Source organism: Eleutherodactylus coqui, chromosome 13 (assembly GCF_035609145.1).
Source record: "Eleutherodactylus coqui strain aEleCoq1 chromosome 13, aEleCoq1.hap1, whole genome shotgun sequence".
NCBI lineage: Eukaryota > Metazoa > Chordata > Amphibia > Anura > Eleutherodactylidae > Eleutherodactylus > Eleutherodactylus coqui.
Window position 1 is genome coordinate 63,549,651 of NC_089849.1, and position 72,089 is coordinate 63,621,739.

General features: G+C 44.9%; 2 protein-coding genes across 2 annotated transcripts in view; both read left to right on the top strand.

Moving 5' to 3' along the window:
• Positions 1-25,120: 25,120 nt before the first annotated feature.
• On the top strand, positions 25,121-55,580 carry LOC136587558 (lysosomal protective protein-like). The gene is made up of 15 exons (XM_066586214.1): positions 25,121-25,132; positions 25,610-25,773; positions 25,844-25,955; positions 26,050-26,100; positions 26,669-26,755; positions 27,288-27,443; positions 27,853-27,944; positions 30,378-30,462; positions 30,684-30,769; positions 34,395-34,467; positions 34,630-34,778; positions 41,068-41,143; positions 45,961-46,050; positions 49,849-49,950; positions 55,205-55,580. The coding sequence occupies exons 1-15, from the start codon at positions 25,130-25,132 to the stop codon at positions 55,286-55,288; spliced, it is 1,410 nt and encodes a 469-aa protein (XP_066442311.1). The 5' UTR covers positions 25,121-25,129; the 3' UTR covers positions 55,289-55,580.
• Positions 55,581-68,709: 13,129 nt separating this feature from the next.
• Positions 68,710-72,089, top strand: part of LOC136587557 (lysosomal protective protein-like) — an 18,005-nt gene continuing 14,625 nt past the window's right edge. The window contains exons 1-5 of the mRNA XM_066586213.1: positions 68,710-68,725; positions 70,416-70,579; positions 70,650-70,761; positions 70,850-70,900; positions 71,549-71,635. Of these exons, the coding sequence (XP_066442310.1) occupies positions 68,723-68,725; positions 70,416-70,579; positions 70,650-70,761; positions 70,850-70,900; positions 71,549-71,635 (417 nt within the window). The 5' untranslated portion in view covers positions 68,710-68,722. The remainder of the gene's footprint in view (positions 68,726-70,415; positions 70,580-70,649; positions 70,762-70,849; positions 70,901-71,548; positions 71,636-72,089) is intronic.

Consider the following 72,089-nt stretch of genomic DNA (forward strand, 5'->3'; position numbering starts at 1 on the left):
AAGAATTCGGGTCACTGTCCCTTTACCAGAAAATAAGCAGTTATAAAACTTACCTTGCTGAAGCTTCCTCTGCCCAAAGTCTGTAGGGCGGTGAAGCGACTGATGTCAAAGCTGCAGTCTGATGGTACGAGGTCCTGGCTGCTGCCCGGTCTTGGCTCCTCATCCTCAGCTTCATCCTCTCCACTTCTCTTCTTCTTTATCTCCATGAGTCCACTAACGGTGTCCTCTTCTCTCTTCCGCTTCTTGCCATTTGCTTTGTGTCCATTGGACGCCATCTTCACAATACTGTAGTCGATCCAAGCGCTGCCGTCGACAGTTGCAAGGAAATGGCAGTTGGCCGAGTTGAGGTCAAAGGTCATTGAAGCTGATGTTGGCATCTGCCTGCCAGTACCCTGCTCTGCCATATACATAGTGATGTGGGCATCATGAGTGATGGTCTAGTGCCCAGAAAAAATGGGAAAATTCCTACCTGGTTCTTCTAGTACCACATTATCAGTAGATGGGACAGAGATGCCACCTTATGTCTGGGTTGGCAGTGGTGCCCATAGTTCATTAAAAACTTCTGGGGTTTTAAAAAACTGATGTGTGGAAATTGAAATGAAACAGGTGGAGAAATAAACCATAAATTGTGCTAATAATAAGGCCTTGTGAGGGTCATTCTCGGCTCCATTCAATAAGTGATCATCCTCCAGATGCATGACGTGTATTTCCATAGGTTACAATGGGCAGTGCCCTCGCCAGTGTGGATCTGGGTGTACAGGGCGGAGATGCTTCTATGGAGGTCACAGAGGGGTTCATCCACGATGATGGACTATTCTGGGGTGGGATATGTTAGAAAGGGGTCATTTAGAAATGTAAGGAGGGTCCTATAAATAAGCTGTCGTAGTGGGAGTCATTGTTGGGGGCTGTAAATTGGCGCAGTAATGTATATACGGCATTATGAGACCTGAGAAGCACTGAGGCTTTATTTATTAGATGGAGCCCATAAATACTTTATCATACAAATGTAAGAGTGTCCAATCTGAAGTCGGGGGGATGAGAGGTTGTGTATAAGATATTGCCAGGCTTAGGGCTGAGACAGACGAACGTGTTTGTAGAGCATTTTGCGGACATGAAAATTACACTCACAGACTGTGACAAAGCGAAGCCATTGATTTCAATGGATTCGTTCTCACGAGTGTGTTTCTCGCGCAATTCCTATGGCGAGAAATATAGGTCCTGCCATACCTTTCTATAATTCTTTTTTTCTGCGCAGTCCGTAGCGCAGGGTTTCCGGCAGCCATATTGACGAAGACTTTTAACTTGTTCATGAACAAATACGCCCTGCAGCGTCAAGCGTATTTGCGCATATGTTCGTCTCTTTAAGCCGTTATAGTTGGGTTTTTCAGAGCTGTGTTAACCATTTGGCAAACTGTGCAGCTGCAGTGGGCTCACTCGTTTCCATGCAGAGGAGTAACTTGTAGTAGAAGACCCCAATGCAAAACCTGTAAAAGGGGCTGCAAAAGTATAATACTTCATTTATAGTACTGGTGTGCTCATATTGAGAGGAGAGACCTTATGGGCCCCCTAAAGCTCTAGGGCCCGGATGCAACTGCACTCGCTGTACTCCTATAGTTGGTTAGGCCCAGAACAGCGGCATTGTTCCTTGAAACCAAGACGCTCCCATTGAACACAAGATGCTACTAGTGTTCTAGGAGCGCACAGATGTGTCTCCACAAATCCAAGACATCTGTAGTCTTCTAGATATACTGTATAATAGAGATATTATATAACTTTGCAGCTCCCTGTGGGCCGTTTGCCCCCCACCTTCCCCTGTAATAGGATGGTGCGGCGGCAGCAGTCAGTGAGATGTCACCTGTACATTGTAAATCAGAAGACAGAACAGTTCTTCCAAGTATGGAGGAAGCAGCTCCATCTCCTAGTAGACTGTAACTATCATTATGTGTCTGTTGATCTGCAGCACAAGTCATGTCTCTGGTACTGATGGTGCAGACCTGCAAAGTGTCTGCATGTTTACATGTCGGTCCTGGGGGTGCAGAACGATGGAACTAATAAATACACTCATTGTCAAAAATTCCCAACTCTGTTTCGCTCCTACAATGGTTCCAACCTAAACTGTTGCTTAGAATTGTACCGCTGCTGTATTCTTTTTTTTTCTTCAATTTTGTCTTGTCACTTAATCTGTTGAAAACCTAAGGAAAATCTAATATTTCAAAAAAAAAAAAAAAAAAAGCTCCCCTATAAGAAGTTGTCAGAATCTAATGAAACTTTCTTTGTGTGATTGTAACGTGATTACAACATCAGGCCTTAGTCAGACGGGCGTTTTTAGCCGCGATTTGCGCATGCGCATGCGTCCGGCGATTTTATAAAACCATTGCTTTGCAATGGTATCGGACCCATGAGCGCTTTTTATGCGCTCGTCCGATAAATTATAGAACAAAAAAATCGCAGATCGCACCTATCTGCGATCTGCGATTCCTGTTCTCTTCTGTATATGCGCTCAATGGGGCCGGCGGCAGCAGCGTCGTCCCCATTGAGAACATATAGAAGACAAATCATTCTTCTCTGCCACAGCTGTAACAGCTGTGGCAGAGAAGAACGATGTTTGCCCATTGAATTCAATGGAGCGGCAATACAGCCGCTCCATTGAAAGCAATGTGCTGCCGGCGTGCGCGGGGTGAATTGTCGGGAAGGGGTTAAATATATAAGCCCTTCCCTGCAATTCATCCTAAAATGTGTTAAAATAAAAAAAAATTGTATACTCACCTTTCCGCTGCAGCTGGAGTCCAGCCGCGGCCGCTGTCAGTTCTCCTGATCTGCTTCTCGGCACTATTCAGCCGGCGGGGCTTTAAAATCCCCGCCTGCTGAATGATCTGCCTCTGATTGGTCACAGCCCTGACCAATCAGAGGCAGGTTTCACTCACACACCCATTCATGAATTCATGAATGGGTGAGTGACTGCTGCCTCTCAGCGCTGAGAAAATCAGGGGCAGGTCTGACTCACATCCATTCATGAATTCATGAATGGGTGTGAGTGAGGCATGCCTCTGATTGGCTCAGCGCTGAGCCAATCAGGGGACAGGTCTGACTCACACCCCCTTCACACCCACTGCAGGACGGCTGCGCGGAGCTCCGGCGGCCGGGAGAAGGTGAGTATACAATTTTTTTTTATTTTAACACATTTTAGGATGGATTGCAGGTAAGGGCTTATATATTTAAGCCCTTACCGACAATTCATCCCGGGCTCGCCCGCAGCGCATTGCTTTAAATGAAGGCGGCTCTATTGCAGTCTCCATTGAATGCAATGCGCTGGACAGCTCCGGCCCGTTTCTAATGAAACGCGGCTAGGAGCAGATTTTCGGGCGATTTGCGGGCGACTTGCGCGCACCGGTCACGCGATTTGCGGATGCGCATCCGTCATGCGATCCGCAAATCGCGCGAAAAAACGCCCGTCTGACTAAGGCCTCAGAGCGAAAGGTTCATTTATTGCAGAAAACTGAACACTTGAAGGGAGGATCTATTACCCTGTTGTACCGCCTCTAGCTTGGATACAAGATGTGACACGGAGCACATGGAGGCTCTAGTACCTTGTTAAACCACCTCTAGCTTGGATACAAGATGTGATACAGGTGGGCATGGAGGCTCCAGTACCATGTTGTACCACCTCTAGCTTGGATACAAGATGTGATACGAGCAGGCATGGAGGCTCCAGTACCCTGTTGTACCGCCTCTAGCTTGGATACAAGATGTGATACGAGCAGGCATGGAGGCTCCAGTACCCTGTTGTACCGCCTCTAGCTTGGATACAAGATGTGGTATGGGCCAGCAAGGAGACTCTAGTACCTTGTTGGGACGCCTTTAGCTTGGATACAAGATGTGATACGGATGGGCATGGGGGCTCTAGTACCCTGCTGTACCATCTCTAGCTTGGATACGAGATGTGATATGGGTGGGCATGGAGGCACTAGTACCCTGTTGTATCGTCTCTAGCTTGGATACAAGATGTGATACGGACGGGCATGGAGGCTCTAGTACCCTGCTGTACCATCTCTAGCTTGGATATGAGATGTGATATGGGTGGGCATGGAGGCACTAGTACCCTGTTGTATCGTCTCTGGCTTGGATACAAGATGTTATACGGGTAGACGTGGAGGCATACAGGTTCTGTATGGTATCCTGCGGCATATCGCTCCACATTTGGTGTAACTGAGCCTCTATGTGCAAACTCAAATGATACCATACATGTTCTATTGGAGATAAATCTGGTGGCCGAACAGGCCTTAGAAAAGTGACAATGTTGTGGGGACATTCCTGTTATGAGGGTTAAAATTCTAAGTGCAGCACCAATCGGGCCCACCCCACTTGCCCCGCTGCCGGCGGTAAGAAGAGACACCACACAGGGATTTGGTATCATTCCTCACACGGGAGAAAAAACTGCGCACTTTATTACAGATTACATGAGATCTTATACCCTCTGTCCCATCCCCACTATGGGGTGATGGGCTCATAATCATATATGGGCAGTCCGGATTTCCGCCTTAGACAGTGAGGCGCCTCTGGCTTATACAGAAAATCACGTATTCAATTAACTCCAGTACAAAGAATTACCCACACAATTCTAAGAAGTCCGGCCTAACATCCATATATGGGAAGTCCGGATTTCTGGCCTAAGACAGTCAAAATTATGTACATTTGAACATCTTGATATCTTGTTTCTGGGCTTCTGGGAAATCGGCCAAGTACATGCGTCCTTGCGTCTGGTTCGGTATCTTCTCTGAATTTCTAGAACATCTTCTTGCAAAGCCTTGCAAAACCTTGGGATATCTGATTTAAGGCGACGTATTAAGTTTTTTTCATTTGGAATTGAATAAAACTTGCATATAGGTATAAAAGCATAAAAAACACATATGGCAATATATATATATACCCTCACAAACCCCCCTAAAAAACTTAATATGGAGATCAAGCATCAGACTTTGCACTCTTCCTTGGTCGTCTCTCCCTTGCGTCAGGGTTTCTCCACTGCCCGTAAGTCCCTACTCCTAAAAGGGAAGGGATCCCTACCTCACCTCAGAAGGAGGCCATGGATTCCCTGGGCTTATTTCCGGGCCTCCATACCCTCTATCTGTACAAGTTAACACCCCACAGGGTGTGCCCTCGCCGGAACCTAAGGTCTTCTGCACTTTCCCTAGGCAAATGGGAAGTCCACTGACAGTCCATCTTATGAGACTGAGGCAGGCGCAGTACTAGTCCATCTCTCCATTCTTCTGGTAACATACGTGGTTGCCATTATCGGAACTGGCTCTTCATCTTTTTCAAACAAGGGAAATTTTGGTCACATAAAAGGGATAATACACATACAGGAAATTACATACCCAACCTCTTTCTGCTAAAATCATATCCAGGGCTACTCTATTTTGGAACGCCATGGATGCAGTGGGCCCTAACTGGTCAGCTAACCCTTGTAAAGCATCTCTGGTGTAGTTTACAAACCTCTGCTGATTGTAAAAGATACAATTCATCCAATCTACATTATTATTAACAGTGTCAATAGCAAATAAGGACTCAAAACCTGCTTTAACCTGATCTCTAGAATTAAATTCATCTCGCACCCCCCTTGGCACTCCTATTGTATCTATGTGTACATGTGGGTCAAAGTTACCACCTGGAGTGTCAATGTCTCTCCTAGCACGATGCGGTGTTGGATTCTCACCCTCAGTGTAGGCTTATTGCACATTTCATTATATTAATTTGTTCTGAAACAGGGGGCTAGTGTACAGTAGTCAAAGGTGTGTGTTAGAGGAATTGTACCACATTATAGCATGTAAAGGATATGCAGGATCATGAGTTTTTTTCAGTGCGAAGTGTGGATCCAAGTGGGCTTTTCTTCGAGCTTGACTGCAGTTGGGGTGGTGAGCAACATCTGGTAAGGACCTTTAAACCGGGTTTGTCTCTCAAACTTTTTCACATAGACCCTGTCACCTGGTTTTAGATTGTGACACTCATCTGTAGGACCTGGGAGAAAAGCAGAGACTACAGAATGCATTACTAACAATTCCTTGGGGAGACCCATGACAAAATTAACAAGAAAATCATTCCCCAAACTCTGCTACTGTGGCATGTATCCTCCTGGAAAAAAGAAAAACTAATAGAAGACACTCAATTCAAAATTTACCCGTTTCCTTCATTGCCTTTTGTATCTACTTTCCCACTACTCCGCGGATGGTAGGGTGTGTGAAAAGCCTGGAATATACCCAAAACAGACATGATGTGTTGCATTATTTCACCTGTGAAGTGTGTACCTTTGTTTGACTCAATCACTTCCGGTGCCCCATATCTGCGGATTACCTCATTCATGAGCTTCTGTGCGATTACCTGCTTATTTACTTTGGTAACAGGGTAGGTCTCCAACCTGAAAAGAAATCAACAACAAGCACGTATTCATGCTTCCCAACAAGTGGGAGCTGAGTGTAGCCAATTTGCAATCCCTGAAATGGGTAGAGTGGCCTAGGCAAGTGTGATGTGGCAAATTTACTTCTGCCCTGTTGCTTTCCGGCAAAGATCATGCAAAATTGGACAAATGATGCAGCAGCTACAGAAAACCAAGGAGCCACCCGTCCTTGTTCAAGCATCGACATCATTACTGCTTCGAGAGGTGTGTCTTTCCGTGCGTCAGCTGGGCCATCATGGGGCACAGGGACTATGGTGGGCAAGTGCTGTTGACTGTTCACCATACGCCGTCCCTTTTTAGTCCATTTGTAGTTTTAGTCAAAGTTCAAAGCTATAATCAAAGTCCAAGTTCATATCAAAGTCCAAGATTTTTATCAAAGTCCAAGATTTTTATCAAAGTCCAAGTTTTTTATCAAAGTCCAAGTTTTTATCAAATTCTTCTTTTCTTCTTTCTTCCACGGCTTGAGGGCCGCTGCTTTTGCTGTGTGGCCTGTGATGGCGTTGCCTCTCGCTTCTCCGGTGTAGGAATTGGTGTGAGCTTTCCACCTTTGTCAGGTAGAAATAGGGCCTCCATGAGACTCTGCACCATTGCATCATTCTTAATTGGCTGTCCTGCTGAGGTAAAAAACTGTCTGGCCTTCCATGTTGGGCCTTAATCATGAGCTATGCCAGATGCATACCGGGAGTCAGTGTAAATGTTTGCCGTCTTACCTTCCTCCACTCTACACGCCTCCGTGAGTGCTTTTAGTTCCGCTTCTTGTGCTGCGACATGCGGAGACATTCTGCTTTTTAGGACATCTTGTTGTGTAACCACCGTATATCCAGTGTGGAGTGGTCAATCACCCTGGTACCATCTATAAAAAAAAACAACTCAAAATATGCATTATTAACAAGGGCTTCAGTAACTTTTTAAACTTAAATTTTCTTGTTGCATCACTGCTAGACAATCAGGCTGATATTCTATTTCAAAAAGATCAGAATCTTGTTGCAAAAAATTTAAAAATTTAAAAATGACTTGCAAAAAATTTAAAAATGGCTGATTTGCAATACCTAAAATGGCTGACTTGCAATACCTAAATCACCTATGCCTTCTCCTCCCCCCCTTTAAACCAGGGTACTCAATTGGAAGAATAGTAGCCGGGTTTAAGTTATTATAACATTGTAAAAAGATTTGATGGATGCAGATAAGGCCTGTAAAATGTTAGCACCTATAACAAAAACATGAGTTACACCGGGGAAGAATAATCTACAAAACATCTACTAATATTGGAAATGTGATATCCCTTTAAGTGAATTCATTATTAGTCTGATCCTGCCTGCAATTTCTTATCAAATCTCAGACAGGAGAAAAAAAACAAAACAGGAAAAAAAAAACTAGCTGCTCAAAATTCTCCCCCCTCCCTTGTGCAGGAGGGATGAAACATTACTACGTACTATTACATCATATAGCTCCACCCCTTCGATATTGGCACATTGCGTCCGTCTTCTCAACTTAATTTCAGCTTAACCGTCCACACGTCCACATCTCAACCAAGCAAAGTCCCATGCATGGGGTAGGACTTTTACCCCCAGTCAATTTCCACATCACACATTCCACCACAGCCCGAACACGGGTCACTAACTCACATCCATCCATGCGCTCAAGTCTGCTCCGTCACCCCCCCATTGAGGTGTCCCAGTACATGCAGATGCACGGACAAAAAAAGTTTGACAAACATACATACATCAGCTGAAAAACACTGAGGTGAGTGCTATTATTTTATAAATTACATGATTCTATTGAGATGAGATTGTGAATGAGCGCTATCTTTGACAAATTATGTGAAAAAGTTTGCTGAGTGACTGAAATATTCTATATTTCTTATCTACTGAAGCTATTATATGCTGTATTAAACACTGAAGTATTTAGTTTCTGTGACCCTGACTTTGGAGTGAATTCTGAAAGCCCCCACTTTTTCAAAACAAATCTCTTATCTCTCCGCGACTATGAAACACAAACTGATTTGTTTTAGCTTAAACTATTGAAAAAACATTTTGAAATCATAATTAACACATATGCTGGGACCTTGCAACATTCATTTTCAACCCCTGTATAAGTAAGAATATACATTAGAAATTACTATATTTCCCTGCCTACTAAGACAGTATAACTAATTAAATTCATTTCAATTCATTGCAAGCAAGCAAAGATATTAACCAAGGATGTTATTACATTTTCTCTCTCGCTGTTATCTTCCTGACCTTGGAGACTGAACACAAGCTCACAGCTATATGTCAACAGACTCTTCTCCCCTTCAGCTAACTATTTGCACTTACAGTATATATATATACACATATATATCCACCTAGTATGGATTATACATTATCTATTATCTATCTTGTATTATACACATTTTCATCTCTCTTTACCAACAAATCACGTGCATTGTAACTTCCTTATCGACTTGCTTGCTCCTTCAGCACTTTTCTCCCCTACCTAACTGCCAATATAACCTTCAATAGACACTCTCCTGACGCCCTCTTGATCACTTACTGTACTTTTCAACATTTCACTTACGGATACTTTCTTAAACAAATAATGTGTATATACGTAACTTACTCTGACTGTCTCTCTCTCTCCTTCTAGCAAACCTTGGTCTTCCAAGGCACCTCTGGGTCCTAAAGACCTCCTCCCAGACACCATTTTGTAATCTACCGTGCGGGTTGGTGTCACACATTCTCATTAGAGTTTTCTTACATTCTACAAATTCATCCACACGGCGGCAGCCCTTGAGGGGCTCTATCTTCTTTAATAAGATCTTACGCATATTACAACAACAATAATAACACGCTCCATAGAGTGCATCCCTCTTAATTCCAAATTGTCAGCCCCTTATATACCGGCAAAACAACCGAGGACATCTTCTTCCATGGAACCAGTCCCATAAAAATGCATCTCTCTGAAATCAAATCGTCAGCCCCATATATAAGGCAAAACAACCGAGAGTCCCTATTTCTATGAGACTTCTCATAGAGTGCGTCTCCTCCTCAGCTAAACCATTAACTAACTAAACTAAACCCGAGGGTCCCTTCTTCTATGAGACAAAATAAAAAGTAAGAGAAAAAAATTCTGCAGATACAACAAACAATCTAACAATCTCCACTATCGCTAAAACGCTACGGACTTCAAAGTACAAATAAACTACAGACTAGTTTCTGGGTGAGCCATTGGTGCGCATATCACGGTCAGTGGTCCATGACGGCAAACCCGGAGCCCACACGAGTTACCGTGTAGAACTCTTAACCCAACCCGTCCGATCACAAACCACAGATAGTCAGTCCTGCTGCAAGACTCTCAGCGTAAAACACAACATAAATATATGTTTGTCTTACCTGGAGTTCTAAGTGAGTTGATCAGGCTCGGTTTGCAGCAGGATGCTTTCTCAGCGGCGTGGATCCGGGTGAATTGCGCTGTAAGCTCCGGTTTTACCGCCCCAGTTGGTTGCGCCATTTATGAGGGTTATAATTCTAAGTACAGCACCAATCGGGCCCACCCCACTTGCCCCGCTGCCGGCGGTAAGAAGAGACACCACACAGGGATTTGGTATCATTCCTCACACGGGAGAAAAAACTGCGCACTTTATTACAGATTACATGAGATCTTATACCCTCTGTCCCATCCCCACTATGGGGTGATGGGCTCATAATCATATATGGGCAGTCCGGATTTCCGCCTTAGACAGTGAGGCGCCTCTGGCTTATACAGAAAATCACGTATTCAATTAACTCCAGTACAAAGAATTACCCACACAATTCTAAGAAGTCCGGCCTAACATCCATATATGGGAAGTCCGGATTTCTGGCCTAAGACAGTCAAAATTATGTACATTTGAACATCTTGATATCTTGTTTCTGGGCTTCTGGGAAATCGGCCAAGTACATGCGTCCTTGCGTCTGGTTCGGTATCTTCTCTGAATTTCTAGAACATCTTCTTGCAAAGCCTTGCAAAACCTTGGGATATCTGATTTAAGGCGACGTATTAAGTTTTTTTCATTTGGAATTGAATAAAACTTGCATATAGGTATAAAAGCATAAAAAACACATATGGCAATATATATATATACCCTCACACTGTGACCCTCTTGTGTGTGCGGCCAAGAATTATCCTTCTGAAAAATACCTCTTGGAAGCCATGAGAGACAACATGTGGCTGCAGGAAGCCCTGAACATATCGCTGAGCTGTCATTGCCCCTCATACCACTACTAGGGGTGACCGACTGTCGTAAGCGATGGCGCCCCAGACCATCACACCAGCAGGGGGGGCAGTGGCCCTGCATGCGCAAAACAGTACAGGACTATGCGCATACACATGTGCAAATCAACCTCGTTCACTGCACAAATACGTTGCGCTGAGGTGAGTGTATTTGCACATCCGCTTGTCCGAAAAAGCCCATACTCTGAGTGCATATATGCAATTTAGTTCCCTCGCTATAACAGTTAATAGGAATATTCCACCTAATTGTTTCCATGTGCCCTGATGTAACAGATACACAGAAGTACAAGGTAGAAGCGTGAGGTGGGAAGATAATATGATTATGAATTGTAACTGCAAATACAAGAAATGGCGCTGTGTGGCGGCTGAGCGTGCATGTGTTTGGGTTGGAAGGGGTAGCTGTTAGCTGTCGGATGAATGATCATTGACTATCCAATGTATACAGCCAACTTAAAGGGGTTGTCCCGCGAAACAAAGTGGGGGTATACACTTCTGTATGGCCATATTAATGCACTTTGTAATGTACATCGTGCATTAATTATGAGCCATACAGAAGTTATGTACTTACCTGTTCCGTTGCTGGCGTCCCCGTCTCCATGGTGCCGTCTAATTTTCAGCGTCTAATCGCCCGATTAGACGCGCTTGCGCAGTCCGGTCTTCTCCGTGTTGAATGGGGCTGCTCGTGCTGGAGAGCTGCTCCTCGTAGCTCCGCCCCGTCATGTGTGCCGATTCCAGCCAATCAGGAGGCTGGAATCGGCAATGGACCGCACAGAAGACCTGCGGTCCACCGAGGGTGAAGATCCCGGCGGCCATCTTCGCAAGGTAAGTAAGAAGTCACCGGAGCGCGGGGATTCGGGTAAGTACTATCCGTTTTTTTTTTTCAACACATGCATCGGGTTTGTCTCGCGCCGAACGGGGGGGCTATTGAAAAAGAAAAAAAACGTTTTGGCGCGGGACAACCCCTTTAACCCCTTCTATACACGTACGGCGCACATCCAGTGTCATTGTATGGAGCCGAGCCCACTACTTAGTGGGTGTCAGTGTTGGCCAAAAGATGGTGACAGCGGTGGATGCACGGCTTGTAGCCGCGTATCATAGCATCCGCCTGATCTCTGTCCTCTCATCCTCCTTGGTTGACTGGATAAACTGACAATATGCACAGTCATACGGTCACCACCCTCTGAACCCGGACATCTGCTGTCTTTTGCATCCTATCTGTAATCTCTTCAATAACTTTCTGGTCATCATCAATCTGGAGAGCTACTTGTAGAGTTAAATTTGCCACATAAACCTCCCTCAGATGCTAACAGATATCTAAGTGATTCTGATATATTGCAGAGCGTATCTGACTATTCTGTTTTACAAGTATCTTTAAAGCTTTTGCAGACTCATTGGTTATAATTTCTACCACTGCCTGCAATCTAATTGTACGATTCCTCATGTATATAGGAGTCCTATATCCCCATTAGCCATCTTCAGCCCAGCAATCAGGGTCATAGTATTGAATAATTCTTTCAGGCGCCCATTCATCATTTGTCCAGCCAGCTATTCTCAAGTCCCTTTTAGCCTTGCGGAGTTGATCTGTAAATACTGGTGCTCCCAAAGATTCTCCCTGTCTCAGAGGCAGGAGAGAGAATGAAGGCCTTATAGTACCCAAAACACATGAATCCTGCCACATTGTGGGCAGTATGGTGTAAGCCTTTCTTCCGCATATCCAATACAGTCCTGTGGGAGCTTCCCTTGGGAGGTCTATTTTAGAATCATTCCAGGCGCTTGCTGTCTTACTGAACTTTTGAAAAGGGGAATGGGTTCGGTTGGTTGTGATTTGGAGCTCCCTACCAATGGGTCTCCTCTGTACCATTGTGTACCATATGACCTATACATGTCAGTTTGCCTACTGAGACATTGTATTTGCTGCCCGTTCTAGAAATACAGTATTTACAAATTATTGAAGTAGCCAAAACCCAAAATCTAATTCTTTCACTTCCAACAGCCATTGATTCGCCATATTTGTTCCTCTGCAAACATAGCACGAAGTGACATTCTCAGTATTTGCTATATTCTCCACCAGTTCCAAAAACATATTTCTAGCAGTGGTGGAGATGCCAACCTCTTTCTGCATTTCTTCATACAAAGAATAAAAACACATTATCGGAGTTACTTTTATGACTAACGGTAATGATCTTAAAAGATGTCACGGTCGTGGGGTCTATTCTCGTTCCCTTGATAAGTAGCCCCATATGTTACCACACTGTACTCATTTGGACGCAGAGGGGAAAAAAACCAATGAGACAGAAGCCAATTTACCCTATTAGGGCGCCTACCTACTTGCGTTGCCGATTTTCACGCGTGAAAAACGCGGCGTTTTCGCACGTTTTTTGCGCGTTTTTCGTGGCGTTTTTTGCAGCCCTCCATTGACAATCATGGGTGCATTAAGAGAAAAATAAGGAGACATATGCAACTGACAGTTCCTATGTGAAAAAAACCCACGAAACGGAAAAAAACCCCAGATGGACAAGAACACATTCTATACTAATTGCTCTTGAGAAAAAACGCAAAACATCACAGGAAAAAAAATCGCAAGTGGGTAGGCACCCTAATAGAGGAAAAAATCCATCCCGACTCCATAGTGGCAGTCAGAATAATCCCTGAATCAACATTTGTAAAGTTCCTACCTGACTCCAGAACCAGATATCTGGATCAACAACCCTTTTGGTTAATTAATGTCTATATCCTATAATGTCGTAGGGCTCTAAAAAGATGTCTAGTTCCCTCTTAAACGCTATTGATTTTGCCATCACCACATCCTCAGGCAGAGAGTTCCACAGTCTCACTGCTCTTACAGTAAAGAATCCCCTTCTGTGTTGGTGATTAAACCTTCTTTCCTCCCTCTTGTTATCATCGCAGTCCTGGGTATAAACAGATCATGTGAGAGATCCTTGTATTGTCCTCTCATGTATTTATACATAGTTATTTGATCGCCTCTTAACCATCATTTTTCTAGGGTGAATAATCCAAATTTTGATAGCCTTTGTGGGTATTCCAGTCCTCGCATTTCATTTATTTATTTATTTAGTTGCCCTTCTTTGAACCCCCTCCAGCACTGTAACATCTTTCCTAAGCACCGGTGTCCAGAGCTCTGCGCAGTATTCCATGTGAGGCCTGACAAGTGCCTTATATAGTGGAAGAATAATGTTCTCGTCCCTCGCCCCTATACCTCTTTTAATGCACCCCAAGACTTTATTTGCTTTTGCAGAAGCTGACTGGCATTGATTGCTCCAATTAAAACTACAATCCCCTAGTACCCCCATGTCCTTTTCCATATCACTTGACATCCCTTTCTCCTGCCCATGTGCATAACCTTACATTTATCAATATTGAACTTCATTTGCCATTTTTCCACCCAAGCTGCCAGTTTATCTTGGTCAATTTGCAGCCATTCATTGTCCTCAATAGTATTAATTATCTTGTATAATTTTGTATCGTCTACAAATATTGATATTTTACTGCGCAGTCCCTCTCTCAGGTCATTGATAAATCTATTGAACAGAATGGGGTCCAATACTGAACCCTGTGGCACCCCGCTAGTAACGGTGGCCCAATCAGAGTACAAACCATTTGTTTCCACTCTCTGCTTTCTATCTCTGAGCCAGTTCTTTACCCAGCTACACATGTTTTCACCCAATCCGAGCTGTCTCATTTTATATATTAACCTATTATATAGCACGGTGTCAAATGCTTTAGAAAAATCCAGATATACAAGATCAATAGACTCTCCCAGGTCGGGCCTAGAACTTACTTTGTTGTAGAAGCTGATCAAATTGGTCTGACATGATTGACCCCTCATGAACACATGCTGATGAGGAGTTATACCGCTGTTTTCCTTGAAGTATTCCAGGATGGTATCTCTCAGAAACCCCTTGAATATTTTTTAAATGATTAAAGTGAGACTTACCGGCCTGTAGTTACCAGGCTCTTTTCTTGACCCATTTTGTATATTGGAATCTAGTGGTACAACCCCAGTCTCAATAGAGTCCCTAAATATAAGAAATAGTGGTCTATCATGTCACTTAATTTCCTTAGAACCCTTTGGGTAGATTCCATCTAGACCCAGCGATTTGTCGATTTTAATCTTTTTTAGCCAGTTCTGCACTTTCTCCTGCGTTAGGCAGGTGATATTTAGTGGGGAAGAAGGGTTTGTTTTTCCCCTTACATCTTGTGTGACATTTTTTTTCTCTCATGAATAAACTTAAGAAAAAATTATTTAATAGATTTGCCTTCCCCCATCATCTTCTATGATTTCTCCTGCATTATTTGTTAGGGCCAGTGCTTTCAGTTCAAATTATTTTACCATTAATATAATTGAAAAATAGTTTAGGGTTATTTTTGCTCTCTTTGGCAAACAGTTTCTCTACCCCCTCCTTGGCAGTTTTTGTCTTTTGCTTACATAATTTGTTTTTTTTCCTATATATTTTTAGTGCTTCTTTGCTGACTTCTTGTTTTAGTATTTAAACGCTTTCTTTTTTTCTCTTATTGCCCCTCTTACAGTCTTGTTGAGCCACATTGGTTTCCCTCTATTCGTAGTTCTTTTGTTTTTGAAGGCATGAAATGCTCACATTAGTTATTTAGGATGTTTTTTTTTTTTTTTACTTTTTAATAATTTTTTTTATTGGGTTTTATAATAAAAAAAAAATATATAAAAAAAAGTTGACATATTTGTTGCATTAGAATACAATTTCTGTACCGTGACATAAATATTTTAGGCATGCAATGCGTTGTTGAATAGTAATAAGACTGATGTTCCTTCTTACATAAGAAAAGAAAATAGTTGCCAGGTCAATGTAGTTCGCCACTTGAGTACTAGATGTCAACTATGAACCAGAAACTAGAAACTTATTGTACCCCTTGAAGGCTTTTATCTTACGGCAAAAGGATCTATTAGGGAAAGGAGGGGGTTTAAGACATGGAGATATTTATAAGGGTGGTATGTGAAGGGATTTGTACGCTAATTAATTGAGGGATTATTTGTCAGCCAAACGTTCCATTTGGATATAAAGGGATCGAATGTTCCATTTTGGACTGCCAGTATTTTTTCATAGGTGCAGTTAAACAAGACTATAGAGGCTATATCTTTTATGGAAGAAACTTCAGAGCTTTTCCAGTTGCGTGCCATTGTAAGACGGGTTGTGTGTAGTATATGGCAGATAATTGTTCTGCATTCCAATGGTAAATTATCCCTAACAGTAGGAGAGCCAAACCAGGTTTGTTCTTAGTTGTGTAGGGGTGGAGTGTTTTTTATTATTTTAAACACCTTTTTCTGTAGGGTGGAGATTAGGGGACAACTCCAGAAAATATGGAGCAGTGACCCTATTTCTCTGCAGTTTCTCCAACATTTAGGGGATGCGATTCTATGTTTTTAAACGTCTCCCATTTGTCACCTGCACTGTTATTTTTGAGGACATTGTACCATTTTATGTTGCTGAGTATAATTCTAAGCTGATCAAATTTTGCTTTACTAAATTCCTGATAAGGCTTCCTATTGAATGACAGCTGGAAATTAATTATATTGTGGTCATTATTTCTCAAGTGTCCCCCAATTGCACTCCCATGATTCTGTCTGGTCTGTTAGTTAATAATAAGTCCAGAATGGCACTCCCTCTAGTTGATTCCTGTACAAGTTGGGTAAGATAGTTCTCTTTAATTGCTCTCAATAACTTATCGCTCTTGTGAGATTCACAGGTTTCATTTTCCCATATTATATCCGGATAATTAAAGTCTCCCATAATTACTTTGTTGCGGTTTGACACCTTATGTATTTGTCCTAATAATACATTTTCAGTTTCTTCTGTTACTTTTGATGGCCTATAGAAAACTCCTACCAGGAGTTTATTAGTTTTCCCTCCCTGTATTTCTACCCATGGAGATTCGACTTGTTCATCTCCTACACCTATATCTTCTCATAGTCCCATCGTTAGGCAGGATTTAACATACAGACATACCCCTCCTCCTTTTAGGTTTCCACGGTCACTTCTGAAGAGGTTGTAACCCTGTAAATTCATCCCCCAGTTGCATTTATCATCAAGCCATGTGTCAGAACCGGCAACTCTCGGGGCCGCCGTGCCCGCACCACCGGTCCGGCCACCCGGGGTACAGGAGCGCGGCGCAGAGGTACCCCGGTTCTTGTGATCTCCCCGGGCCGCTGTAAGACTGGTCGCCGCCGGGTTGCTAGGGAGGCAGCTGGTGCTTCTAGTGTCCTGACTACCAGGCTGGCTTCCCTAGTAACTGTCTGTGCAGCTAGACTGGGGGCGTGTCCCCAGCACCGCCCTGATTAGCCCTGCTGCTGTCAGGCTCCCCGCCCCAATCAGCTTCTGGGGCGGGAGCGCTGACAGCATTTAAATAGGTGTGTTTTCCTCTCAGGCCTCGCCAGTGTTAGTTTGGTTCTCCAGCTGCACCCGCGTTTATCCTGACTGCTCTTGTGACCTCGGCTTTTCTGACACCTGCTTTTGGACTTGACTACGTTTTTGCCTGACCCCTCCGTACTGCGTACCCTCTTGTTGCCTACCCGGATTGTCTGACCATTCTACCGTTGCTTGTCTCAGTGTCTGTTTGTCTCCCGTGTCCCGCTTCCCTAGTGAGGGTAGGGACCGTCGCCCAGTTGTCGCCCTGGGGGTTAGCCCAGGGGGGCAAGTAGGCAGGGACAGGGGTTGCGGGATATCTCAGGGACCCCCATATCCCGGACACTGTCCTGACAGTAACACTGGCCGAACTAAGGTCAGACCCTTGCATCCGCCCGGCAACTTTGAGCCCCTCGATGGAGGCCGTGGCGGCTTTAGCGAACCAGGTCCAGGTCCTTACGACCCTTGCCCAGGACCTAACAGCCCGCTTGCAGCCACGGGAACAAGTGGCAGCTGCAGGTCCCATGCAGCCCTCGTCCGCTCCAGGAACGATGTCAGAACCTCGAGCCACGCTTCCGGATTGCTTCTCCGGAGAGAGAGATCAGTTTTTTGCATTTAGAGAGAGCTGCAAGCTCTACTTTGATCTCCGCCCCCACTCCTCTGGTACTGAATACCAGAAAGTTGGAATCGTAATTACCCGCCTGAGGGGAGAGCCCCAGAATTGGGCTTTCTCGCTACCAGCTGGCTCTCCAGCCCGACTATCCCTTGACGCCTTTTTTTTCGCCCTGGGTCAAATTTATGACGAACCCGACCGGGCGGGCTACGCAGTCTCCAAACTTCTGGCCCTGCGCCAGGGTTGTAAGATGGCGGAGGACTACTGTTCCCAATTCCGTCAACATTGTACGGAATCCCGGTGGAACGATGCCGCCCTAAAAGACTTATTTTTGACCGGTCTGTCTGAGGGTCTCAAGGACCTACTTGTGGCCCACCCAGAGCCTAAAACCCTGGAGCAAGCCATGTCGCTGGCTATTCGAGCCGACCGACGTTTGAGGGCCAGACACGCCGCTCGGACCACCCCACTCCCCACGTCTACTTCTTCGACTGACCCGACCGTTTACCCTCCCACCACCGAGGCCATGGAGCTGGGAGCCGTGAACCCCGAGCAACGACGGGAACACCGCCTGAAGAAGAACCTCTGCTTCTACTGTGGGGAGCCGGGTCACCGCATTGCTACCTGCGCTAAGAAGCCACGGCAGGAAGAACTCCCGCTCCTAGGCAGTTATCGGGGGGACTGTCTAGGAGCCAAGGTACTCCCTGTGTTGTCCAAAATGTTAGTGCCTTGCACCCTAGAATTTCATGCTTTCCACCGTACTGGGCAAGCCTTTGTTGATTCGGGGGCTGCGGCTAATTTCGTTAACTTTAATTTCGTTGCTCAACTGTCCGGGGTTTTGTTACGTTTAGAAACTCCGATTCTGGTTTCAGGAGTGGACTCCACTCCTTTGCAAGCAGGGGTGGTTAATCTGGTAACCCCTGAAGTAAGGTTTACTATAGGAGCCTTACACGTGGAAACCTGCACCTTTCTAGTGATGAGAGATTTGTCTGTGGACGTCGTCCTAGGCCTCCCCTGGCTCCGGGAGCACAACCCGGTAGTAAATTGGGACACGTTGGAACTGGTAAAGTGGGGTCCCCGCTGTGCCAACCACCTTTGTGCGGTGAAGGTGGGAATCTCCACCTGCGAGGGGAGCCCCCTACCAGAATACCTCTCCGAGTTTTCTGACGTGTTCTCCAAACAATTATCTGAAGCTCTGCCCCCTCATAGGGAATGGGACTGTAAAATAGACTTGATTCCTGGGGCCAAACTTCCTAAGGGCCGCATTTATAACGTTACGGTTCCAGAGAGAGAATCCATGAGGGACTACATCCAGGACAGCCTGGCCAAGGGGCACATCCGGCCCTCAGAATCCCCGGTGGGTGCCGGGTTTTTCTTCGTTGAGAAGAAGGATGGGGGTCTCCGGCCCTGTATTGACTATAGAGAGCTAAATAAAATCACAGTCCGAAACCAGTATGCTCTTCCACTCATTCCTGACCTCCTCAACCAGGTCGCTGGTGCCCGATGGTTTTCTAAACTTGATCTCAGGGGAGCATACAACCTCATCCGCATTCGGGAGGGGGATGAGTGGAAAACCGCCTTCAATACGCCCCTCGGGCATTTTGAATACCTAGTTATGCCTTTTGGATTGTGTAACGCCCCCGCCATTTTTCAGGGGTACATGAACTCAGTGTTTCAGGATATCATGGGGGTGTTCGTGGTTGTATATCTAGACGACATTTTGATTTTTTCCTCCGACTTGCCGAGTCACCATACTCACGTTCAGACTGTGCTAGCTCGACTCAGACATAACAAGCTGTTTGCTAAACTCGAGAAATGTGTTTTCGGGGTACAAAAGATATCATTTTTGGGGTATATCATCACGCCATGCGACTTCCAGATGGATCCTGAAAAGGTGAAGGCCATCACGGAGTGGGCTCAGCCAGGGTCGTTGAAAGCCCTTCAACGCTTCCTCGGCTTCGCCAACTACTATCGCAAATTCATTAAAGACTTCTCCGTGGTGGCTAAACCTCTAACGGACCTCACCAGAAAGGGGGCAGATGTGAGGACCTGGTCTTCTGAGGCTCTGAGGGCCTTCAATACCCTAAAGGCGGCGTTCTCGTCTGCACCTGTCCTAGTACAACCGGATCTGTCCAGTCCTTTTGTGGTGGAGGTAGATGCCTCTGAGTTTGGTGTGGGAGCGGTACTGTCCCAAGGTCCCTCCACTCTCACCAACCTTAGACCGTGTGCCTATTTTTCTAGGAAGTTTTCGTCCACCGAACGGAACTATGATATAGGCAACCGGGAATTGCTGGCGATTAAGTGGGCTTTCGAAGAGTGGAGGCATTTTTTGGAAGGAGCCCATCACCAGATTACGGTACTCACTGACCATAAAAACCTCACTTATCTAGATTCCGCTAAGAGGTTAAATGCTCGGCAAGCCCGCTGGGCCTTGTTTTTCTCTCGGTTCAATTTTGTTGTTACCTATAGACCCGGTTCTAAGAATGTCAAGGCTGATGCCCTGTCTAGGAGTTTTGGTTCTCCGGAACCTTCCGAGCCGGAGCCTGAGAGCATTCTCTCCCCCGGGGTGGTCCTCGCTGCTGTCTCCTCCGACCTTTCACCTCTCATTCACGCCGCTCAACAATCTGCTCCTGAAGCCCTTCCGGAAGGCAAATTATTTGTCCCGTTGTCACTGAGATTGAAAGTGTTAGAGGAGACACATGCTTCAGTCCTAGCTGGACACCCCGGTATCAGGGGTACTCTGGAGTTAGCGGCCAGACTCTATTGGTGGCCGCACATGGCCAAGGATGTACGGGTATTTGTGTCCGCGTGCCCGGTTTGCGCAAGGGGGAAGAACCTCAGGAGACGTCCTGAGGGGCCTCTTCTGCCCTTGCCCATTCCGTCCAGGCCATGGTCCCATTTGTCCATGGATTTTATTACTGATCTGCCATCCTCGCTGGGGAATACGGTCATTTGGGTAATAGTTGACCGTTTCTCCAAAATGTCTCATTTTGTTCCACTTGGCAAGTTGCCTAACGCCAAACTTTTGTCTGAGATGTTCATCAAGGAGATTGTTCGGTTACATGGTATCCCCGAGGATATTGTGTCTGATAGAGGGGTTCAGTTCGTCGCTCGCTTCTGGCGAGCCTTCTGTAAAAATCTAAACGTTAATTTGTCCTTTTCCTCCGCTTTCCATCCCGAGAGTAACGGACAAACGGAACGGATGAACCAAGAACTTATCCAGTATCTGCGACTGTTTGTCTCTGATAACCAGCATCAGTGGGCCAACTACTTACCTCTCGCCGAATTTGCTATTAACAACCATGGTAACTCGTCGACCCAACTGTCACCTTTTTTTTGTAACTATGGGTTCCATCCCCGGTTCTCGCTTTCTACTCCTTTGGTCTCGAACAATCCGGCCGCCGACATATCCGCCGAAGAACTGTGCACAGTTTGGGCCCAGGTTCGTAAGAACCTTCAGGGTTCCCAAGAGAAACTGCGTAAATACGCCAATAAAAGACGTACTATCTCTGCACCTTTTGTGGTCGGGGAGCAGGTTTTATTATCATCTAAGAATCTGAGACTTAAGGTTCCCTCCCTGAAACTCGCTCCTCGGTTCATTGGCCCATTTACGGTTTCTCAGGTTATCAACCCGGTGTCATATAAGTTGGCACTTCCTGACCCCTGGAAGGTCCACAAGGTTTTTCACAAGAACTTGCTTAAGAAGTATGTGACTCCAGTTCTCCCCACCCAGAACCCGCCTCCTCCCTCTCTGGTACAGGGGGAACTGGAGTATGAAGTAGAAAGGCTTGTGGATGCCCGACGGGTTAGAGGTGGGCTGCAGTACCTGGTCCACTGGAGAGGATTTGGCCCTGAGGATAGGACGTGGGTCCCTGCCAGGGACGTTCATGCGCCACGCCTAGTCCAGGCATTCCACAGGGCTTTCCCGCTTAAGCCCGCACCTGGCCATGGGGGTCCGGTGTACCCCCGTAGAAGGGGGGGTACTGTCAGAACCGGCAACTCTCGGGGCCGCCGTGCCCGCACCACCGGTCCGGCCACCCGGGGTACAGGAGCGCGGCGCAGAGGTACCCCGGTTCTTGTGATCTCCCCGGGCCGCTGTAAGACTGGTCGCCGCCGGGTTGCTAGGGAGGCAGCTGGTGCTTCTAGTGTCCTGACTACCAGGCTGGCTTCCCTAGTAACTGTCTGTGCAGCTAGACTGGGGGCGTGTCCCCAGCACCGCCCTGATTAGCCCTGCTGCTGTCAGGCTCCCCGCCCCAATCAGCTTCTGGGGCGGGAGCGCTGACAGCATTTAAATAGGTGTGTTTTCCTCTCAGGCCTCGCCAGTGTTAGTTTGGTTCTCCAGCTGCACCCGCGTTTATCCTGACTGCTCTTGTGACCTCGGCTTTTCTGACACCTGCTTTTGGACTTGACTACGTTTTTGCCTGACCCCTCCGTACTGCGTACCCTCTTGTTGCCTACCCGGATTGTCTGACCATTCTACCGTTGCTTGTCTCAGTGTCTGTTTGTCTCCCGTGTCCCGCTTCCCTAGTGAGGGTAGGGACCGTCGCCCAGTTGTCGCCCTGGGGGTTAGCCCAGGGGGGCAAGTAGGCAGGGACAGGGGTTGCGGGATATCTCAGGGACCCCCATATCCCGGACACTGTCCTGACACCATGTTCCTGTTATTCCTACTTTATTGGAGTTTTCTTCAGACATTCTCGCTTCAAGCTCACCCACTTTGCTGACCAGACTTCTTGCATTCTTTGCCATACACTTTAGACAGTTGTTGTTAATGTTTGTATTTATGCTACTATTAGCTGCTCTGTCAGTTCTAACTGTACTAACCCCTTTCCCCACTCGACCCCCATTTCCCTTCCTTAATCCCAGAACTCTGTCTACACTGTCTTACCCCCTATTTCTCTTGTTGCGCTCCCCCAGTCCCTAGTTTAAACACTCTACCAACCTTCTAGCCGTTTTCTCCCCCAGCACAGCTGCACCCTCCCCATTGAAATGAAGCCCATCCCTATGGTAGACCCTGTAGCCCACAGCAAAGTCATCCCAATTCTCCAGGAACCCTAACCCCTCTTGCTTACACCAACTCTGAAGCCCCTTTTTACCTCCCTAATCTCCCGCTGCCTTTCTGTTGTGGCTCGTGTTACAGGTAGTATTTCCGAGAAAACTACCTTGGAGGACCTTGCCCTGAGCTTTCCCATGACTGCTGGCTCCTCACCAGCCCCTCCCAATAATCTGTCAACCGGATCCGCGATATGTCGAACTGGAGCGCCAGAAAGGCAACACACAGTTTGAAGGTCCCAGTCTTTGTGGCATATTGTCTGATACCCTTATAATTGAGTGCCCCATCACTAGCACCTATCTAGCCCCCCCTGCACTTCCCATCTCCTCCTTACTGGAGCAGTCATCTTCCTGGTGTTCAGAGGGCATCTCATGCTGCAGCCGTGCTAACCCTATAATGGCATCCCCCTCATCTGCCAACTTTGCATACTTGTGGCACAAGATGCACACTGGATGACACTGCCAAAGGTGGAGCACATTCTGGTGGGGATCTACAAATTAAATTAAAAAGAAATGAAAATAACTAGATCACACTCCTCACATGCCTCCATCCATTCGTGTTCACGCACATGCTCACTGCTTGTTCACACTCGTTCACTCAGGATATACTTATCTGCAAAGATATATATCTGCATGGCTCAGCAGCAATCTTCTTCCAATGTTCTTTTTCACTGTTCCTCTTCACCGCTCCTCATCACAGCTCACTGCTCCTCTTCTCCCTTGTCGGGCTGCCGGCGGCATCTGCTCACTCATTAGCATTAGCTTATATACTGTTTTAATGGAGTTACCTGTATTGTAGACTTACATAAGCCTCAATACGACTGTTTCCCAGAAAATCAACCCTCAGAAGGCCATATATACACACTTTAATTTCAATATTCCCCAGAAACATGAAGAATTTTCTGGGAAAATGTAGTAATATTTATTACTTTACAATCCGGTGAAATGATTTCCATGTAATGCTGCCTGGTCCAACTTTGCTTTGCATGATAAAGCAGTCAGAATGCTACAAGTTGCTTGTATCCACAGTATACAGGTAGATGGTATAGGTAGTAGGTATAGATATAAGACAGCAGTGTATGGGCATTTCAAAGCACTACAGGCCATTAACCAGGACATTACTTTCCAAACACACATGTGTAGCTGAAGATATTTATGTCCCCTAGTGGTCAGCACCATAAATGGCAAACAGGAAGCTCTGCATGCAACAAGAAAAGATAACCCCTTCCTGTCTGCTGTTCAGAATATGTCCGTCCCTCCATTTACAACTGCATGAAGCTTCCTGTCCACATGGACCAATATTCCTGCAGAACAATTTCAGCACCTGGTGGAATCTATGCCACGATGAATTGCTGTGGTTCTGAAGATCAAAGGAGGTCCAATGCGCTAGTAGAGGAGTGTTTCCAGTAAAGCAGTTTTTCAGTATATATAACCATAGCCCCGGAGGTCCCATTTTTGGAATATAGTTATTACTTCATATCACAGCCGTTGAGCAATTTTTACTGTTGCTTGTTAAAGGTTTTCATCCCATTAGGTCAGCGCCTTTAGCGTGACATGTTTTTTGTGTTTCTGCAACCAGACGTTTTACATTTCCATGTTGTATATCATGTACAAGGGTTATATCAGTTTAGGTCTTGCTTATCAGTCACATCATAACGTCTCTGATGAGATAACATGGTTAACATTGTATGTAGCAAAACTGGAGACCATTTATGCATAATTGTTCTCCTTATTAAAGGGCTTCTGTCATTAAAAAAAAAAAATTCTATAGTCACCTATTCTTCCCCAGGCAGTCTACTTACCAGATCTTCTCCTCGCTGATCTTTTCCTGCAGTACTGAGGGGTCACCTCACCTCCAGCTGGTTGATTCTTCTACTTCCTGTGATATTATGTACATTTACAGGCAGTCTTCTTCCTGCCTGGCAATGTACACTTCGTCACTAGTTCACAGTCTAGCAGGGAGTGCCAAGCTATTGCAGAGACTGCGCATGCCCGCTGTCTCTGCAATAGATTAGCATTCCCCCCTAGCCAGTGAACACTGCAGGCAGAAGAATGCGAGGGATGCATGTTTCCTAACAAGGAGAAGAGGATCCGGACGGCTTGCAGTGAGTTGACTCAGGAGACTGAAGAAGATTATCAAAGAGAAGATGCCGTAAGGTGTCTGCCTGTGGAGGAATAGGTGAGTACAGAATTTTTTTTTTTTTAGGACAAAACCCCTCTAATTTTCTGATTAGTTTGACTCCAGTAAAGATATGAAAGTGTTTAGTGGTTTCTCTGCATGTGACTGATAACGGGTATTGTCATGTGCGGCTACTTATAAAGGCTTACTATTTTAGCACTTAAGTCATACTGTGCTGAGACCAACACAAGGAGATGGTGAGGACTGTAAATATTTTATTCACAATCTTATGTCTAGATCCAGACACACACATGCGATAGCTGCCGGTCAGTCGGGCATCTGGATGCCCACTATTTCGGCTGACTTCACAATTTCAATGAAGAAAAGAAAGCAAAGAATCCAAAATGCTCGATTTCTTTCTCTGCCTGACATCTGACTTTAAGGGACAGTTGACGGACCCTCATACACATGAGATTGTCAGTGGGCTCTTCTCTCATGTATGGCCAACTCAAGACAACCTATAGACATTGGATTGTCTGCTGGTTAAACCCCAATTGGTGGCATCTGCCAACAAATATGTAAGGTGTCTATGTATATCTTAAGCTTAAGGCATTATACTAGATGGAGCACATTTTGTAGATGTGTAAAGTTGACTTTGGGATTGATGTTTGAGGCAACGGGAGGGTGCGGCATGTTTTTCTCTTGTATCTACTATTTCTTCTCTGGTATTACAGATGTTTCCACTGTTGCTTTTTGCTCTGTTTCTGGATGTACTTCCAGCAGAAGCTGCTCCTGAGAAAGATAAAGTCTTCAACCTTCCTGGTCTGAGTAACCCACCCTCATTTCGACAGTTTTCTGGATTCCTTGATGTATCTGGTGGAAAAAAGCTCCATTACTGGTGAGTTGTGAGTGAACAATACCCCGCCAGCCCTGTTCTCCATCTATCTTCACCATCTTTCTCTCTGCAGGTTTGTGGAATGTCAGGATGACCCCAAGTCTTGTCCTTTGGTCTTGTGGCTGAATGGAGGTCCTGGCTGCAGCAGTCTCGCTGGATTCTTAACAGAGCACGGTCCATTCCTGGTTAGTTTAGTAGATGCTTCCAGAGTATGTAGTATTGGTGATTTTTCTTTCTGAGAATTTAGACTTATCATCCTCCTATTTATCTTTATGATAGATTCAGCCAGATGGCCGGACCCTGAAGTACAATGAGCATTCCTGGAATAAGGTGATGATTCTCATGGTCTGTTGTATAGCCTATTTTGCGATCAAGATTTTTCCCTTTCTCATGTGTAGTGGAATGTCATCTTCATTTTCTATTGTAAATTGCATGATGGGCTGCTTTCCTATCTAAGCTGTGCAGCAACAGGTTCTTTGTCATTGCCGATAGTTTAGCAGTTACTAGGTGAGCAGATTTCTTTTACCTTTGTAATTTATGGTTTGGGTTTTATACAGTATTGTATACAGAATCACTCAAATTGCATATACTAATGGGCCCATGGACTCATATAATGTGTCCCTTTGGCACCCTTTCGCTAGGCTGATATACTTTGGTGTGTCTTTTATAAACTGTACAGAAAATTACAGCCTCTTGTGCTTGTAGTATGTATGGCCTATAGGCGATCATACAGTTGTATGCCTCAGAAACACACCATGTGGATAGAGTCCAACCCAGAGAATCAAGGGGATATGTATACATCCAGGAACATGGAGCGCTAAGGCAGCAATGCTAGGAAACGAATCACCTTGCTACAAACATTTTGCTTTTGCCTTTTTTTTCCCATTTAATGTTTTAGATTGCGAATGTTATCTATCTGGAATCCCCTGCTGGAGTTGGATTTTCCTATTCTGATGACAAAAATTATACCACAGGTGATGCACAGGTAGGAGCTTGTGTCTGTCTACTCTTTATTTATATAATCATGGGAAAATATCACCAGAAGCTGACATACTATTTAATTCAGGGTTTTATTACATATTTTTAAACATTTATTTTTACATTTTGGTGGTGGTTTTCTTTTAGCTTCCAGTTTTCACACTCGTCACACAATAAACACACAATAAGCTGCCATTTTCTGTTTTCTGCATCTCACTTGTCAACTTTGCTGTATAGACTGGGACTGAGTCAGCAGAGGGGAGTAAGTTAATGACAGCCTTATTTTACTCCTGGAGGCCTAGGTAAGGCAGAATGCACAATCAATGCACAAATACAACTCTGCATCTACCTGCCTATCTCTCTCTTGGGGAGGCTTACATGCCTTCCTGGAGACTGTGATAATCTTTGATATTTCATTAACAACATGACTCCAAGTTCATTACAGCGGACATAAAGCGCATACACCCTGCTACACTGCCTATACAAAGAATATAGGATGGGTGCGCCTACATGACTTCTCTTCCTTTTTTCTTTTCCAGACTGCTCGGGACAACTACATGGCCCTAAAGGATTTTTTTCGCCTCTACCCAGAGTATGTTAAAAATGATTTTTACATAACAGGGGAGAGTTATGGGGGCTTTTATGTTCCTTCTCTGGCAGTGGAGGTTGAAAAAGACAGCAGTATAAACTTGAAGGTAAGAAGACATTTTATATTTACTTAAGTGATGTAAACTATATGGTCAACTATAAAGGGACTCTCCATTTCTCCATTTTATTGACCTAACATTATGAGACAGTGCACACATCTAAAGATTTATAAATGCAATGCCACTCTAACTCTGTCAAGAAGGCGCCTGCTGCTGTTTTATACCGGGACCCTTCTACTTTACTGTCAAAAATGGTGACATGCTGGTCGAGTCACCAAGGGGCGGGGCTTAGTTGTGCCACTCCTATAAGTGAGGTGTTGCACTTCCTTACATTCCCTTCCCAACACAGACAGTTTTAAAAATGTGGCATTACGGATCCTGATGCCGCAGGGAAGGGATGATGGTTTCTAACAGATAATACAAGCGTTTAATTTATTTTTTTATCGTTCAATTTCAGGGCCTCACTATAGGAAACGGGGTTACAGATGTTATGTTGGACTTCAACTCCCTTCCATATTTTACATATTACCACGGGCTATGGGATACAAAGTGAGTGTAAAGTGAACACCTGTTAAGTGTGTATGTAGAGGTTGCCTATATGTTCTGTCATTTCATCTGTCTGTATCTACTGTACACAACTAGAAACGTGAAGCATAGTTTTTTTTCTCCCCAGAAGCAATCCTCAGACTATGATGGTAATACAACATGTGTGAAACATACCACTTTTTTGGGGGGAATATATTTGTAGAATCCATGAGAAACAACTTCTGAATGTCCCTGTACTCAACTGGCGCACACAGAGGTGTAATTATGGTGGTCTATAGTGTGAAAGCATTAAATTATATTTTATGCAGTAGTGTCATGTGTGTAATATGTGTGCCGTGTGCATAGTAAGATGTACATGTATTAAAGAAACGTATTATAGTTTTACTAACAGGGCCCCAGACGCTGAACATGCAGCTTTGTCATAATTACCTTTGTAATGTTTTACTAAGAGAGAAGTATCACACATGCTGTAGATTTTGAATTGTTAAGTTGACTTTGTGGGGGTTGTCAAACTATATAACCTTGTGATGGAGAACCTTTTAGAGACCGAGTGCTCAAAAAGTACAGGGTCGCCTTCAAAATAGACACGGAGGAACGCTCTGTGTTTTTTTTCCTAGCTAGAGCACTAAAGTACCATTGGTGTTGGATTTTGACTGGAAATCAGTTGCGTACCCGCAGCTGATGTCATATTATGTGGCGCTCCCCCTCACTTCTTCCGTAGGCTTCCCACTTTCAGCGTTCCCTAGCTTCTGGTTCTCAGTGGCCTGTAGTGGCCTCACCTGACCAGCAGCGGCACACATGACCAGGCTGCTTTGAACTGGAAGCCAAGCAGCGCTGACTGCGAGAAGCCTTCTGAGGAAGTGAGGGCAACACTGCATAGTATGAAATCAGCTGCAGATATGCAATTTATTTCTAGTCAAAATCTGCACCAGTGGTATGGATTTTAACTGTTTTTTCGATGCATAAATTTACGCTGCAGATATTCCAAAGCATTTCCACCACATGTAAACATACCCTAAGTTAGCATGAGGTATGCTGCCATGTGCAGAGTGGCCTCACTAGTAATAATGTCCCCTATATTTGCTCTAGTAGTGACCATCACAGTGGCCTCACTAGCAATAGACCAATAGTGTCCCTCACAGTGGTCTCAGTAGTAATAGTGAAATCCACAACAGCCTTAGTAGTAATAGTGACACCTATATTAGCCCCAGTAGTAATAGTAACCCCCGCAGTGGTCTCACTAGTAATAGTGACCCCCACAGTAGCCTCACTAGTAATAGTGTCCCCCACAGTGGTCTCAGTAGGAATAGTGCCCCTCACAGTGGCTTCAGTAGTAATAGTGACCCCCATATTGTCCCCACTAGTAATAGTGACCCACACAGTGGTCTTACTAGTAAAAGTAACCCCCACGGTGGCCTCACTAGTAATAGTAACTCCCACAGTGCCTTCAGTAGTAAGTGACCCCACAGTGACCTCAGTAGTAATAGTGCCCCCCACAGTGGCCTCAGTAGTAATAGTGAACCCTTCAGTGGCCCCAGTAATAATATTAACCTCACAGTAACCCCAGTAATATTAACCCACAGTAACATTAACCCGACAGTAGCCCCAGTAATAACATTAATCTCACAGTAGCACCAGTAGTAGTATTTACCCCACAGTAGCCTCAGTAGCAATATTAACCACACAGTAGCACCAGTAGTAATGGCCCCAAAACCCATACACTTACCTCTACCGTGTAATCAGCGCCGCTCCTCCTCTTTTCGGCACTACTGTCAGAATTGGATGTGCCAGGAATGCTTTCTCTCTTCTCCTGTCCTTCTGCTGAACTAAAGTAGAGCGGTCGGGGGAGGAGGAACCCGGGTGCACACACTGATGCCAGAGTGTGCACTGGGATTAGCGCCACTGCGTGACTATCGGACAGTAATCACTATCATAGTGAGCAGCATGCCATAGGTTCACCACCATGGATATACCCTCTTGCATTGCAACAATAAAACAGAAAAGCTGTGAAACATCATTTGATTGTTTCTCATGTGTACTCTTCTCTGATGCGTGATCTATATATAATTAGGCATACCTGATTGATAAGACTCTGATACCCCTTGATTATCACATAAATTAAGTGAATACTTCAACAATAGGCACAGTACTATGCAACCTTTCTACGTAGATTTGTAATATGAACATATACACATTTCTAAAGGGCATATATCAGTCTCTGTGGGCTGAGCAGATGTTTAGCCAGCAGTAAAAGAAATAGGAAAGATCCAGCTTTTCCAATTCAGCAGCCTTGGTGTACATAGCAACTTCCATATACACTAGATTCTATGGGGATGTGAAAATGGTGGAAACAACTGATAGGTCTTCATATGAGAACATCATGTCTAATACTTCTCATCCCCATTCTTCTTTTCTGTCCTGTTATTCTTGATATAGGACATGGCATCGTCTAGAGCACGCTTGCTGTACAAAGAAAGTTTGTAATTTTGTTAATTCCAGCAAAGAGGGATGTGCAGATGAAGTAAGTATTACGATCATTTTGTGCCACCAATCACTCCATGAATATTGCTATTATACAATGCACATTGGAAATGGCAGGAATCATACTGGGTCGTAAGTGCTAGTGATGTACAAATACAATAAATTGGAAACCTCATACTGCTTATTAATGCAAGACATTATCACACAAGATACACATACATGTAAAATGTCACCTGACCTTATGTCCCATTCTTTTTTTAGCTTGGAAAAGCCTTTACATACACTAAAAAGCTGAATCCATATAATATTTTTCAGCCATGTTTGGAGGGAAAACCTGGTGAGATCAGGTACATTGACGATTTTACTATATTTTATGTATGTTCTATACCCTGTAAATAAAATCTCTTGCATAAACCTACTAATTGGAGACCATTGTATATTATCTCAGGCTGTGGCACAAAGGGCAAACAAATCAGAATGTTGTATCAGAAGTTGATCACGCCGGCGTTCCGATTCCATCAGCTTTCAATTATCCCCGATGGGCAGAATATAACAATAGCGTAGCCTACTATATTGTACTGTTCATGAAAAAAATGTAAACCCGAGGAAACCCAACAGATCCCATCATACTAGATCCCATGATACTTTAATTGGATTCCTTAGAATGTGTTACAATATGTTTCTGCTATATCCCTCATAGACCCTTTAAGATCAGAAGTAATGACAACATCTACAAATAGGGAGAGCTTCAGGGAAAATCCAAAACTCGCAGGGATATTTTGGAAAGGAAGAAACAAATTGCATACAGTAAAAAATGGTCCCCGTGCTCAGGAAGGTCCTCACATGGATAAAAGTTGAAACAGAAAAAAACTCTTATTGTCGCCTGATTCATTTTCATCTTGATTACTATCACTTACTACCAATTTGTCTTTCACTAAACTCACCTCTGTATAGTCTATCATGTATGCAGCAGCCAGGCTCATCTTTTTTGTTAAACTACTACACTGATGCCTCCACCCTGCCCTGGTCACTACACTGATGAATATACCCCATGTCAGTCACTACACTGATGCCTCCACCCTGCCCTGGTCACTACACTAATGAATATACCCCATGTCAGTCACTACACTGATGCCTCCACCCTGCCCTGGTCACTACACTGATAAATATACCCCATGTCAGTCACTACACTGATGCCTCCACCCTGTGCCGATCTTTAGACTGATGCCTCTACCCTGTACCAGTCACTACACTGATGCCTCCATCCTGTGCTGAAAACTACACTGATGCCTCCACCCTGTGCTGAAAACTACACTGATGCCTCCACCCTGTGCCGGTCACTGGACTGATGCCTCCACCCTGTGCTGGTCACAACACAGATGCCTCCACCCTGTGCCGGTCACAACACAGATGCCTGCACCCTGTGCCGGTCACTACACTGATGCCTCCACACTTTGCCAGTCACTGCACTGGTTGCCCATCCACTGTACAAACTCATCCCTTTAATACACCAAGTTGTCCACAGTGCTGCACCGCCCTATACTGGCTCCCTCATCTCTGTCTACTACCCTACTGGTGCTTTCTATTCTGCTTATGACCTCAGACTAATATCTTTAATAATCCGAACCTGCCACTCCTGTCTCCAAGACCTTTCTCAAGCTGCACCAGTTCTCTGGAATGTGCTACTCCAGTCAGTCAAGTTTATTATTAATATCCACAGATCTAAGTGTGACCTAATACATATTTCTTTAGGGAGGCCTACTGTATTTTCTAATCTAATTCTTCTGTTTAACCTTCTTCTACATTATTCCTCAGACCCTAACAGGTCCTTCAGTACCTCCGACACATCATACATTCAAAGGCACTTTGCATCTCTACACACACACAGATACCGGCTGGTGACCAGCCTAAGCGGTCTTGTATATTAAACTATTTAGTAAAAGATGGCTAGGCCATTGTACAGAACAGGCACTGTTACTTTTTGTGTCACCCTGCTTCCTCATAGGTTGTAAGTTCGCTATGCTATTGCCATAAAAGGATTATTATTTTTACCTTTCAATTTGAAAATCACAACTATGACATTAAACAGCTGAGGTTGTTGGACAGAACAATACCTAACAAACCTCTCCAATAAAAGCCAACCAAGGCCAGAGCCATATAAGTCACTAGCTGATATACCCGGCTTCGCCCGAGTTAATTTGGTACTGGTGTTTATCTGGTTTTCAGACCGAAAATCTTATGAAGTCGTGGTTACTTTAGAGATACCAGAAAAACATATGTTCACCATTTTGCATTGTTCTCTGCGTTACCCAGGAAACATCACGGGAGGTAACCATGCGACGTTTCCTTTATATAAAATGACATTGGGAAGTGAGAGAATTAGATTCCATACATAAAATTTGGACGCTAATTCTTTTGCACTTAGAATTGAATAATTGAGTTGGGACCTATTAACTTTTCCTATTTATGACATAATCAATGCCCGTGCCAAATTTCAAGTTTCTATGACATCGGGAAGTGAGAGAATTAGATTTCGTACGTAAAATTTGGACGCTAGTTCTTTTGCGCTAGAATTGAATAATCGAGTTGGGACCCATTAACTTTTCCTATTTATGACATATTCAATGCTTATGGCAAATCTCATGTTTCTATGACATTGGGAAGTGAGAGATTTAGAATATGTACGTAAAATTTTGACGCTAATTCTTTTGTGCTAGAATTAAATAATCGAGTTGGGACCTATTAACCTTTCCTATTTATGACATAATCAATGCTTGTGCCAAATTTCACGTTTCTATGACACCGGAAAGTGAGAAAATTATATTCCATACGTAAAATTTGGATGCTAATTCTTTTGCGCATAGAATTGAATAATCAAGTTGGGACCCGTTAGCTTTTCCTATTTATGACATAATCAATGCTCATGCCAAATTTCACATTTCTATGGCACCGGAAAGTGAAAAAATTACATTCCGTACGTAAAATTTGGACGCTAATTCTTTTGCGCATAGAATTGAATAATCGAGTTGGGACCCATTAGCTTTTCCTATTTATGACATAATCAATGCTCGTGCCAAATTTCACGTTTCTATGACACCGGAAAGTGAGAAAAATACATTCCATATGTAAAATTTGGAAGCTAATTTTTTTTGCGCATAGAATTAATTTAATCGAGTTGGGACCCATTAGCTTTTCCGATTTATGACATAATCAATGCTCCTGCCAAATTTCACGTTTCTATGACACCGGAAAGTGAGAAAAATACATTCCGTACGTAAAATTTGGATGCTAATTCTTTTGTGCATAGAATTGAATAATCGAGTTGGGACCCATTAGCTTTTCCTATTTATGACATTATCAATGCTTCTGCTAAATTTCGAGTTTCTATGACACCGGGAAGTGAGAGAATTAGATTCCGTACATAACATTTGGACGCTAATTCTTTTGCGCATAGGATTGAATAATCAAGTTTAGACCTATTAACTTTTCCCATTTATGACATAATCAATGCCCGTGCCAAATTTCAAGTTTCTATGACATCGGGAAGTGAGAGATTTAGATTATGTACGTTAAATTTCGACGCTAATTCTTTTGCGCTAGAATTGAATGATCGAGTTGGGACCCAATTACTTTTCCTATTTTGGAGATAATCTATGCTTGTGCCAAAATTCATGTTTCGGGAAGTTGGAGAACTTTTGGCGAGTCAGTCAGTCAGTCAGTTAGTGAGTCAGTGAGTGAGTCAGTGAGGGCTTTCGTCTTTATATATATAGATGAGCCTTAATTAGAAAAAATATACCCCCGCCCACGCTGAGCCTCCAAAATAAAAGATTCTTTATAAAAGGGAAATCATGCATTTTGGGTAGGGTAAATTAATGACATACTTCCTAATGATGTGCTCCAGTGTTGGGATCAAATAGATAAGATCAGTGATGTTCTGCTACATGATGGGCCACGTATCTTTTCTTTCTGCAGAGACTATGGGGACCATATTAAAGCCTATCACCCGGGGACATTGTCTATTCAAAGTCATTCTGCATTCAGTAAGGTAAGTATATGAAGGCAAAAGACCAAATAGTCAGTAGGTACATAGATGATAGTAGGTAAACATGAGGAAGAACCATCACATCTGATCATGACTTTGTATTTTTGAGTATATCTTCAGTAATGACTCCACTTACATTTCAAAATATTCTTTTACATTCAACAGAGGCTGAAGGATGCGTCTCGGTTAAACAAGCCGATATCAATGAGTCCTCCTTGTGTGGATGGAACAGACCTCACTACCTACCTGAACAACCCCGATGTGCGGTCAGCATTACATATCCCACACGAACTGCCCCAATGGGAGATCTGCAGGTAATTCTCTTACATGCCCACTCTTTTTATCTACACACTATAGAAAAATTCACCACCTGCTTAATTCCTATTGCTGGCATCTATTAGATGGCAATTTAATAAGACCTTCAGTGCTATTGTCTTTTAGTAAATTTATAGTCTAAATATATTAACCCCTTGAGTGGCACGCCTGGAAATTTTCAGGGACAGGCTCCACTGCCCATAGTGATATAGCCCTGAAGATTTCCGGGCTATGTTTCACTATGGGACCTGCAGAGCACAATGCCACAAGCTGTGGCAGTGTGCTCTGCCTGCACAGTCCCCTTTTCTTTTTTTCCTCCCCCCGTTTGAAAAATCCTAACTCCTTTATTGATTCATCGACGTTGCTGCATGAGGGCTTGTTTTTGGTGGAACGAGTTGTATTTTTTAATGGTGCTATTTAAAGTACCAGATAATGTACTGAAAAACGTTTACAAAATTCAAAGTGGAGTAAAATGAAATAAAAATGACATTCCACTATTTTTCAGTGCGTTTTGTTTCTACGGCGCATAAACTGCAACCAAAATGACATGATAACTTTATTCAATGGGTCCGTGCGATTACTATGATACCAAACTTGTATCGTTTTTTCTTTTTGCTGTAGTACTTGTATTTTTTTTTCTCTCATCAATCTTCTAATATGCTTTCATTAAATATTTTGCTCTTTTACCATTCTGGTTGAAAATTAGCGACAAACAACAAGCAAACAAATAGTGCATGAAAGCTTTGCAGCTAGACTTAACAGTCAGGGTGGCTTCACACAAGCCTGTGTGTGTGCGTACATAGGTACGTACATAGGTGCGCACCCCTATAAGCGCAAAAACACGCGTGTGTGAAGGTCCGTGCATTGCCTTCAATGAAGTCGCGGATGCTGCCGGCAGCTCCATTGAAGGCAATGGTCTGCCGGCACCCCTGAAGTGATTTTCAGAAAAGAGCTTTAAGAACCAGGGCTGTGAGATGGCTTTTAGGCCCAGTATAGTTTAGGTTCTGGATAATCCTTCAGCACAAACATCTGGTTCACCAAAAAAACGGTTATATAGTGGCTCGACGCATTTCTGTCGTCGACACGACTCATCAGGAGCCTGAATTAATGAACCAAAAGGTAAGTAATATAGTGGTAAAGATAATGATGTCCAAACCAACCTAAGAGTGAATCTCGAAGGTGAGGACAGTGCCCAGTAGAATATTCTGATGCCTAGTGAAAAAACACAGGCTTCACGATCCCAGAAATGGTCTAGGAAAAATTAAGAGAGATACCCTGTACTGCTAAGAGCAGCGGTTCTCAGATGGGGTGAGTATCTGTTTGCGGATTGCAAGTATCACCGAACGGGTATGGATACACCCAGCAATGTCTGCTGGTGATAAAAAGCTAGATACCTAACGACCCCTCTCCTATAATAAATGTCCAATTCTTAATGCAGAAAACACTGCAAGGAAGTCAATATGGGAGCACCAATTTTGCAAACAAATGCTGACTAATGCTAGTGAGCATGAGAAAATGTGTAGGTAAGAGAACCCAAAATAATAAAGACAAAGCCTAGCAGCATCTCCAGCCTTGAAGGTAGGCTGTAGGCATATGAAGCAGGGTGGAAGAATTAGCTTTGTCAATCACTCTCGGATATTATTACTCCTCCTCCTAAAACAGCATGTCATCATGCTGAACTGCCAATTTTTCTGCGGCCCAAAAGGCTCTGCTTTTAAATTTTTTTTAACAATTTTTCCAAGTTTCAAAAGTATTGATACTTTACCAGAAACCAATTTTTTTCACAGGGCTGCCTCCAGGCTCTGTTACAAATTAAGTAACAGCAAGCTGTATCTTTAAAAAATGTTTCTGGGTTCACATGCCCTCGCGGTTGAGCAATTTTTCAGGGGTACTCTTGTACTCTTCGTACACTGATTTTTCTGGCCCTCGCCTATACTGTTGTCTAACTAAGTTTTCTGGCCTTCGCCTACACTCATGGTACACCAATGTTTCAGGGGTTCACCTATACTCTTGCTACAGAAATGTTACAGGGGTCTGCCTATACTTCTGCTACAGAAATATTACAGAGGTCTGCCTATACTTTTGCTACAGGAATGTTACAGGGGTCTGCCTATACGTCTGCTACAGAAATGTTACTGGGGTCTGCCTATACTTCTGCTACAGAAATGTTACTGAGGTCTGCCTATACTTCTGCTACAGAAATGTTACTGGGGTCTGCCTATACTTTTACTACAGAAATGTTACTGGGGTCTGCCTATACTTCTGCTACAGAAATGTTACTGGGGTCTGCCTATACTTCTGCTACAGAAATGTTACTGGGGTCCGCCTATACTTTTACTACAGAAATGTTACTGGGGTCTGCCTATACTTCTGCTACAGAAATGTTACTGGGGTCTGCCTATACTTTTACTACAGAAATGTTACTGGGGTCCGTCTATACTTTTACTACAGAATTGTTACTGGGGTCCGCCTATACCTTTGCTACAGAAATGTTACTGGGGTCTGCCTATACTTCTGCTACAGAAATGTTACAGGGGTCTGCCTATACTTTTACTACAGAAATGTTACTGGGGTCTGCCTATACTTCTGCTACAGAAATGTTACTGGGGTCTGTTTATACCTTTGCTACAGGAATGTTACAGGGGTCTGTTTATAATATGGGTACACTAAGTCTTCCCATCGTGGTGTTTTACCTATCTGGCATAAATACACTGACTGACTAGGGCAGAAATGTGGGCCGAGGCAAAGGTCCTTGGCGGGGTGAAACTCTCCCATGGTTGGGCACTCTGATTTCTTCCTGTGTAATACCATCTTTGTGCACTGACAGCATAGGCGAGCCCAAGGAACTCAAAGACTTCCCCTTGCAGTGTTGAGCTATCTGTGTGGGGACACATGGATTTCCCATTGCTATGTAACTCAGGGCACCTTGGGTCACACAAGGTGGAGGCTGGGACCGAGCCTGACCCTGGGCCCGCTCACGTGCTTCCCACACAGACTATAGCAGGTCCTGGTCATGGTTTCTGGGCCTTGTAATGCCACCTCCTCCTCCTGCTTGGGGTCAGGGTATCAGCACTGGGCAACATGTATTTTCTCTCATGTTACCACAGTTATCTGAGACACTGGTTTGGGCCAAACAAGAGGAGCGTTACTGCATTAATGAGACGTTCACTGCTGTACTAGCATCGGAGTCCGCTCTATGCCCACGATTGCTGAGGGTGTGTGCAGAGGCCTATGTCCTCGGCGGAGTGAAAGTCTGCCATGTTTGGGCACTGTAATTTCTTCATGTTTATTACTGTCTTTGGGTTTCTTTGGCTCGCCTATGCTGTGGGGGCACAAAGACTTCCCATAGCGGTGTTTTACCTGTCTGGCACAACTACACTGACTGACTTGGGTAGGGTGTGCAGAGTGCAGATGTCTTTCCTCTTTCGGTGTCGATTAAGGTATCCGACACCTATACAGAATGAATAGTGTGTGAGCACATGGATTTTTCCATTGCTATGTAACTCGCGGCACCTTGGGTCACACAAGGTGTTTGCTGGGACCGAGCCTGACCCTGGGCCCGCTCACATACTTCCCACACAGACTATAGCGGGTCCTGGTCATGGTTTCTTGGCCTTGTAATGCCACCTCCTCCTCCTGCTTGGGGTCAGGGGATTAGCACTGGGCAACATGTATTTTCTCCTGTGTTACCACAGTTATCTGAGACACTGGTTTGGGCCAAACAAGAGGAGCGTTTCTGCATTAATGAGACGTTCACTGCTGTACTAGCATCAGAGTCCGCTTTATGCCCGCGATTGCTGAGGGTGTTGGCAGAGGCCTACGTCCTGGGGGAAATGCAACTGCACCAGGTTGGGCCTCTGGAACTTCTTCCTGGTTAATCCAGTCTTTGAAGTGGTGAAAGCAACCGTAACTGATTTAATGAGACCTTCACAGCTGTACTAGCATCGGAGTCTGCTTTGTGCCCGCGATTGCTGAGGGTTTGGGCAGAGGCCTATGTCCTGGAGGAAATGCAACTGCGCCAGGTTGGGCCTGTGGAACTTCTTCCTGGTTAATCCAGTCTTTGGAGCGGTGAAAGCAACCGCAACTAATTAAATGAGACATTCACAGCTGTACTAGCATCGAAGTCCGCTTTATGCCCACAATTGCTGAGGGTGTGGGCAGAGGCCGAGGTCCTCGGCGGAGTGAAAGTCTGCCATGTTTGGGCACTGTAATTGCTTCATGTTTAATACTTTCCCTGGGTTCCTTTGGCTCATCTATGCTGTGAGTGCACAAAGACTTCCCATAGCGGTGTTTTACCTGTCTGACACAAATACACTGACTGACTAGGGTAGAAATGTGGGCCGAGGTCCTTGGCGGGGTGAAACTCTGCCATGTTTGAGCACTCTGATTTCCTCGTGTGTAATACCATGCTTGAGTTCCTTGGGCTCGCCTATGCTGTGAGTGCACAAAGACTTCCCATTGTGGTGTTTTACCTGTCTGGCACAAATACACTGACTGACTAGGGTAGAAATGTGGGCCGAGGTCCTTGGCGGGGTGAAACTCTGCCATGTTTGGGCGCTCTGATTTCTTCTTGTGTAATACCATCTTTGTGCACTGACAGTATAGGCAAGCCCAAGGAACTCAAAGACTTTCCACTGCGGTGTTGAGCTGTCTAACACCTACACAGAATGGACAGCAATGCCAGCATGTACCCCAGGAGAAGAGGCAGCGGTGTCACCCGCAGGCAGTGATTGTCCTTGGTTGCAGGTAGTGTGGTGCTTAGCTAAGGTGTGCCTTGCTAATGAGGGTTTGTCCGAAGTAAAAATTGTTAGGGGGTGATGCCAGACTCTTGCCCCCATTTTGGCTTAATAGTGGGACCTGGGAGCCAGAGATGCAGCCCAGCATGCTGCCCCTGCCGTTCCCTATCCGGTTCTGTGATGTTTCCATGACTTTCTGAGGTTTCACAAGTCATGATCTATGTGGAGCATAGGTCCCATACAAAAATGCTTGAGTCGCTCATTGACTTCAATGGGGTTCGTTACTCGAAACGAGCTCTCGAGCATTGCGGAAAGTTTGACTCGAGCAACGAGCACCGGAGCATTTTGGTGCTCGCTCATCTCTATTCATTATCTATACAGGCTCCTGATGAGTCGTGTCGACAACAGAAATGTGTCGAGCCACTATATAACCGTTTTTTTGGTGAACCAGATGTTTGTGCTGAAGGATTATCCAGAACCTAAACTATACTGGACCTAAAAGCCAACTCACAGCCCTTGTTCTGGCCTAACTTTCATGCAACAACTGGGATAGTAGATTCCCTATTATCTCCCCTTTTTGGGGGGTCACATCCCTTTAATCACCTTTAACCTGTTGGTCCTCATTCTTGTGGACGGGCCTATTTGTTTGTTTATGATTATGGGCGGACAGGCAGTGCCTTAGTGGTCAGGAAATCAATATTTTGTGTTCCCCTTCACATCTGCTAAGGACAACTATCCTTCTATTTTTTTACTTATTTCAGTAATTGGCAATATGTCTGTTACACATTAAGACATAACCAATTATTGTTCTAGAATCACGTACAGTGCCTGTCTGTGCGTATCAATTTTTTTGTGTTGTCTGTGTATTAATGCCGCTCCCCCCTAGTTCTTAATTACTTTAATAAGGGTTATATTTTAAGGCGCTTGCCAGTGATAGCGGTTTAAGTCCCTCTACTCCCCTGCAACTGTGATTTTTAAGTCACTTAGAAGGGTCAATGTGACCCCAACTAGGTATTTACTCTGTACAGTTCAGCCACAAACATACAAGTGACAACATGTGGCAAACTGCGATTAAGCGGAAGCACGTGGAGTCACATTGCTTGGTTCAAAAGTTACATAGCACAATTAGACATGCTAGGGTCTTATTTTGAGCCCGTTAAGTTAGTTAACGATTAAATTGCACATATTTTTGTACGTAACTCACATTCATAAGTGTAACTATTGGGGTAGCAGGCAAAGCAGCTGCATAGTGTCTAAGGCCGCCTGCAGACGGCCGGGTCGGATCCGGCTGCGAGAATTCTCGCAGCGGGACTCGACCTGAGCGCCTGCAGAGAGCACCGCGGACTCACCCACTCCCGTAGCTCCGGCCTAGGTAGGAAGGGAACGACACATTGGACAGAGCAATGACTATGATAAGCATAAACTTCATTTTTCTTGAACACACCCACTGTTAAGAGAGGTCATTGCACAGTGGGACCGCCTCACGAGTTAATAAAGCCTAATGACTTGTTATGCCACAGCCTATGCAATATCACCATCTACTATTTCACAGCGCCGACGTGTCCATGAACTTTGAGAGAGAGATGACTAATGCACATGACCAATACCTTCAGCTCCTGAAAGAGAAGGTGAGTAAATTTGGTGCAAGCTCATCCGGTATCCTATAAGAGTATAGCTCATATTAGTTTGTGTATTGCCTATGAGATTACAATCCAGATCTCATTCCCTACAGAAAATGTATGTTAAAGAGAAAGAGTAAATAATAACTTCAGTCACCATATGATTTTACATTGATGAAGCCCCTATAACACATGAATATCGGTGTAAAGCAAGGTATTTAAAAGGAACTTGTCCCATTGAGCATGGTATCTTATCTGCGGGAGGCATGTTATAAGGCTGAAAAACTAAGACGAATATTATAGAATTTTATGGGAAAATATTCAGTATAACTTATAATTTACTATTGTAAATCTCTGCTCTTCATATTCTTAGGAGTCCAGTGGGAGTCTTACTTATTGACTTACTGCTATCTCTGTATACATAATCATGCAGTGATAGCTGTCAATCACTGATAGTACCGCCCACTTGACTCCTAAAAACGAGAAGGGGCAGAGGTGTAAATGATAAATTCTACTGAATCTTTTTCCATAAAACTATATATCAATCTACTTAGTTTTTCTTGCTGTATAACGTGCTGGACTACATATTCTATATGAGAGGTTCCCTTAAACATTAAGAAAGTATCATGTAGATAACAGCCACTAGCTGCTACAATACAAGAATTGCATATATTACATGGCTAACCAAACACACCCACCTCCAAAATCAAACCTATTATATAATCTTTATACTGAACATAGTGAAATACATTGTCCATATAAAACCATCAAACAATGTGATAAGTATGCAGCTAGCAAGTGTCACATCTGGATCGACTAGTTTGCACAACGGGAAACGGCAAGTTTCAAATTCAAAGATGGAGTAAAAACCAATGACTGATTGTACAGGTCTTATAGGACAAACTAGTATAGCAGAACCGAGCATATCTAGGTATGGAGGATTTCATGGGCTAAACTGACAGAACTGGACTGGTCTCTCAAGCAAAGAACCTATCCAGAAAGCACAACCCCGCTATGGGAGAGAGACTGGAAACCAGTCCAAGACTACTAATAACAAGTACACTGAACACTGAATCTAATAAACCGCATATCCTAAAAGACAGTGCTGACTACAACCCTAATACAAAGTACTAAAGCACTAAGTTACTAGGAATTTCTCTCGAGAAATTCCTAGTAACTTAGTTGTTGTGTAGCTGATCCTGTGCAGTAAATGTCCTGTTGGGGGTCTCTATGTTGGAGAAAGGATAAAAAATGAAAGTGAGAATGAGGTCTCATTGCCACACAATTAAAGAAAGAAATACAGAATTACCTGTGGTGGAGCATTTTTCTAGTCACGGACACAATATAGAACATATGAAAAGTATCTGTATTAAAAGGCAACTTCAAATCCCAACATCATAGAAGAATTTTATAACATTTCATAGCAGTTTATAACCATCTTTGACACTCTTAAGACCAGAATCAACATTGGAAGCAGATTCATGCATCACCGCAGATTATATGTAATCTATAGCAGAGTCCTTTCTGAATGAAGGTTGGCACTCATCAATGAACTGGCTAAATATAACATCACAGTAGCCAGCATCATTGAAGCTTGTCTACTGCATCATGACCAGCAAAAGGTTAATGGCGCCACCATTTTACACTCTGGTGGCTCAGACCACACCCAGGGAGTGGCACTGATCCTTCGCCCTCCCATAAATCAGTCCACGGTAATGTGGCATCCGATCTCTCCGCATCTGCAGTATGCCAGGTTCGTTCATTGTGACGGTCACATGTCCATTATTGTGGCATATGCACCAACTGAAGTACGCACAATTGCAGACAAAGATGCCTTTTACGACCAGCTTGCCACCACTGTGCAGTCCATCCCTCCGCATGATGTACTCATAGTGCTTGGCGACTTGAACGCAAACCCGTACTCCTGGCTATGAAGACATCGTTGGACCCTTTGGTGAAGGCCCAACCAATGACAATTCCCATCGGATGCTGTCATACTGTACCTCAACGAGCCTCGCAGTGGCGGGGTCCTGGTTCCAGAGACGTGGCATGCATAGGTTTACCTGGATATCCAACGATGAATGTACAAAAAAGGAACTGGATCACATACTCATTCATCATCGCAATTGTGTCAAATCATGTAGAGTCTACCGCGGGGCAGAAGCTCCAGCAAACACAGCCCACCATTTGCTTATTGCCGAAATAGCAGTTCCACTCCGTCCGCTCCATAAGACAAGTTCACAACCTTCACTGAACGTTCACGCCGTGAGGGAAGATGCAGCACTCGAATGTCAGTATAAGATCGCAATCGAAACTGGTTTCACGCTCTGGATAATCTCCCAGATGAACCAGAGGCAGCTTGGAATGCCACAAGAGATGCTATCCATGAAGCTGCAAGGATCTTTCTCAGATACCGGAATTCCCGTAGGCAGCCCTGGCTAACAGATGACACTATGCAGGTCCTTGAAGCAAAGGCGAAAGTCCGTCTTAAGAACAATCAAGCGGAATGTACGAGGCTAAAGGGCGTGTGCCAGGCAAAGCCCAAAAAAGACATGGAGCGGTACTATAATGGTGAAACTGAGGAGGGTCTGAAGTCAAACGATCTAAGAGCAGCATGCAAAGCAGTCGCCAAAATCCGAGGGGTCTCAGGGACCAGCCGGCATATGCCAATCCACAAATCCGATGGCAGCCCTTGTACCAACCATAACGAGACACTCCAACGCTGGCGTTAATATTTCTCATCTACCCTAAACCATCCACCGGCTAATCCGTGCCACTATCTCAACGACCTCGCATCTGTTGCTGTGGATGACCATTTTGTGCCTACAGATGCACTATCATGAAAAGAGGTCTGTTCTGCTATTCAGAAACTTAGACACAGACGCGCCGCCGGCTCAGATGGCATTCCACTCGAACTGCTGAGATGCGCAATTAAGCTGATAAGCACTGCCCTACATCAACTATTTCTGCACGTCTGGTCCTGTGGGAAAGTCCCCTTCGAATGGTAGGAGGGCATCTACTTGCCCTGTGCAAGTGGAAGGGCCCAAAAACTGCATGCACTAGCTACAGGCTGATAATGCTCCTTTCGGTTCCCGGCAAGGTCCTACTCTCAAGGGTTCAACCACTCCAGACCTTTAAGCAGAGACTCCAGTAGTCAGGCTTCACGGCATCTTCCAGTTGTGGGACATCGTCAGAGGCCTTAACTAAGTAATTTCACCTCCTCTTATGAATCGGATACATGACGGTAGGTGAAATTGTAATTTTTTTTTTACATGATCGCTGTTGTCCATTGGATAGCAGTGATCAAGTGACCAGGGACTGCGTACTGTGAAATCTCCAGGCTCTCGGCTACGTTTTGTAGCCAGGAGCAGGGAGATTTTAAATTACCCGGGCAATCCACGGCCTTTGTGCATGCGTCCGCCACTTCAGCGACAGGTGCATGTGCAGAAGCCGGGAAACGTTTTGCAGATGAATCCCTAATTTCATCTTCCCTCATGGATATGATTCGTGAGGGGAGATGAAACTTTCTTTTTCTTTTTTCTTAATTTAAGTGATCCTTGTTATCCATTGGATAGCAGCGATCATGTGACTGGGAACCGCATACAGTGGCTCCTGGTGATATCTCTCTGCCACCGGCTACACATGCTAGCTGGGAGCAGAGGGATTTTAAATCTCCCAGGGCGCGAGCTCTTCTGTGCACATGCCCAACGTTTTCATCGGGCGCGCATGCGCAGAAGATTACGGAGGGTCCTGGAAGGACCAGATCGCCGCAGGACATTGCGGATGACAGGGTTGAGTAGTTTCAGCTGCCCTCATGGATGCGATCTGTGACGGAAGCTAAAACTTTAACTTTTTTCACTTTCTATTTACTTTCATGTGATCAGCGCTATCCGTTGGATAGCAGCGATCGCATGACCAGGGGTCGGATATCTCAGTCCCCCATGACAGCTCCAGGTTGTTGGCTACCTCCGGCAGTCGGCAGCATGGAACTGTCACGTCCTCAGCCCATGTGGCTTTAATCCTCGTGGAAGCATGCTTTTACGTCCCTGAGGATTAAAGCCCACTTAGCTAGGACGAGGCAATGGGGCCGTCACTAAGGGGTTAACTGTACTTTTAAAATATTTCCCTTTATTTGCTGTACTTGAACCGTATTCATGTAAAAAATAGCTGAAAAATTGAGGTATTCTAAAACTTTTTACCTTTAGTGTATATAAAAGAAAACCTGCTGTCATATAGTGCCCAGATTAATTGTGTCAAATGGAGTTAATGCCAATTGTGCCCTACAGTAACCTAATTAATAGTGCTATTCAGTGCCCAGACTAATAACACCATACAGTGCACTGATCTATAGTGCCATACATTGCCCAAGCCAATGGCACTGTACAATGTTCAGACCAACAGTGCCATACAGTGCAGAGACCAATAGTGCTATACAATTCACAGAATAACAGTGTCACAGTGCCCAGTAGTACTTTCTATAGCCTGTTGCTGGCATAATGTGTATCACCGGACACCTCCGTGTCATGAAATCAATGTGGCAGGCTTATACACAGGAGGAGAACAGGGAATTCAAACTCCCCACAGACTGCAAAGGAAGATGCTATATAGTATTAGTGGTATATGGTGAAACTAATGCTAACAAAACTTTTTAAAAAATCCACTTTGTGGTTTGGGACTGCAAACAAATAATCCCCATTATTTTATGTCTCTTCATTGCTTTTTACAGAATTTCCACTTTCTGGTTCTACTTTCTTGCATACCCCTTCTTACTAGGCAACATATACTAATTATAATTGCTATTATCTGTTGTCTGTCCTTCTCTGCAGAAGTATCGCATCCTGGTGTATAGTGGAGACTTGGACATGGCATGCAACTTTTTGGCCATTGAGTGGTTTGTGAATTCGCTTAATCTGAAGGTAAGCAGACTTATGTGATCATATAAAATATTAAAAATGTTCTTCAGAAATGTCCAAATGTTTCATTCCTCATACAGAAGAAAGAAAAAAAGAGAGCAGAGGAAGCGCTAGATGTGCATTACCAGTTTCCAATATTTGATGGTAGCAAAATCTTAATTTCTCACTTTCCCCGGTTATGCTTCCACAGCCAGAACGCTGCCGAGAGCCTGTAATGTAATGCAGGAGACCTGCCGCCTCTCCGTAGCTCTTCCGATTTCCACGCTGAGATCGGTAAACTGAGTTGTTATAAAAATCAGGTAGCGTCATTGCTTTTGCAGAAAATACCTTCCCATCTTGAGACAGGAATTTTAAATCAAACATGTGACCAGGGAGTCATCGGTGCCCCAAAGAGGAGTAAGAATCTTCAAAAACTTTTATCCGCCAGTGAATATCACCCAAGCCATAATCAGAAAACTTGGCTTGCGCTGGGAGGGTTTTCTGGCCGCGTTAGCAGCCGTTGTAATGTATGTAAATTCAGTTAAAAGACAAATATCTGTTATGCATCTAATAAGTTAGCCAGTTCTAAAATAAAAAACATTTAAGAATTGTGAAACGCAACCCGTAGTTTATAACATAATTTGTACAGAGTGCAGTTTCGTCTATGTGGGCTCTACAGTCGGGAAATTGATAACAAGGTTCACGGCACATATTAGGTATTGAAAGGCGGAATAAAAATACATCGGGAGCAGCCAGATATCTCATAGAGGCACATACAGGCTCTACTACCAATCTGAAGTATAGAGGCATTGAAAAGGTTAAAGGAGATGTCTCGAGGAAGCAGTTAATTTTTTTTTTTGCCCAGTCCCCCCCATTAAACACACATTACTAAGCCCCCCTGTAAATGACATTTCTAGCTGGTTCGTACTTACCGTTCCAGCGTTTCAGCAAGTTATAAAAGTTTCCTCAAGATGGCCGCCGGCTCTTTCCCAGTCGCTCGCTGCAGCCCGACGTGCGCGCTCCCGAGACGCCGCCAGCTGTGTCTCCATGGCAACCGGACGCATCGCAGCCGCCGACCAGACGCCCCGCAGCCGCCGACCAGACAGCAGGTAACCGGCGCTAGCCCCCGGCTCCCCAGCGCTAGTTCCCCCGGCGCAGCGACAGCCCCCCCGGCCTAGCGACAGCCCCCCCCATCGCAGCGACAGCCCCCCCGGCCTAGCGCTAGCTCCCCCGGCGCAGCGACAGCCCCCCCGGCCTAGCGCTAGCTCCCCCGGCGCAGCGACAGCCCCCCCGGCCTAGCGACAGCCCCCCCCATCGCAGCGACAGCCCCCCCGGCCTAGCGCTAGCTCCCCCGGCCTAGCGACAGCCCCCCCCGGCCTAGCGACAGCCCCCCCCGGCCTAGCGACAGCTCCCCCGGCCTAGCGACAGCCCCCCCGGCCTAGCGCTAGCTCCCCCGGCCTAGCGACAGCCCCCCCCGGCCTAGCGACAGCCCCCCCCCGGCCTAGCGACAGCCCCCCCCCGGCCTAGCGACAGCTCCCCCGGCCTAGCGACAGCCCCCCCGGCCTAGCGACAGCCCCCCCCATCGCAGCGACAGCCCCCCCGGCCTAGCGCTAGCTCCCCCGGCCTAGCGACAGCCCCCCCCGGCCTAGCGACAGCCCCCCCCCGGCCTAGCGACAGCTCCCCCGGCCTAGCGACAGCCCCCCCGGCCTAGCGACAGCCCCCCCGGCCTAGCGACAGCCCCCCCCATCGCAGCGACAGCCCCCCCGGCCTAGCGCTAGCTCCCCCGGCGCAGCGACAGCCCCCCCGGCCTAGCGACAGCCCCCCCCATCGCAGCGACAGCCCCCCCGGCCTAGCGCTAGCTCCCCCGGCCTAGCGACAGCCCCCCCCCGGCCTAGCGACAGCCCCCCCCCGGCCTAGCGACAGCTCCCCCGGCCTAGCGACAGCCCCCCCGGCCTAGCGCTAGCTCCCCCGGCCTAGCGACAGCCCCCCCCGGCCTAGCGACAGCCCCCCCCGGCCTAGCGACAGCCCCCCCCCGGCCTAGCGACAGCTCCCCCGGCCTAGCGACAGCCCCCCCGGCCTAGCGACAGCCCCCCCCATCGCAGCGACAGCCCCCCCGGCCTAGCGCTAGCTCCCCCGGCCTAGCGACAGCCCCCCCCGGCCTAGCGACAGCCCCCCCCCCGGCCTAGCGACAGCTCCCCCGGCCTAGCGACAGCCCCCCCGGCCTAGCGACAGCCCCCCCGGCCTAGCGACAGCCCCCCCCATCGCAGCGACAGCCCCCCCGGCCTAGCGCTAGCTCCCCCGGCCTAGCGACAGCCCCCCCCGGCCTAGCGACAGCCCCCCCCGGCCTAGCGACAGCCCCCCCCCGGCCTAGCGACAGCTCCCCCGGCCTAGCGACAGCCCCCCCGGCCTAGCGACAGCCCCCCCCATCGCAGCGACAGCCCCCCCGGCCTAGCGCTAGCTCCCCCGGCCTAGCGACAGCCCCCCCCGGCCTAGCGACAGCCCCCCCCCGGCCTAGCGACAGCCCCCCCCCGGCCTAGCGACAGCCCCCCCGGCCTAGCGACAGCCCCCCCGGCCTAGCGACAGCCCCCCCGGCCTAGCGACAGCCCCCCCCATCGCAGCGGCAGCCCCCCCGGCCTAGCGACAGCCCCCCCGGCCTAGCGACAGCCCCCCCGGCGCAGCCCGGCGCAGCGGCAGCCCCCCCCCGGCGCAGCCCGGCGCAGCGGCAGCCCCCCCCGACCCATCACTTACCTGGGACGCTTCTCGGGGCTGCTGGGCTGGGCTGGTCTTCTCCGCTGGGCAGCTCCAGTTTCTGCACCTTCCTCTAACAGAGGATGGTGCAGAATGGCCGCTTCAGCGCGCTCCCGAGCAGTGACAGCTCGTCTGCGCATGCGCAGAAGAGCTGTAGCGGGGAGCACACTGAAGCGGCTCGTGCTGAATGGAGAAGACCGGACTGCGCAAGCGCGTCTAAAAAAGCAAGCTGCCAGCGAATTTAGACGGAACCATGGAGACGAGGACGCTAGCAACGGAGCAGGTAAGTGGAATAACTTCTGTATGGCTCATATTTAATGCACAATGTACATTACAAAGTGCATTAATATGGCCATACGGAAGTGTATAACCCCACTTGGTTTCGCGAGACCACCCCTTTAAAAAAAACTCCTAGAGGAGGAGATTGGAGGAAGTGTGTATTAAATAGAGAAGCCTATTGGATTTGGAATTGGGAATCTGACACCCATTGGGGATGAATTACAAAAGTTATTTATCATATACTTATTATTATGGCATTCTGTGTGTTTGTAACACTCTAGTTTCCATTGTCTTGATATATTGTGCATTTTTACAACGGTCCGTCATTTTTGTGGGTGTCTTCCAAATGTGTGTATCCAATTGATGAGCTGGCTTTTAAATTAATCAGTAGGTCATTATTCTCCCGATGCAGGGAACAAGAGGTGTTCTGCTTTGAAACACGTATGCCTGGGCATTATGCTTGTGCTGAACTATTTTATGTAACTTTTTAATACATGTTTAAATAAAGAATAATCCCTTATAAGGAGCAGTTTTTTTCCTGAATTGTTTGCATCAGATTCTTAAATCTGGTGAAACTCCCGATTCGGGCACGAAACGCGTAATTCCTGTCAGTTTGTTTAATGTAAATAAAGTCAGTGATTTACCATAGCGCACTGTTTCTCCATCAGGAGTAGCGCCATCTAATCTCTATCTTTTTGCTCCTATTCTATCATGTTTTATATCTGCTACTCAGTAATTCTGTGTGATATGTATTCACTGTCCACCAATGTCCTTGTATCTATTGATCTTCTGCAGGTAGAGGACTCCTACCATCCTTGGATGTACCATGATGGAACACAGTTACAGATTGCTGGTTTTGCAAAAGATTTCGTCAACCTCACCCTTCTAACTGTGAAGGTATAAACAGCACGCAGTTGTTCTTTACTCTTAGTCTTTGTTTCTGTATTTTCTCACTGTATGTTCTAGTTGTGAAGTGTCATCAACTTTTCTTATCCTGTTATGGCCAATAAAGGCCAAGTGGTCCATGGAGTCCATGCATATTACCTACTGACCTTGATTGATATGGTAGGTCCAGATATTGTAGATACTATTCATAGTTCATATTGGAAGTTTATTTACTATATCTGCTAATAGATGGTTCTAAACATCTAGGATATCATTGATTTGCCCCCTTTTTGTGATCCATTTTTGATGCAAGGTTCGTGAAAAATTAAGCTGAATGTTCCCACTGTTGGGACCCAAAGTGATCTATAAGTGATATATCAGTAATATATGCAAAAGCCTGGGCAGCAAGTGTTCACTGCTCATGTACTACCACTACAGGGGAAATTACACAGTTCCCATTGAAATAAATGACTAGTAATGCAAATTATAGATGTTTTTCACAAACCGCCTCTACACAATTATACAGTGACCAGAACTGTCTCATAGGGAAGCTATTCAGTTAGCAGTTACACATTATGATTTGTTATCTACTTAGCTCAGTTGTCTCAGTGCAGGATTATATCTTGAATATACGGTAGAATCTACATCTATGAGATCTGACCTTGATTGTCATAGATAATAATTCAGTGACTAATTCTTAAGACCCGACTGCCGTCAGCCAGAGAAGCGCTGCTTTAAAGGTGGATTAGTGTGCTAACAAAATTCCAAATACGATTCATAGAGGGATTTTGATAAATGCATAGATTTTCTCATTCCACTTGCAAGGAGGAAATTGGATACATTTACTGGAGATGAGCACATTTTTTAAACATTTGGCTTAGCTGATTCGACATATTTCGGGAAAAAGTTTTGTTTAGTCGAAAGTGAAAGTTCACCAAAACCCTGAAATACTTTTTATTGATGGTCTTGTGGCTCAGCAGTTAGCACTGTTGTCTTGTGGTCTTAGGTTGAAATGGCAGTAGCGGCTCCTCTCTTCTACTCTCCATTCAAGAAACTGTGTGCCCCTTCTCTACTAAGGATAAACGGTCCTCCAAAAAACTGTGCCTGTGTGTGTAAGCGTGTGTATATGTATGTACATAAGTATATATATATATATATATATATATATATATATATATATGGGTCCTTCTTCAGCCCCCCAGACCTAGAAGAGGTTAAGCAGCTAAGCAGCGAGGGTAAATTAAGATGGTAGTCATGGCAGCTCTGTTGCTCCTCCTGGAAAGGTGGTAAATGTGGTCTGGGACTACTGCTGTTGCAAATATATTGGCAATTCTGATTGCGTGCTGCTCACGCAGTCAGACAGGGAGAGATGTTATTTTGTTATTTCGTCTACGGGTAGGGACCCGTTCTGAGCAAAACAATAAAATATAAAAAATTTGGAGAACTAAACAAAAATGGGTGTAGTAGTCCTTATTTTTAGTGCTGTGCGGTACCCCAGTGCTGATATTATGGATGGTGGGAAGCACTCCAGGAAACAGACTTGGAGGATGAAATAAATGTAACACTTTATTTAAATAGAGACACTTCCTTTCTTGGTAGCAATGATATCATTTGCATTACGTTTGCATGAAGTAGATTATAACGGCATTATTAGAACAGAAACTCCACATGCATCATTCATTATAAATTCAATTAGCTACAAAAGGGTTAATTTGTTCTGGCTTCCTTCTTTACTTTGACTCCAGCTTCTGTTTTGTTCTCTCTGACCTTTTCTCTTCTCTTTCTCTTTTTCTTTTCTCTGCTAACACCCCAAAGTAACTTGTACTTGGTTACTCATACTTTGATATTTCCAGCTTCCCAGCTCCCTGCCTTTCTCTGAGCACTTGGAAAGGGTGGTTTACTTGTTCCTTCCCGGTCTCTATCTCAGGCTCCCCTGGACTAAACTGTAGCATGGACTTGGAAGGCTAATTTACAATGTTCTCCTAGTAGTTTCTCCCCGATCTCTATCTCAGGCTCCCCTGGACTAGACTGGCTAACTCCACCCACTCTCTACCTTTTATACCTTCTACCTCAACCAATCCTGAGCTAGAAGAAAGCTGACTATCCAATGCCTTAGCTAGCTAGGGGTGATTTATAGACGTGAGAGCAGGATAGGATACATTATGTAAAGTCATGCAGTATTAGGTGGTAGGAACACTTTCAATTAATCCATTGTTGACCATTCAAAGGCACACACAATTTAGGAAAAGTATGAACAATAATATCCTAACATGTCACGCTTAGTATAAATCTTAGGAGCTGACAGTCAACACAGAAAGACCTGGAGTACCCAATTCTGGGGTACTACACTTCCATACAGGATGCATTGACTGACATTTCAAATGCCGGTCTTACTAATAGTTTCGCCGATGCATGATGTGCCTAAACATTATGAGGGGCATAACTGTTCATGTATTAGGTGCATCTTGGCACCTCTGTGCACCTAAGCAGAAATGTATGCCAGATCTGATCTGGTGTTCATTTCTGGTATAAGTTATACCAGTTTCTGGTGTAAATGATACATAAATGGGTCGATCCAGGCCTATTTATAAGCAATGCCCGCTTTTTAAAAAAGTGATGGACAGCTGTGCAGATAGCGAAAAGTCACAAATTTTTGTACAAATTTCCAATTGCGCAAAAATTCATGATTTTTTTTAATGCCAGAAACTAGCATAAAAGGTGTTATGAATCTCACCCATTGTTCGCAGAAGACTATCGGCTCCAAATTATGCTGCAAGTTTGCAGCAAAGTCTGCAATGCATCCACTGCAAAAATCTGCATCAGGTTAGTTTATGCTGTGGATTTTTGTGGATTTTTGTGGATTTTCTCCATTGACTTCAATGGGGGAGTCAAACTCCACAACAAATCCAAACTGTTCATTGGCAAAAAGTCTGCAGGTAATGACATAAAAATGGGGATACAACTGTATGCCAACTCTATGCAGTTTTTTTTACATGGTTAGCGAATTTTATTTTTAGGCAAACATAAGCCACTTTCTGGCACTATATCTATACAGTAACTGTTCTGTTACCATATCTATGTGGCAAGCTTATTTCTATTATGGAATCTGTGTAGTAAACTTTGTTCTGGTACCACATCTATGTAGTAAGCTTGGTTCTAGTACAGTATCAATGTAGTAACCTTGTTTCTGTTACAGCATCTATGCAGTAGGCTTGGTTATGATACAGTATATGTAATAAGCTTGATACAATTATCGTATCTATGCAGTACACTTAGTTCTAGTATCGTATCTATAGAGTAAGCTTGATTCTACTACCATATCTATATAGTAAGTTTGGTTCTGGTATTGTATCTACATAAGAATCTTGGTTCTGTTATTGTATGTATGCAGTAAGTTTTAGATCATCAGTAACACTTTAGACCGGTGGGGCTCACAATTTACATACAGGGTTCATTGTCACCTGTGGAGCGGTAGGGACAGGCAACACAGGAATTGGGGTATGATGCGAGCACCAAGCTTACAAAAATAATATATTTTTTTATTTTTACAAATAAACTTGGAAATGAAGTTGCCAGTAGAAGTTTCTGTTAATAGATAAGCAATATGCAGTTATTCAGAAACGTTAGACAATCTAACCGATTCTAACTAAGAGTATTCTTTACTCATCATGAGTGGGGGGTGGTAACAGTTTGTTATAAATTGCAAAGATCACCAACACATTTCAACTGTAAAACACATGGTAGTACCACCAAACGTTTTAACCCTGCAATGGCAGCAAGTGTTGTCCAATAACTTGTCCACAGTTGGCAGATGAATATGTGTTCCTCTGTTATTGGCTCAAGCTTGCGTATTTTAACTGAGTGCCTGAGTTTCAGTGTCTACTCGTGTGCACATGTTGGGCTTTTTCCTGAGGGCCCTCCTCACTTACATATCTCCAGCGTGTTTAGTACTGTAATGCAGTTGACACGTCTTTGGACATCTGTTGGGGGTACCCTGATTCGCAGAGCTGCAGGAAGATGGGAATCCTTTGTAGCAGTCTCTCTAGCTGTAGTCCCTGCAGCTTTGTTCTCTCAGTAACTTTGGTTCTGGCACATTATGGAGCTGCACTTCTCAAACATTGGCTGCCTCCTTTCTAGTGCCACTGTCCCTCACTAACAGGCACAGATTCTCCAGGACATGTCCTCCATGGCTCCCCAAGCCGATCCCTCACTCTTTTGGCAGCTCTTCCAGCCATGCAATCTCTCTTAAGGCTCACTGATATAGAATCTTCATGGAGGTCTCCATCCCAGCTTCTACCTTAAGCAGCAGAAAAACTACTGAGAGAAGTAATATTGGTGATGTGGTCATTGAACAGAGTTACATTTTAGATTGGGTGGCGGCACCAAACTGCATATTTGCCTGAGTATAGGAATTCCCAGTTACATCTTTGTAATTTACTTTAATACTTCTTTAGAACTTTGTGCAATATTTTACAAAGTGTCTGGAAGTCTTTCCGCTCATTAAGAAATCCATAAAAAATTCAACCAGTACAGGCAAAAAGAAACCAATTGAATAATTTGAAGAAGAGAAGGCAATATGTGTTTTGGTTGTAGGAAACCATGAGTCCAGTGACTATTATGAGACAGACTGGCCACCAACGGTGCCCATATTGAAGTGTACTGACTTTCAATTGGAAATAAAACTTGGAGGACAATTTTGAAGTTGCTCTTACAGATTAAAGGAGTATTCTGGAGGCAGGATGTTTTTCCATTGGATGGGTGAAAACTGATAGCTCGTGGGGGGTTAAACACTGGGACCCCCACTGATCCCGAGAATGAAGGGGGGCCACATTTTACCATTACTTTTCTCTGCGAGCTTGCAGTGAGGAGCAGATGGAATGGAGCTGCAGTCATGTATGCACAGTGTCACTCCATTCATTGTCAATGGGACTGTTGGAGATAGCTGAGCATAAAGCGCTCTACTATTTTCGCAAGCCACGTTGAAATGAATGTGGTGGTTGCTGGGCATTCATGGCCAACCCTACATTCAATGACATCCCTATGGGTGGGTGAAAACGTAAAAACGCCCCATCTCTGGAATACCCTTTAGGCAATTTGTTCTTTTTTTATCTGCACTGCCTAATTTTTTGAGTTTTATTATTGGGGTGAACAATTTCTGGGCTCACTGTATTTTCCTAGCACTCAATTGTTGTCTTTCTGGAGTTATGACATCCTGAATAATCAAAAATAATAATTTTTAACATTTTTGTTTTTCATTGATTCGCAGGGAGCCGGTCACATGGTGCCAACTGACAAACCTTTAGAAGCATTTGAAATGTTCAAGCGATTCATTAATCATGAACCCTTCTAGATCTCAAGTTCCAAGTCATGGCGGCCCTGTATGACTCCAGACTGCTTCAGTGTTACTGTTCACATATATTGCTTTTATCCTACTTTTCCCATATATTGCTTTCATCCTTAAGCTGGCTATATACTTCAGCCGCAGAGAGTCGGGATACCCCCATACACATTAGAAGTTTACCAGTTTTACTGAAGCCGGCAGGTTTGGCCAACATTCATTTAATGTGTATGGACACCTTAAGTGTTGATTAAATGTTACTGATTGCTGTTTAGAATTAAGTCACCTGTCACCGAGCAACAATAAAAGCTTCTCTTCTAATAAAAAGGTGTTTCTACTTTAATGTAATACATACAGCAAGATTACTCTTAATGGTTGATGATAATTATACCATGCATAGTGCCAGAGATGTAACTTAAATCTCCTGAGCGCCAATGCAGTAAATCTCTCAGAAGGTTCCCCGTCTGCCATGTGTAATAGCCAAAGTTTGGAAATTCTGTTCTGTTTTTTTTTACTTTGCCATTGATAGAACATGCTGACAAAATGACAATTGATCATCAGTATCTGAGCAGGAAAGTGAAAACCAGTAACAGCCTAATCGGTATACATTGGCCGCCCATGATGAAGTGTGTAGGTGTGGGTGGAAGGGGTTCAGATGGCTAAGCTTTCAAAGCTTGTGACTACCGGGAATCTTAATATTAATTGTATGGCAGGATTATGTAGATTGGCTGGGATATGGGGCAGCAGCTCCCAGGATACAGCTCTGGATGACAGAGGAGTTGCGATCATTACTATCCTGGCTATGGTTAAAGAGGCCGGGTAGGGTGTTTTTTCATCTCACCTGATTTAAGCGGAAGGTCCCTATTCCGTGCGCCATCACCAGCCTTTTTCGAGAGCCGTGCAGAAATGCGTCACCACGAATGGGGTTCATATTAATTTTGCAACGCACAAATCTCGGTTTTCTCAGCTGTGTGAAAGCTGCCTAAGAAACAGAAATTTTCTTCTGCTGGGTGGGGAGTGACCAGTACAGCTTCTGTTGCTGGGTGTATGTCTGCAGAATCTTTCTGGGGTGGTAAGCCAGCCAATGTTGTTGGGAAAGGTTGAGGTCCACTCCTGTTTTTTTTTTTTCAAAAGGTTATTCAGTTTTTAGCCACTTTTGTGATGGCAGAGCCATACAACAAATGAAGTCAAAAATGAACGCAATGCTCATTTGTTTCTGCACTCAGAATTTGTAACATAGGGTCAAATGGTCAACCAAAGTTTTTATTTGAAAGTTTTGAAAAGGTTGCATCACGATGTATAGAGAAAATATCCCGAGTTGTGACAAACAGGTGACTGGTTCTTCCATCATGACAACGCACCGGCCCGCACAGTGCTGAGTGTCAAGCAATTTGTGATGAGAAACAGCATGACTCCCTTGCCTGACCCTCCGTATTCACCTGATCTCACTCATGCAACTTTTTTTTTGTCTTTGGGTTAAAAGAGACCTCAAAGGAAAACCTTTTCCTGATGTTTAGGAGGTGAGACAAAAAAAAAAACAAGTACTAAAAGGCATCAATAAAAAATAAGCTTAAAAAATGCTTTGTGCCGTGGAAAACATGTTGAGACAAATGTATTGCTTCACATGGAGAGCACTGAAGGAGACTGAAATTTCAGAATGCACAATTACACTGGCCTACAAAACAAAACTTTTTTTTCTTTCAAAAGAATATTTAATGATGATTCTAGTAGTATTTTAGACTTTTTACATCAGGTAGGGTTTTTTTTTCACAAACATTTCAAGTTTTATAAAATTATTACTTTTATAAATCAACATTATCTATCTATCTCTCTATCTCACATCTATCTATCTATCTATCTCATTATCTATCTATCTCATTATCTATCTATCTCCTATCTATCTATCTCATTATCTATCTATCTATCTATCTCACATCTCTCTATCTCACATCTCTCTATCTATCTATCTAACTATCTATCTCATTATCTATCTATCTATGTAATATCTATCTATGTAATATCTATCTATCTATCTATGTAATATCTGTCTATCTATCTATCTATCTCATATCTATCTATGTAATATCTGTCTATCTCATATCTATCTATCTATCGCATATCTATCTATCTATCTATCTATCTATCTATCTATCTATCTATCTATCTCATATCTATCTATCTATCTATCTCATATCTATCTATGTAATATCTGTCTATCTATCTATCTCATATCTATCTATCTATCTATCTATCGCATATCTATCTATCTCATATCTATCTATCTATCTATCTATCTCATATCTGTCTATCTATCTCATATCTATCTATCTATCTAAAAAAGTAGGATGTATGTGTGTATGTACCACCATAAATCGTGAACACCTGGAACACTTTCAATCAAACTTCGTATATATATAACTCATTCCATGGGGACAAATTTTGGGGGGATAAGACAGCCCCACTACCCCTGGGTGTAAGGGGGTGGAAGCCGGAATTGCACTTGAGCGGATGGATTTTATTTCACAGTCTTAAATTACACAGAGAACCTCCTCCTCCTCCTCAAATACTAATATCTTACACAGAACTCCTGCTCCTCAGATAATATCTTACATAGACAACCTCCTCCTCTGCTCCAGCTTTCACACAGCTTCCCACCAGCACTAAGACGCTATGTACCACACAAAAATGAGCCCTGGAACCCACTCTTATGAAAGCTGTCTAAAAGGAAATCTGTGTTGCCCATAGCAACCAATCACAGCGCAGCTTTCATTTTACCTCAGCAGTATAACAAGTGAAAGCTGAGCTGTGATTGGTTGCTATTGGAAATAAAAATTACAAGGGAAGTCGGTGAGTTTTGGATTACTAATTACGCCAGTATTACACAGACCTCCTGCTCCTCAGATAATAATATCTTACACAGACAACTTCTTCCTTCTCAAATACTAATATTACACAGACGACCTTATATACCAATATATTAAACAGTAAGATATTACACAGACGACCTCCTCCTCATATACCAATATATCACACAGACAACCTCCTCCTCATGCAGTAAGATATTACACAGACGACCTCCACCTCATATACCAATATATTACACAGACAACCTCCTCCTCATGCAGTAAGATATTACACTGATGACCTTCTCCTCATGCAGTAAGATATTACACAGACGACCTCCTCCTCATATACTAATATATTACACAGACAACCTCCTCCTATACCAATATATTATACAGATGACCTCCACCTCGTATACCAATATATTACACAGACGACCACCTCCTCATGCAGAAAGATATTACACTGATGATCTTCTCCTCATGCAGTAAGATATTACACAGACGACCTCCTCCTCATATACTAATATATTACACAAACGACCTCCTCATCATGCAGTAAGATAATACACAGACAACCTCTTTCTTATATACTGATATACTACACAGATGACCTCCTCCTCATGCAGTAAGATATTACACAGACGACCTCCTCCTCATATACTAATATATTACAGAGATGACATTCTCCTCGTGCAGTAAGATATTACACAGACGACCTCCTCCTCATACACTAATATATTACACAGATGACCTTCTCCTCATGCAGTAAGATATTACACAGACGACTTCCTCCTCATACACTAATATATTACACAGATGACCTCTTCCTCCTCATATACTAATATATTAAATCAGTACACACATATATACACACACACATATTTAAATTCTTTTCGTGTTTAAAAATAAAATACAAGGGCAACGCCTGGTAATCAGCTAGTCTTATTTATAAAATGCAAAATCTGTTTGTTTGTGTCGTATACAAATCCACATTTCTGGGCCGATTTGAGTGAACTTTTGCATGAGCATTCTTCAGCACCAGGTGATGAATATTGGCCTAATTAAAATCGAAAACTCACTGACTTCCCCTGTAATTTTTGTTGCCAATAGTAACCAATCACAGCTCAGCTTTCATTTATTATACTGTTAAGGTAAAACAAAAGCTGCACTGTGATTGGTTGCTGGAGCTCAGCTTTCATTTCTTACACAGCTGAGGTAAAATGAAAGCTGCGCTGCAATTGGTTGCTACGGGCAACATAGTTTTTCCTTTAGACAGCTAATGAAAGCAACTAATTATATTAATAAACATTCCAGCTAAAAGAAATATTACTGAAGATGATTGTGCGTAACGTTGAAGTGCCAATTACGCAGCGCCTCATAATCAAACTTTTGACGAAAGAGTGATTTGGGACCACTAGAAAATGACGTAGTAACATGAGTTATTATGTAGAAGAAGGAAATAACTTTGAAAGCCCAAGTTTCCATAACCAATCCCTGCGCTTATAGCGCCATGCAACACACGAGTATATCACCCAGTATGAAATACAGTTTACCTAGAAAGTTTGTGATGAGGATTGACAGAATATTTTGCTTCTGGGACATCTCTCCTCATGGTCCAGCCATAGTCAGCCGGCATACTGGGACTCCACTTCCCTTGGCACCTCTGTTCCGTAGTAGAAATCTGAGGATGGAACCACTTGCCATGCTGGTCACTGACAACCCCTGGGCCTTCAAGGAAGAAAGGTGGGAGTCAAAGAAATGAAGTTTTAAGGACATATTGCATCTTATAGCTTGGTATGATTTCACAAGATCACTCACTAGATCACAATAGTTTTAGAATTTATGATTTCCAAAAAAGCAAAAATTAGTTTATTATATAATACTGGTCAGTAGGATTTTTATTCTAAAGAATATTTAATGTAAATATATATACAGTGATTCCCACTTAAGAGTTCTCACCGAAGAAGTCGATTTGTCTTGGTGTAGAATTTTTGTTTATTAGATCAATATAATTTTTTCCCACCTAAAATGTTTTCACTTAAGACGTTTTCCCACTTGAGAAGGGGCATTTTGTAGGTTCCGGGTAGAAAATGTTCCCATACAAAACATTTTATACCAATTTTTTTTACCACTGCAATCCATAATCATGGCGACACATGTATTTCTTATGGTGCTGATATGTTTTATATTTACAGTACTTTTATATTACTATTATATTTACTAGGTGCGACATAGGTCTCCACTAGTGAGGGAATTTTTCCAGGTTTTCTCCAATCAGAGCCCTTTGACCGATCCGGGAGCTTCTTTCACCTTCTAGGTCAGGTGAACCAATGGGAGCAGAAGGTCCAATTGGCGAGTACCTAGCATTCTCCCAGGTCATCAAGCTTTTGCCCTGAAGTGCTGTGATTACACTAATTTAATGATGTTCTGGCCACATCTCCAAATTAACTCTCACTAGCATCACCACCTCTTCTCAAGGGAAAGCAGTTAGGACTGTGGATCTTAACTTGCATTTTTTTTGGCATTTCCCGCTTAAGGAGTTTATTTTATGTATTACTATTAAAAACATCTTAAGAGGGACTCTGCCCTACTGCTAAATACTGAAGAGGCTGCGGCGGTCACACAAGCGTCACATCCCTTTCAATCAGCTGATTAGTGCGGGTCCTAGACCCCCACTGATCAGATATTGATGGCATATGCTAAAGATAGACCTTCAATTTTTACAACCCAGATAATCCACGTAAGCTGACTGGCCTCTCATGCACTAATGGTTTAACCCTTTCCAATCCACTGTCTGACGTCTGAAGACATTATGATTTAAGGCTGTACAGCTCCAATGTTGGAAGACGTCCATCGTGGTTCTCTTACTGTATATTGCCAGCCTCTCTGCTGTCGGAGTCTATTCAACGTGTCCCCTCATGCAGTACTGGCTTTAGCCATCAGATAGCGCCGTTGTATAACGGCAGAAAAAGAGTAAGCCCCCTAGGAAAACCAGGATACAAATTGGATTGGAAAGGGTTAAAGGGGTTGTCCCGAGGCAGCAAGTGGGTCTATACACTTCTGTATGGCCATATTAATGCACTTTGTAATGTACATTGTGCATTAATTATGAGCCATACAGAAGTTATAAAAAGTTTTATACTTACCTGCTCCGTTGCTGGCGTCCTCGTCTCCATGGTGCCGACTAATTTTCGCCCTCCGATGGCCAAATTAGCCGCGCTTGCGCAGTCCGGGTCTTCTCCTCTTCTCTATGGGGCTCCGTGTAGCTCCGTGTAGCTCCGCCCCGTCACGTGCCAATTCCAGCCAATCAGGAGGCTGGAATCGGCAATGGACCGCACAGAAGCCCTGCGGTCCATGGAGACAGAGGATCCCGGCGGCCATCTTCAGCAGGTGAGTATGAAGACGCCGGACCGCCGGGATTCAGGTAAGCGCTGTGGGGGTTGTTTTTTTAACCCCTGCATCGGGGTTGTCTCGCGCCGAACGGGGGGGGGTTTAAAAAAAAAAAAAACCCGTTTCGGCGCGGGACAACCCCTTTAACTATCAGAATGGAAAGGAATATAAACCTCAAGTGGACCCAACAGCTAAAAAGGCCCACCTCCACTGTTAGAGAAGGCTCAAAGGTGAGTGGTAGCTAGAGGGTCACTTTTTATAACTGCCAATAGAAACATTCTGAGCTTCTCTTACATTTTGTCTGTATTAGGTTATATGCGGCCATAACAGCTGAGATCTCATTTTTGGATATAATTATTACTTCATTTACAATTGTGATCAAAATGATTCGACACCTATTGCAAATTAGGTTATTTGCCAAATTTATAAACGTTCAGCTGTTTGTAAAAAACAAACTAACAATTTATATGGCTAAAATAGCAAGTGGTTTCTCCAAATTCACCACAAAATGCCACTTTTATTGACTTTTGCATTCTCAGGATTATTCAACTCCCCTGAATAGAATCCCTTATAGGAGCACACATTTTTGCAAATCAAGTGTTGTCTCAAGCACACTTGATGTAACTAATCAAGGGCTTCATTACTTGCATCAGGTGTGCTTAAGAAAAAACATATCAAATACCGGGAGTGACTATGGCTTTGTTGACTATGACGCTAGATTCCATGTTAGAAATATGGCTTAAAAATGGGTTAAAAGAATGGTCCAAAAAGTTAAGACAACAAGAGAATTTGGTTGCTTATCAGTATATTGCATCTGTGCAGTGATGCTCCGTATAGCAATTTTCCTATCTGCATGCTGTGGGATGTGCTGTCCATAATTATCATTTTATTTAGTATCAGTACACCAGTAAGTATAACCATCTTCTGTTATTTTTGACTTGATATGTCCTTTTTGTGTGATGAATTTGTAATGGGGGGGAGGGTGAATAATTTTGATTGTAGCTGCACATTTTTCAGCAATTTTTACTGTTATTTGCTAAAAGTTTAGAACACCATTAAGTTACTACTAGAGATGAGCGAACGTACTCGTCCGAGCTTGATACTCGTTCGAGTATTAGCGTGTTCGAGATACTCGTTACTAGAGGCGAGCACCACGCGATGTTCAAGTTACTTTCACTTTCATCTCTGAGACGTTAGCGCGCTTTTCTGGCCAATAGAAAGACAGGGAAGGCATTACAACTTCCTCCTGTGATGTTCCAGCCCTATACCACCCCCCTGCAGTGAGTGGCTGGCGAGTATATAAATCGGCCCCTCCCGTGGCTCGCCACAGATGCATTCTGACATAGTTCAGGGAAAGTGCTGTCTTGCTGGAGTTGCTATAAGGAGAGTGTTGGGAGTTATTTTAGGCTTCAAGAACCCCAACGGTCCTTCTTAGGGCCACATCTGACAGTGTGCAGTACTGTTGAGGCTGCTTTTTGCAGTGTTGCACATTTATTTTTTGTTTTTGCATATCGGCCGTGCAGAGCATTGCGTCCTTAGTCTGCAGTAATTTTACATAGTATAGGGCCAGTAGTGCTGAGGCAAGGACAGTGAAAAAGGTGAAAGACATATACTGTCTATATAGGCAGTGGGCTTTTCCAAAAAAATTTGGGAAAAAACATTCTATTTGGGCTGCCTGTGACCGTCCTGAGTGTACTGCGTCTCTGCTGGGGGTAGTAGTCCTAATTAATACACAGCCAGCTAAGTGTTACAGCAGGCTTGCGCAAAATTCTTTCCTGGCTCTGCGTTGCCCGTTACATCACCGCTGTCATCCTGTCCAGAGAGAAACAGTCTGCAGCAATTTTACATAGTATAGGGCCAGTAGTGCTGAGGCAGGGACAGTGAAAAAGGTGAAAGATGTATACTGTCTATATAGGCAGTGGGCTTTTCCAAAAAAATTTGGGAAAAAACTTTCTATTTGGGCTGCCTGTGACCGTCCTCAGTGTACTGTGTCTGTGCTGGGGGTAGTAGTCCTAATTAATACGCAGCCAGCTAAGTGTTACAGCAGGCTTGCGCAAAATTCTTTCCTAGCTCTGCTGTGCGTTCCGTAAGCGAAGTCAGCCTCCAACCACAGGCCAATTAGCGGCACATTTAATTACAGCGTTCTGTTTCTGCACTACTGGTAATACACCATGCTGAGGGGTAGGGGTAGGCCTAGAGGACGTGGACGCGGGCGAGTACGCGGAGGCCCAAGTCAGGGTGTGGGCACAGGCCGAGCTCCTGATCCAGGTGTATCGCAGCCGACTGCTGCGGGATTAGGAGAGAGGCACGTTTCTGGCGTCCCCACATTCATCTCACAATTAATGGGTCCACGCGGTAGACTTTTATTAGAAAATGAGCAGTGTGAGCAGGTCCTGTCGTGGATGGCAGAAAGTGCATCCAGCAATCTATCGACCACCCAGAGTTCTGCGCCGTCCACTGCTGCAACTCTGAATCCTCTGGCTGCTGCTCCTCCTTCCTCCCAGCCTCCTCACTCCATTACAATGACACATTCTGAGGAGCAGGCAGACTCCCAGGAACTGTTCTCGGGCCCCTGCCCAGAATGGGCAGCAATGGTTCCGAATCCTCTCCCACTGGAGGAGTTTGTCGTGACCGATGCCCAACCTTTGGAAAGTTCCCGGGGTCCGGGGGATGAGGCTGGGGACTTCCGGCAACTGTCTCAAGAGCTTTCAGTGGGTGAGGAGGACGATGACGATGAGACACAGTTGTCTATCACTCAGGTAGTAGTAATTGGAGTAAGTCCGAGGGAGGAGCGCACAGAGGATTCGGAGAAAGAGCAGCAGGACGATGAGGTGATTGACCCCACCTGGTTTGCTACGCCTACTGAGGACAGGTCTTCAGAGGGGGAGGCAAGTGCAGCAGCAGGGCAGGTTGGAAGAGGCAGTGCGGTGGCCAGGGGTAGAGGCAGGGCCAGACCGAATAATCCACCAACTGCAGAGGCCGAGGTCTGGCAGTTTTTCACTGAGAGTGCAGACGACCGATGAACAGTGGTGTGCAACCTTTATCGCGCCAAGATCAGCCGGGGAGCCACCACCACCAGCCTCACCACCACCAGCATGCGCAGACATATGATGGCCAAGCACCCCACAAGGTGGGACGAAGGCCGTTCACCGCCTCCAGTTTGCACCGCTGCCTCTCCCCCTGTGCCCCAACCTGCCACTGAGATCCAACCCCCCTCTCAGGACACAGGCACTACCGTCTCCCGGCCTGCACCCACACCCTCACCTCCGCTGTCCTCGGCCCCATCCACCAATGTCTGTCAGCGCACCGTCCAGCCGTCGCTAGCGCAAGTGTTGGAGCGCAAGCGCAAGTACGCCGCCAGGCACCCGCACGCTCAAGCGTTAAACGTGCACATAGCCAAATTTATCAGCCTGGAGATGCTACCGTATAGGGTTGTGGAAACGGAGGCTTTCAAAGGTATGATGGCGGCGGCGGCCCCGCGCTACTCAGTTCCCAGTCGCCACTACTTTTCCCGATGTGCCGTCCCAGCCCTGCACGACCACGTCTCCCGCAACATTGTACGCGCCCTCACCAACGCGGTTACTGCCAAGGTCCACTTAAGAACGGGCACGTGGACAAGCACAGGCGCGCAGGGCCACTATATCTCCCTGACGGCACATTGAGTGAATTTAGTGGAGGCTGGGACAGAGTCAGAGCCTGGGACCGCTCACGTCCTACCCACCCCCAGAATTGCGGGCCCCAGCTCGGTGGTGGTATCTGCGGCGGTGTATGCTTCCTCCACTAAATCACCCTCCTCCTCCTCCTCCTCCTTCTCCTGCTACGCAACCTCTGTCTCGCAATCAAGATGTGTCAGCAGCAGCACGTCGCCAGTAGTCGGTGTCGTGCGGCACGGCAGCACAGCGGTGGGTAAGCGTCAGCAGGCTGTGCTGAAACTACTCAGCTTAGGAGAGAAGAGGCACACGGCCCACGAACTGCTGCAGGGTCTGACAGAGCAGACCGACCGCTGGCTTGCGCCGCTGAGCCTCCAACCGGGCATGGTCGTGTGTGACAACGGCCGTAACCTGGTGGCGGCTTTGCAGCTCGGCAGCCTCACGCACGTGCCATGCCTGGCCCACGTCTTTAATTTGGTGGTTCAGCGCTTTCTGAAAAGCTACCCACGCTTGTCAGACCTGCTCGGAAAGGTGCGCCGGCTCTGCGCACATTTCCGCAAGTCCCACACGGACGCTGCCACCCTGCAACATCGGTTTAATCTGCCAGTGCACCGACTGCTGTGCGACGTGCCCACACGGTGGAACTCTACGCTCCACATGTTGGCCAGGCTCTATGAGCAGCGTAGAGCTATAGTGGAATACCGACTCCAAATACAGAATACAAACTGATGGTAAAATTCCCATCCGACAGCGCTAGTGGCCGAAGGCGCAGTTCCGAGGGCCAGGTAGCAGGGGAGGCGTGGAGATCAGGCAGCATGTACAGCACAGGCAGGGGAACACTCTCTAGGGCCTTTGACAGCTTTCTGGCTCCCCAGCAAGACTGTGTCACCGCTCCCCAGTCAAGGCTGAGTCGGCGGGAGCACTGTAAAAGGATGGTGAGGGAGTACGTGGCCGATCGCACGACCATCCTCCGTGACGCCTTTGCCCCCTACAACTACTGGGTGTCGAGGCTGGACACGTGGCCTGAACCCGCGCTGTATGCCCTGGAGGTGCTTGCTTGTCCTGCGGCTAGCGTCTTGTCAGAGAGGGTGTTTAGTGCGGCTGGGGGAATCATCACGGATAAGCGTACCCGCCTGTCAACCGCCTGGCTTACACTCATAAAGATGAACAAAGCCTGGATTTCCCCAGACTTCTCTTCTCCACCAGCGGACAGCAGCGATACCTAAACAATACGCAGGCTGCACCCGCGGATGGAAGCATCGTTCTCTATCACCATCAAAAACGGGGACCTTTTAGCTTCATCAATCTGTGTATGCTATTCATCCTCCTCCTCCTGCTCCTCCTCCTGAAACCTCACGTAATCACGCCGAACGGGCAATTTTTCTTAGGCCCACAAGGCTCAGTCATATAATTTTTGTAAACAATTTTTATACGTTTCAATGCTCATTAAAGCGTTGTAACTTGCACCTGGACCAATTTTTATTTTACCTGGGCTGCCTCCAGGCCTAGTTACAAATTAAGCCACATTAACCAAAGCGATTAATGGGTTTCACTTGCCCTCTTGGTTGGGCATGGGCAATTTTTCTGAGGTACATTAGTACTGTTGGTACACCAATTTTTTTGGGCCCTCGCCTACAGTGTAATCCAATTAATTTTTTGCCCACCTGCATTAAAGCTGACGTTACATCAGCTGTGCTGGGCACTGCAACGGGATATATTTATGTACCGCCGGTGGCTTCCTGGGACCCACCCATGCTGTCGGTCCACATGGACTTCCCATTAGGGAGATGTACGTGCCTGTGTATACTTATAAAAAACTCGAGCCTGACTGGGGCATGCAGTTTGGGCCGAAGCCCACCTGTGTTTAATCAGACGTTAGCTCTGCTGTCCAGGGCACTGCAATGGGATATATTTTTGTATCGCCAGTGGGTTCCAGGGAGCCACCCATGCTGTCGGTCCACACGGACCTCACATTAGGGAGTTGTACCTGCCTGTGTCAATGTATTAAAAACCCCAGTCTGACTGGGGCATGCAGTGTGGGCCGAAGCCCACCTGTATTTTATCTGACGTTACCTCAGCTGTGCAGGGCAATGCAATGGGATATATTTATGTACCGCCGGTGGCTTCCTGGCACCCACCCATGCTGTCGGTCCACACGGAGTAGTAACTGCATGTGTCCACTTCTAAAGAACCCCAGTCTGACTGGGGCATGCAGTGTGGGCCGAAGCCCACCTGCATTAAACATGACATTACCTCAGCTGTGATGGGCAATGCAATGGGATATATTTATGTACCTCCGGTGGGTTCCAGGGAGCCACCCATGCTGTGGGTGCACACGGAATTCCCATTGCGGAGTTGTACCTGCCTGTGACTATTTATGAAAAAGGGCGGTCTGACTGGGGCATGCAGACACCTTGACAGAATGAATAGTGTGTGGCACATAGGTTCCCCATTGCTATGCCCATGTGTGCAGCTCCTGATGGAGGTGGCACAGGATTGGATTTCTCACTGCTTCTGTACAGCATTGTGGGTTATCGCCCCGCCCCTTTTAAAGAGGGTCGCTGCCTAGCCGTGCCAACCCTCTGCAGTGTGTGCCTGCGGTTCCTCCTCATGGCAGACGCACTTATAAATAGACATGAGGGTGGTGTGGCATGAGGGCAGCTGAAGGCTGCGCAGGGACACTTTGGTGTGCGCTGTGGACATTGGGTCGTGCGGGGGGGGGGGGGAGCAGCATTTAACCCAGGAGAAGTGGCAGCAGAGTGTCATGCAGGCAGTGATTGTGCTTTGTTGGAGGTAGTGTGGTGCTTAGCTAAGGTATGCATTGCTAATGAGGGCTTTTCAGAAGTAAAAATTGTTGGGGGGGGGGGGTGCCGCTCTTGCCGCTTTTGTGTCTTAATAGTGGGACCAGGGAACTTGAGATGCAGCCCAACATGTAGCCCCTCGCCTGCCCTATCCGTTTCTGTGTCGTTCCCATGACTTTCTTGAATTGCCCAGATTTTCACAAAAGGAAACCTTAGTGAGCATCGGCGATATACAAAAATGCTCGGGTCGCCCATTGACTTCAATGGGGTTCGGTATTCGAAACGAACCCTCGAGCATCGCGAAATTTTCGTCCCGAGTAACGAGCACCCGAGCATTTTGGTGCTCGCTCATCTCTAGTTACTACCTTTAGCATAAAATATTTTTCTTCAGTCTAACTTTCTACATTTCCACGTTGTAAATCATATGTAAAGGTTATATCAGTTGCTTATCAGTCACATCATAACGTCTCTGATGAGATAACATGGATTCCGGTCAGATGATCTGATATATTAACACTGTATGTGACAAAGCTGGAGAACTTTTATGCATAGACTAATTACTTTGCTGTTTGCTTTCATAAAGATTGCAGCCAACTGTCTGATGATTTGATAGGTTTTCTGTGATTCCGATAATAGATATGAAAGTGTTTAGTGGTTTCTCTGCATATGACTGATAACGGGTATTGTCATGTGCGGCTGCTTATAAAGCTTTACATTTTAAGTACTTAAGTCATACTGGGCTGAGACCAACACAAGGAGATGGTGAGGATCATAGATATTTTGCTAACAATTTTATGTCTAAGGGCTTCGACAGACGAGCATGTTTTTGCTCATTTGAGCGTGGAGAATGAAACCCATTGATTTCAATTGGTTCACTCTCATTTCTTCTTTTTGCACCCGTGGGGGCAAAAAAGTAGAACCTGCTCTATTTTATGCACATGTGTGCACCAAAGAACCCTATAGAGGTCTATAGTAGGTGTGCAAACATGCCCCTCTGCATGCATGAGTATGTGCTAAACGCTGCACATATCCACAATCACTGGCACCTTGCTAGGCTAACTAACCATTTAAATTAAGGGCCGGGTGATTGCGCACCCATGTGAACAAGTGGTGTCTGCGCAAATAAACACAGTATTTATGTAGGCACATGCGCAAAATGCACTTGTTCACTGCGCAAAAAAACTGTGCAGAAGCGACCTTGTAGTAGGGGCTGGATCGGGGGACCACAGGTGCCATTAGTGTAGGTCAAACATGACTGTGGTGGTGAGGGAACGAGGGAGCACTAACGGTTATTGGGGGGGGGGGGGGTGATGGTAGGGAGAGGTAGGATGAGATAAAGTGCTTTAAGTAGGGAAGGGGGAGTTAGTGATAGGGGGTGTTCAGAGGTTATAAGATGGTTGGGCTGAGGTGAAGAGAGGGCCCTTTTAGGGAGAAGCAGGTGAAGTTTGTCCTGCCCACTCTCCCTTATGTTATGTGGTTGGCAGCTGTGGTGTTTAATGGACTGGTGGTGGAAGCAATAGGAGTGGGGTTGGCCTGAATGTCTGTCATGGCAACTATGGCAGGTGGGGGAGTCCCTGCAGTTGGTTTTATATTGGTTCAGACATGGAGTCTGGTGGGTATGGCTTCACCTTTAGTACTCCCTACTTCATGTTATTTTTGGTTGGTGTCTGGTGCTGGGGACACAGCCTATGGAGGAATCCCTCCAGGCCGATATATTTTATGCAATATTAGCCAACTAAGGTGGCTAATGGTGCCCTCGAACCAGTCTGTATGGTTGGGGGCAAGGTTGGTTAACGATTTATATTTAAGCACCAAATTTTGTGGCTTCAAGGATACCCCCCTCGTATTGTTTTAAATGAGGATTTAATTACGGTTATTTGTTAGTATGTTTTCATAAATGACTGTGTGGCCAATTAATCCAAACTCTGTGTCCTCGTTTAATTGAATTAAGAGGGGTAGAGTTGGTTACAGAGGATAGTGACTTTGACCTACTCTGGTCATGTGAAACATGTTTGTCTGTTGAATCCCTAAAGCCGGACACACACATGCGATAGCTGCCATTTAACTGCGTATTTGACTGCCTGCTCTTTCTGTTGACTCTACAATTTCAATAGGGAGAGGGGAACAAAGGATCCCACATGCCTGATTCCTCTTTCTGCTTTATATCTGCCATTAAGACACAGTCTGCATACCTATACACATGAGATTATCAATGGGCTTTTTTCTGTATGAATAACCCAGTATGGCCCATAGACATTAAGACATTAAATTGCCTTCTGGTTCAACCAAAATTAAGGAATCTGACAACAAATATGTAACATGACTAATGGAATTTTGGCTTATGGGACTATACTAGATGGAGCACATTTTGCAGATGTATAAACCTGAGTTCTGGATCGATATTTAAGGCTACGAGAAAATGCAGCATTCTCTGGCTTACCATATGTTACAGATGCTTCCACTGTTGCTTTGTGCTCTGTTTCTGGATGTGCGTCCAGGAGAGGCTGTTCCTGAGAAAGATCGAATCTTAAACCTTCCTGGTCTGAGTAACCCACCCTCATTTCGACAATTTTCTGGATATCTCGATGCTTCTGGTGGAAAAAAGTTCCATTACTGGTGAGTTGTGAGTGAACAATACCCCGCCAGCCCTGTTCTCCATCTATCTTCACCATCTTTCTCTCTGCAGGTTTGTGGAGTGTCAGGATGACCCCAAGTCTTGTCCTTTGGTCTTGTGGCTGAATGGAGGTCCTGGCTGTAGCAGTCTCGCTGGATTCTTAACTGAGCATGGTCCATTCCTGGTGAGTTTAGTAGATCCTTCCAGAATATGTAGTATTGGTGATTTCTGAGAATTTAGACTTATCATCCTCCTATTTATCTTTATAATAGATTCAGCCAGATGGCCAGACCCTGAAGGACCATGAGTATTCCTGGAATAAGGTGATAATTCTCATGGTCTTTTGTATAGCCCATTTAGCTATCAAGATTTGGTCCGTTCTCATGGACGGTAGTATTTTAGAATCATTTTATGTTGTAAATTCCCTGATGGGCTGCTAATATAGCTGTATAACAATTGGTTCATTGCCACTGTTTATAGGTTAGCAGTTGCCAAGTGAGTAGTATTCATTTATCCTTGGTAATTTGTAGTTTGGGCTTTATGAAGTATTGTATTTTATAGAAAAATACTCATATATACTAGTCTGAACATAGACTCCCATAAAGAACCCGGGTCTGCCCCAACTCAAAGAAAAAAGTAGACTCCCATAAAGTGTCCTTTTGGTATCTACTAGGCTAGTATACCTTGGTGCATCTTTGGTTTTGCTGCCTGTTGCGTTTCTCTATATTTGGTCTATAGGTGACAATGCAACTGTATACATCAATGTTATCTATCAGACATGTGAGAAACACACTATGTGGATAGAGTTTACCCCAGGCAATCAAGTGGGGATCTGCATGCATCATGTAGATGTTGACCTTGTTTGCTTTCACATCAGTACTATAGTGTGCCAAGCTAGCAGTGCTAAGCATTAAACCACAGTGTTACAAATACTTTGTTTCTTTCCTTATTTCTTCCCTTTTATGCCTTAGATTGCAAATGTTATCTATCTGGAATCTCCTGCTGGAGTTGGATTTTCCTACTCTGATGACAAAAAATATAGAATAGGAGATGCACAGGTAGGAGCTTGGCATTTGTGTCATTATGGGAAAGGTGGCATCAGAAAATGCGGCATTATTTAAATATGCTTTCTTTTCATTTGTGAAGTGACTAATTGACTATCCCTATGAAAACTAATTTTAAAATGTTCCAGTTTTAACACTAGCTACTCAATAAACACTTTAAAGGTTGCCATCGTCTGTATCTCACTAGTCAGCTTTGCCATATAGACTGGGACAGGGTCAGCAGAGGGGGGTAAGTTAATGACAGCTCTACTATACTGCTGTGGGCCCAAATAAGGCATAATACCTACTCAATGCTTGAATAACGTTCTGTATCTATCTCGCTATCACTCTCTCTCTCTCTGGTGAAGGAGCTGTATTACATCACTTTCTGAAGACTGTAATAATCTGTGAGATTTCACTACCAATTGGCTCCCGTTTCGTTGCAACGGACATAAAGCACATACACCCT

Coding starts and splice junctions, on each gene's coding strand:
- LOC136587558 (XM_066586214.1), top strand. Junction 30,463..30,683: donor AAGAGGGATGTGCAGATGAA/GTAAGTATTACG, acceptor TTCTTTTTTTAG/CTTGGAAAAGCCTTTACATA. Junction 49,951..55,204: donor TCACCCTTCTAACTGTGAAG/GTATAAACAGCA, acceptor ATTGATTCGCAG/GGAGCCGGTCACATGGTGCC.